The sequence below is a fragment of the Lissotriton vulgaris genome, chromosome 11 (assembly GCF_964263255.1).
Source record: "Lissotriton vulgaris chromosome 11, aLisVul1.2, whole genome shotgun sequence".
Classification (NCBI taxonomy): domain Eukaryota; kingdom Metazoa; phylum Chordata; class Amphibia; order Caudata; family Salamandridae; genus Lissotriton; species Lissotriton vulgaris.
The window spans coordinates 1,065,388,708-1,065,460,796 of record NC_141699.1 but is presented as its reverse complement, the minus strand read 5'-3'; the positions used below and the strand labels follow the sequence as shown (position 1 = coordinate 1,065,460,796).

Here is a 72,089-nt window from a genome sequence, read left to right as displayed (position 1 = left end):
GTTTCTCATCAAACGCTGTAGTGAGAATGACTAAAATGGGTGAGGTCATCCAACTGTTACAATGGGAAATGTTATGAACTAATCAAATGCTTTTTTTTAAGGTCACATGGCAATCGCGCACCGAGCGTTCAGTGAGGCCACACCCTACTCAATTTTGAGAAAATATATTTATCATAATATAAGTATATTACAGTTAGAAATATATAAATGTTTAAAATATTTTAGATTATCGCTTGCTGTCATATACTGTTTAAAGTTATTTACATATACTTTTGAGACAAAAAAAAGAGGAAATGGCGTAACCGGCGTGACACCATACATCTGTGACGTAACACAGGGCCTGGCAGCGTGCACTAGTCGCAACACGCAGAGGGCGTGACCCCATACGTATATCACATAATGCGTGGCTTGGTACTGCGTACCCGTCGGATACCAAAGTAGCAGCTGAGGCAACTTCATGCGTTTATGATGTTTCGCGGGAAGAGGTGTCATGAACACGTCGGATACGAAATGCGCATTATTTACGAGTTTAGCAATATGGTGGATCGGATTCGTGTGGTGATGGAGCTTGGTACGCTACAGGTATAGGAGTGCAGTTTTCTCAACAAAAAAAAAAAGAGATACATATTTTGGAGGGACGATATAAAACATTACACAATTTTTAAAGTTAAAAAAAGATGTATAATAGAGTTCCAAAATATTTAAAAATATAATAGAAAAAATATAGGTTTATAAACATTAAAATACGAAATTAGCATTTAAAAAACCTTTGAAATTCACTGATAAAAAACATGGATTCTACAGACGGAATTAGCATTTAAAAAACCTTAGAAATTCACTAAAAAAACATAGGTTTCAGGGATGTTATAGTTAGTTGAACATTTGACTCGTATTAAACCAGAGAAATTCACGTTATACTTACTTGAGCTAACTATAACTTGCGCGCCCGCAATGCACTGGTGATGACGTCACATATTACATCTCTTATGACATGGTCAGTGACATCAATGATGACATCACTGATGACATAGAATGTATTGTGTAGGGGAGAAAAAAGCACTTGCACTTTATTATGTCTAGATCATTGATCGGTGAGCCATAATAATTTTTGATATCAACAATTATCCTTATGAACAACAAGAGAACTATGTTTGTTTACAATGCACCTGCACTTTAGTCAAATTGATGTGTCGGAAAGGCCTCCTTAATATTTTAATTGTTTTAAACTTCTTTAATATATATATGATATGATGTTAATATATAGTTTGAAGTTTTTAATATTGAAATATTTATTGGTATTCCTATGTGCACATGTTAAATTATAATGTACATATGCATGGAGAGCTGTTTTTGTCCCACTATGCTTTAAATAGGGGGATACCCTTTGATATAATGCAAATCAAAAGGGAAAAATGGGGCACTTGCCAAGTATTAAAATTGCAAGTGGGAATCGTGAGGAGATACATCAAACCGTTTGACTCCTTGTTATTTGGATATGGACAAAAAAAGACATATATATAAGTATATAAATTCATTTTAAATTTGCTGAGGCTTGAAATAAATTTAGGATTATTGTTAAAAGATCAACGCAGTACTTTTGTAATATTTGTTCTGATCACGCATTGGTATTGAGTCTGTCTTCCATTGTGATGGTAGTAGCGGACCATGTGATCGGGAGCTTGTATTTTTAAGATGTCAGCAAGGTAGTCACGTTTGTCGTGTGAACAAGCCTGCGGAAACAGGCGGGACGCATTACCGAATGAATAAATGAAAGTCTTTTTAAATTCAAGTCTGAGTCTCTGGGTCAGCGTCTGAGTTCTGGAGGGAGACCGGAGTTTGTGTTTTATATATATATATATATATATATATATATATATATATATATATATATATATATATATATATATATATATATATATATATATATATTCATATATATATATATACACTCCACCCGCCACTTGACGACGTCTTCACAGAAAATGGAGCACGGACCACAGAGTGAGTGCATGTAAGTTTCTTTATACCATTTGCATTGCATATATATTTATATATATATATGTGTGTGTGTGTGTGTGTGTGTGTGTGTGTGTGTCTGTATATTCTGAAATCTTCTCTTCGTAGTCCAGAATTGAATCAGCACTCCAAGGCTGAATCAGACCTGATCTTTATTCCACAGTTAAAACGTTCTAGCGAGTTGCCTTTGTGAAAACCTTGAATGCCCTACTATCCCCATAACATAATTCATGTTTCCCTGAAGTTGAAACTAGCCCAGTATAAGGTGTAGAGCTGAAATGCATTGTTCCCCCACCTCAAGCCTTAAAAGGCCCTGGGGACCCCATCCTCCTAGGGCTGGCTCATATACTGTGTCCCGGTGTGCCCACCCCCAGGGCACAGTGGATGCCCTGTCCTCAGCGGTGTGAGAAGATAAAGCAAGTGTGCTTCGACCCAGCAGGAACTTCGAAAATACTACCGCCGGGTGGGAACAGACTTTTATTTCTCTGTCCATGCTCATGCAGGCAGGGAAACCCATATTGCTGCCACGCGGCAGGAGCAAGTAGGAACAGCTGCTGTTGCTGGGAAGAAGCAATGCCGGCTCTGGCAGCACCCAAAATGGGTGCATGTGGGAAGACAGCAGAGCTGGATGGCCCTGGGGCTCCCCCAGTGCTCCCTAAATTGTCTGTTAGGTGGGTGCCAGGGGTGGGCACCGGGCCACCCATACACCAACACCTAAGGCCCCGGTGGATGGGGTCATGGGCCACTCTAGGCTGGGGATGGTAGCTGCATGCCCCCTCCCCTTTATACAAAAATAAAACCCCGGGGAATAGGGTCCCTGGGGCCCACATTGGCTTGGGGAGTGGATCCGCGTGTCCATAAATAAAAAAGAAAGTCTCTGGGAAATAGGGTCCCCGGGTCCCATAGTGGTTCAAGGAGGGAGGGCGTGTGCCCCCTTCCCTTATGAAAAAAGGCCCAGGGGGATAGGGTTCTAAGAGGGTTGGGGAGGGGGTCGCATGTCCTGTTTACCTTAAAAAAAAATAAAGACCCTTGGGGATGGGATCTCCAGGGCCAGCCAAAGATCAGGGAGGGGCTTCACATGCCCCTCCTCTAAATATTAAAATATGGCTAGGCGAGGGGGGGGGGGACTGCGCGTTCCCTCCCCTCCCCTTTTTTTTGACATAGCAGCCCTTGGGGTTTAAGGCTGACTGAGTCTGACCAGTCCCTGCAGCCAACCCCATGCTGTGCACATCTGAAGACCATGTGCGGTGGATCAGTTGGCAGCCTGCGAGGGGTTGACCGAAGCCAAGTCCTGCAGCCAATCCCACACTACATATGGCCAAATGCTGGGGGTGGCGGGGGTTGGCTGTCTGCGGTTTATTGGACATAGGCCAGACCCTGTGGCCAACTCCACACCACGCACAGCAGAAGGGCATGTGGGCCGTGGGTTGCTTGCCAGCAAAGGGTCAGCCACAATGCTTGGCCAGAGGCCAGACCCAGCGGCTAGCCCCCAGCCGTGCACGGCCGAAGGGCATGCATGAATGGGGTTTGTTTTACATTTTATACTAAAATATTACTTTACATTAAAAAAACACCCTAGAAATTCACTTAAAATTCACTTTATTCCCCATTAGGAAGCATGTGTTTCTAATTTCTAGGGTATTTTCGACCTTTCAAGTTCAGGACAAAATGAACCAGATGGTTCATCCAACTGGCCAAGGAGCGGCTTCCACCTTACACCGGCTCTCACATGCTGCTCAAATTCTGGTCCCCAGTTTAAAAATACAGAATACACAGGGTAAGCGCAGTGGGGTGGGGCTGGGGTTGGGGGTGAAAGTGACAAATGATGGGATCGGGAATGTAAAATAAATAAATTAAAGAAATAAAGCCACTTACCATGTGCTCGCTGCATCACCGGCTCTGTGATGCGGCGAGCGGGAGATAAGTGGTTTTATTTATTTATTTTACATTCCCTATCCCCTCGTTTGTCACTTTCACCCTCCCACCGTGCTTACCTTCACAGGCCGCCACTGAATTACTATCTTGCTCTCTACTGCTACATATACCTGGTAAGCATTGTACTGTGTTCTTAGGGATTTCTGAAGTAAGTCCAGGAAGCCTGGGTGTGTGTCAGATTTTCAGGATATCCACTGAATAATGCAATTATTTGATTTAGATTCACTATGCACAAATATTGTGTACAAATATACTGCAGGTGGATATTCTGAAAATATGGCCTGGATCCAACAGTGCGGTTATTTGGAGACCGCTCTCTTACTGAATTGTGGTCACTTGAAAAATGGGTGGCATGTCATCTAATACTGGTTCTTCCTTGACATCTTGACTTGCTGCTCTCTGTCTGCACCCTGCACTTAGAGCTTAAAAATAAGATAGAACAATTTCCAATAGAATATTTGAGTGGATGGCCTACTCAGGGAAAGGTATCATTATTTTTTGCAAGAATTCTTTTAATTAAACATACCCCAGTTGCATAGATGTACAGTATCACATCAGGTTTTGTGGTAGCAAGCACAGTACATTGCGTTTCAACGCTTACATTCAACTTAACCAGCATCATACAGAAGAAGAATTGTACACGTTGATTGTGACTTTCATATATTACAATAAGATCACAGGAGAGAAAACAAGCACTGGCGTTGCCAATAGGTCTCGCAGTAGGAAAGTTGGAGCTATTGGTTTTGTAAATGACAAAGCCCTTTATGTTTTTAAAATGAAAAAAAAATAAAAGGCATTGTTATTTGCAATGGTAATGGCTCCAACTTTCCTACTGCGAGACCTATTGGCAACGTGAGTGGTGTTGCGTGTGTGAGTGGCGTTGCGTGTGTGAGTGGCGTTGCATGTGTGAGTGGCGTTGCATGTGTGACTGGCGTTGTATGTGTGAGTGGCATTGCATGTGTGAGTGGCGTTGCATGTGTTATTGGCGTTGCATGTGTGAGTTGCGTTTCATGTGTGAGTGGCGTTGCATGTGTGAGTTGCGTTGCGTGTGCGAGTGGCGTTGCGTGGATGAGTGGGGTTGCGTGGATGAGTGGCATTGCGTGTGTGAGTGGCGTTGCGTGAGTGAGTTGCGTTGCTTTGAGTGAGTGGCGTTGCATGTGTGAGTGGCGTTGCATGTGTCAGTGGCGTAGCATGTGTGAGTGGCGTTGCATGTGTTAGTCGTGTAGCGTGGGTGCGTGGCGTTGCATGTGTGAGTGGCGTTGCGTTGATGAGTGGCGTTGCATGGATGATTGGCGTTGCGTGTGTGAGTGGCATTGCATGTGTGAGTGGCGTTGCGTTGATGAGTGGCGTTGCATGGATGATTGGCGTTGCGTGTGTGAGTGGCATTGCATGTGTGAGTGGCATTGCATGTGTGAGTGGCGTTGCATGTGTGAGTGGTGTTGCATGTGTTATTGGCGTTGCATGTGTGAGTTGCATTTCATGTGTGAGTGGCGTTGCATGTTGCGTGTGTGAGTGGCGTTGCGTGTGTGAGTGGCGTTGCGTGTGTGAGTGGCGTTGCGTGTGTGAGTGGCGTTGCCTGTGTGAGTGGTGTTGCGTGTGTGAGTGGCGTTGCCTGTGTGAGTGGCGTTGCCTGTGTGAGTGGCGTTGCCTGTGTGAGTGGCGTTGCCTGTGTGAGTGGTGTTGCGTGTGTGAGTTGTGTTGCATGTGTGAGTGGCATTGCGTGTGTGAGTGGCGTTGCGTGTGTGAGTGGTGTTGCGTGTGTGAGTGGCGTTGCGTGTGTGAGTGGCGTTGCGTGTGTGATTGGCGTTGCGTGTGTGAGTGGCATTGACTGTGTGAGTGGCGTTGTGTGTGTGAGTGGCGTTGTGTGTGTGAGTGGCGTTGCATGTGTGAGTGGCATTGCATGTGTGACTGGCGTTGCATGTGTGACTGGCATTGTATGTGTGAGTGGCGTTGCATGTGTGAGTGGCATTGCATGCGTGAGTTGCGTTGCATGTGTGTGTGGCGTTGCATGTGTGAGTGGCGTTGCATGTGTGAGTGGCGTTGCATGTGTGAGTGGCGTTGCATGTGTGAGTGGCGTTGCATGTGTGAGTTGCGTTGCATGTGTGTGTGGCGTTGCATGTGTGAGTGGCGTTGCATGTGTGAGTGGCATTGCATGTGTGAGTGGCATTGCATGTGTGTGTGGCGTTGCATGTGTGAGTTGCGTTGCGTGTGTGTGTGGCTTTGCGTGTGTGTGTGGCTTTGCGTGTGTGAGTGGCGTTGCGTGTGTGAGTGGCGTTGCATGTCTGAAAGTGGTGCTGTGTGGGTGAAAGTGGCACTGCGTGGGTGTGAGTGGCTTTGCGTGAGTGAGTGAGTGGCGTTGCGTGGGTGAGTGTGGTGTTGCGTGGATGATAGTGGGCTTGCGTGGGTGTGAGTGGCGTTGCGTGTCTGTAAGTGTTGCTGTGTGGGTGAAAGTGGCACAGAGCCTTTGATGTGGCCTGGCGCAGGAGAAATGCTGCTGCTGCTAATTAAATGTAACTAGGGTTGAAGGCATGCGGTGGAGCTGATGGCCTATTTGTGGGGCGCACGTACTTTCTGTGGATTCTGTGAGGGGACGCCTCCAAGGCTCATAAAGAAAAACATGTGACGGATCCCTGCTTCTTAAAAGAATAGGCTTTGCCACACCTTCAGCTGAAGGCCATTTTTAGCGATGGACGTGATAGAAATAAGAAGATAATACCATGCTCTGAGAAACAAGGGAACTCCGAGACAGTTGAAATTGGAAAAAGTAGTTTGAAAGTAAAAAGAAAAAAAGAACAAGGCTGTGTTTGCGAGGATAGAGAGGGGAGGTGCTGGTATGGGAGGGGGGAGGTGCTGGTGTGGGAGGAGTGCTGGTAGGGCAAGTCTGTGTTTGCGGGGAGAGAGAGGGGAGGTGCTGGTGTGGGAGGGGGGAGGTGCTGAAAGAAGCCAAAACAGTAATAACATTTCACTTTGAAGGCTCGTAAAGAAAAACACGTGACGGGTCAGTAGTTTTAAAGTAAAAAGAACAAGACGGAGGGAAGGCAAGGCAGATTGCTTGAATGGTACAGAGCGATGTGTGGATGAAAGGGGAGCCCAGCTGTTGTATCGAACCTTGGGAGTTCACTATAGTTCAAATGCGACACGGCGGGCATGGGAGGGGGCCGAGCGGCAATGAGGGTGTAGACAAAGAAAACAAGACGGAGGGAAGGCAAGGCAGAGAAGGGGAGGGGGGAGGTGAAATTCGACACGGCGGGCATGGGAGGGGGCCGAGCGGCAATGAGGGTGTGAAGCAGCAGGGGCCTGGGGGAAGCTGGCTGGGGAGGGGGAGGAGAAATGAACAGATATCTGTGAGGTGTGGGAGGAGTGCCTGATGCGCGTGCATGTTTAATCACGTGGTTCACGTGAACTGCATGAAAACCGCGGGGCTGAAAGCCCTTTGGTTTGACGATGTTTTCGCCACTTGAATTCTCGCTCCGCTCGATGCGCTTGCGCACATCGATAGGTCGCGAGACCTAAAAAGGGGGGGTTCTCCCAGCTCCCTCTCATCTCTGTCCTGGCCCCTTGAACCTTCAGAGACCCCGATATTCAACCCAGCGACCCCAAACCTTTCCCCATTTCCGAGGGCAGCCTCTACTCTCCAGAAATGTATAATTATTGACGAATAGCTTTTTTTTAATCTCAGTTCGCTCCTTTGGAATGCTTTTTTTTAAAGAGTTTTATATAGCGCAAACTAGACCCGAGACATGGATATCAGAGCGCTTTACATGAGCACATGTTTCGTTACATTTTGACACATTAATTTTTGTTAGGCATTGGCATGTGCAAATTACATGATTTGCCCAGAATCACAGGATGTTGAGCGTCGTTGCTGAGACTCGAACCCGGTATCCCAGCTTCGAGGTAGACTGCTCTAACCGTAAGGCTACATCTTCTCTCCAAGGAGGCCTACAGACTGTTGCCATGATGTAAAGCATACTAATACTCCACTGTACGACTTCTCTGTATAAGACCACAATTAAAATAGCTAGCATGGATAGCCTATGGTGGCACACATTTTATGTATTAGGTACTTGCTCAAACCAAGCAGTGTTTTTGGTGGAAAGGTCCACGCTTGTTTTCTTCTGCCCGGCTGCTGAGAACCAGTGGAGATTCACCTAAATTGAGAGTGCTGGCAGGGATACAAAGAAGTCTGAACTGAAGACCACGGTGAACACATGCTTGTCACTGGTGAATGCTGGTGCCATCACAGGGTGATTAGATGACTCCAAACTTGCATTGTGAATTCACTATAACAGAGTTCTCCAAAGTCAGTCCTGGAGGACCGGATCCATGCCAGATTTTAAGCATATCCCCTGTTAGGTAAATGTAGATATTTAAAAAATCTGGAAAGTATCCGGCCCTTCAGGACAGGCTTTGGAGAACCCTGCACTATAGCAATCGTGGGGGGCAAGGTGGTGGGGAGTGCACTGTTCTCTGCAAGTTTCTTACTACTTAGAATCTTAAGGAAAATAAAGTGTTTTCTTTCGGAAGACCGCCTTAGTACAGCGGTCACAGCACTCGTTATGTCACAATTAGACTATTGTAATAGTCTCTATTTTAATATTTTTAAAAAAAAACCACATATATAGGCTCCAAATCATGCAAAATGCAGCAGCCAGATTGCTGACGGGGACAACTAGGTTTGTCTCTGTTAAGAAGGAACTAAAGGATCTGCACTGGCTGCCAGTCAAACAACGGGCTCAATTTAAAGCCCTCTGTACGGTCTAAAAGGCCCTAAAAGGAGTGGGCCCTGACTATTTGAAACAACAGTTTCATTGGTAAATTCCCAGAAGGACCCTCTGTTCTATGAGAGCAAAACAAGTGATAGTTCCTCCAATCAAAAAAGATAGCTGGGGCGGAGGGAACTTTATCACGTGTGCCGCAAACGCCTGGAACGAACTACCACTTCACTTCAGAAACGCAACGGAGCTCATTTCTTTTAGGAAGGGACTGAAAACTTGGTTATTTAATCTATAGTCACTCAAACCACAGCAGTGCTCAGAGCCAGGACATGCTTGAGTAACCATTGCGCTTTAGAAGTTAAATTAACATAACATAACATCTGGTATTGGGGTATGCAAGGAATCAAAAATATGAAGGGTGTTAAGCAAGGTTAAGACATTAAATCCGTGGTTATCAAAGTGCTAGATGTAGGGGGCCTTGACTCCTCCGAGCATCAGTCAAGCTAGTTGCAATCGGATGCAGATGTGGCCTAACGGCTAAAAAGGTCCACCTCGAAGCTGGGGAACTGCGTTCGAGTCTCTGCAGGGTTGCTCAATATCCTGTGATTCTGGGCAAATCACTTCATCTCCCTGTGCCTAACAAAGCGAATGTGTCTGTCTGTATTGCAACTGGTGCTCATGTAAAGCGCTCCAACACCTTCAGGTCGAGTTTGTGCTATATAAAACTCCAACAAAAAAAAACACCCACAGGATTTAAAGTACTTAAAATGTTATGTGGAACACCTGGGCAATAATAATGTTATCACATAGACATCTGCTCACACCACTGTCTAGCTTATGAGCACACTGAAAGGGCATGGGCTGTTCAGTTTCAGAGCACCTACAATTTGACCTATGGTTAAAGGCAGATTCCTTTAACAAAGAATGCAACTAGAAATCTCTGTTCTCAACACCAGAGGCAGTGCTTAATTTGAGCGAGTGGTTGCAGGTGAGGCCCACAGACACTAGTATTTGGGGCCCAGAACTTATTTTTTATAATCAGACTTTGAACCAGAATAAGAAAGAGGAAGGCCAAAAGGGGCAAATGAAGGGTGAGCAGAAAGATAGGAAAACAGTCACAAGGGGAGACGAGGGGTTGAACAGTAACCTGGAAGAGTGAGATAAGGCGTCCGAGAGTTTAGGGAGGTGGAAACAAGGGGCATAAGGTGGAATCAAAACTAGTCAGCATTGGCATTTTGCAACCCCACCCTTTGACAATGGCGGCTGTAGGCTTCTGGGGAAAACCTTGGGCCCTGGTACCTATTCTTATACAATGAAGCACTGGCCAGAGGGGCTGTAACAATTCTGTGTGATGAAATGGAAGTGGATGAACACACCTATTGCATTCCAGATGTTGATGAACTAAGACCAGCTCAATCTGGAAGACTACTGCATCAGCTACTTATGTGCCATAGCCGTGGTCAGTGCCAGTTAGAAGGACCACAGTTTTCACTAGTAGTGGACATCCATGGCCACCAGGAGGGTGGAGGGCAGGTGCAACCTCTACAAACAAATATACAGGTCACATTAGATAGGGTGCTCCCAGATCCAAACCTGTCTGCTGGGACTCACACCCAATTGCGATGAATTTGTAGAGCACTACAGCAGTGCCGGCATTCAAGAGCAGTTCAAAGAAAGTCATGAGGAATGAATGATAGAGTTTGAGAAGCCAAATCATACTCTGTGAGGCACCTGCCCTGGAAGTGCTTGACTTTAGTCAATGCTTTGTTGGTTACTTCTGTGCATTTGCTTCAGGAACGGGGGTGATATTGGCCCAACTGCATGATAAGGAAAAAGACTATCCAATCGCCGGTGGCATTCCATTGTATACACCCAACTAGCAAAACGTGGCTACCATTGAGATTACCGTGACAACGGGCATTGAAAATGCTTTGACCTTATATTTTTGACCCCCTTCACGGTGCTAGTGGATGACACACCATGTCATCAGCTTATAGACATTTAAGGAGAAGGTATACAGCTAGTACTCTGGACTAGCTCTTTCCAGGGTTTAGCTGTCACCTGAGCACAAAGCAGGAACTCTGATGGACAAATACATGGATATGCTCACAATTTCAAATAGTTGAAGTAGGAGTCATCCTTATAGGGAATAAGCGTTTCCCTCTGGAGTTCCTGGAGGCTTTGACAGAATACACAAACATTTTGCAGCAAGAACTGCAGCTATGTTTGTGGAGTAAAGGTGTTGTGGAGAGACCAAGAAGGGGATTTCTGAAGTTTTGCTCCTAAGAAATAGCAAGTGTAAAGATGTGTGGATTTATAAAGCTGAGGGTCTGTGGGTCTGTGCAGTATCATATATTTTTAAATTAAACCGGACGGTCGTTCTGGCTGGCTTCCGATGGGCTCAAAGAGCCCATCGGCCAGTTGGAACTGGCTTGTAATCCCAAAGGGCTGTGCTTTCCACCCTTGGGATTACGAGGAACGGTTGCTGGCATGGTTCCCATACTGGCCTGTCTGGCATGGAAACCATGTCGGAAAGCATGTTTGGGGGCCCCCAGCAGGGCCCCCTTGTGTGTGCTGCCTCCGGTTGAGGGCCGAGGGGGCACCTATGGTGCCTCTCTATTGAGGGGCACCATAGGTGCTAGGCTTGTACTAGATCTACCCCCTCGTACCCCCTCAGCCGCCTGCCTTAAGACTCTGCACTGGCTACCCATACAAACACGCATAAAGTTCAAACTATGCTGCCTAGTCCATAAAGCTGTAAATGGTTACGGACCTGTCTATCTCGAACATAAGCTCAAGGCCCACGTCCCAAGTAGAACGCCACGCTCTTCCAGCAAAGCCCTTCTCTCTGTACCCAGAGTTCGAACAGTCAGAAATGGAGACAGAGCCTTCAGTAAAACTGCCCCAGAAGCCTGGAACTCCCTCCCCATTCAGTTGAGGTTAGAGTCTGATCATGTGAAATTTCGAAGACAGCAAAAATCCTGGCTCTTCTAGCCAGTTGAGCCCTCCTACTTCCTGGATCAGTTGATCATGAGGTTCCTTTTGCCTGCTAGCGCTCTGAGACCTTCGGGTGATTTATGCACGATACAAGTGAAATAAAATGGAAAATTGATCCCTGCACCCCAAGGCAGGCACCTTCTGGTGCCTGCCACGAAGTGCAGGGATGAACAACACCTCCCGTATCCCCATGGGAGCATGTATTATGGCCGGTTTATGGCCGTAATGCATGCTCCCATAGGGAAATGTCGGAATGCCACCGAACAGTGTTTGGTCGCATGCCAATGAGGCGGGCGGGACCGCCCACCGGAGGTTGGTTGCCGACATTGTAATTGCCCCTTAGTAAAAAATGTAAGAGGGACCGCAAGAGTGGTTGGAAAAAAAGGCATTATTACTACTAATAAAGAAAGGGTTAAGGAAGGAGTAAGTAGAGATTTAGGGGTGGTTTAGGAGGTGTTTAGAGAGGGACAAGCACCAATCCACAAAATAGTAAGTCCATTGCTATTCACATACTACAAATCTAAAGTTAATACAGCCAAAAAGAGACCGAAAACAGTAGTAAAATTCTCTGGAGTATGTCCAGCACCACATATGGCCAATCATTGGTACTGCAACATCCTCCCATGGAAAATAATGTAGGTAAGCACGTAATATAAAACCCTGGGTGAAATAGTGTTAAATTAAATTATATTAATTAAAATTGCTGAAAATATAAATAAATATTATTTAACAATATCTAACCATACCCACATATTTATAATTTACTTAAAGAATATTTAAACAAACTTTAATGAATGTATGGATTAATGTATCATTACTTTTTTTAAATATAATCAAATTACTTTTAATTGCATCTGCACATCACTTTTAATAATTATTAATTCATTATAAAACATGTATTTTTTTTACTTTGGGTGGGAATTTATATTTTAATTTAAACTTAAGAAAATATTTTTCAGTTCTCTGATATACTTACACTGATTAAAGATTGACGTCAACGTTAACTTAATAGTGCTGTAGCATTTACATTTTCTTCTATGTTGTGTGCATCCTCTGGCTGGCTCAGGATTGCTGGACCCTACCCTTTAGTGCTGTCCTGGGGTGTCTCTTAATGCCACGAAAGCCCCTGGTCCTAAGCGCCACGCCCCTTCCCTCAAGGGATGGCGCGCTGTACATAATCTTGCCCGCGACAGCTATGTGTATCTGATGCGGCCTGGTTTGAGGCTTGAGGCTCATTCACAGTACGAAGGCTTCGCGGCTCAGTAGGTGGATGAAAAGGCCAAATTTCCCATCATGAGTAACTTAATTGACTGTCTCTTGACAAGTGCATTGTTGTTGACAGGTGTATGCATATACCACTAAATGTAATCTTATGAAATGTTTTCCTTTCTGTCGTCTACGTTCTTGCACTAGCGTCCCCGGTGGACCTTGATAGCTTCATCCCGTGGATGCCTGGGTGAGTGAATAACTGCAGCCACTCACTGAGCCTCCCTCTGGTCCTTGCTTTAGCAGGTCGACACTTGGAGACAAGTCATTCTCGGCTCCAGCCCTCTGGAAGCCCCTGTCTGATTTCATGGGAGAGGGGTGTCCATCTCGCTGTGCAGAGAAAGTAAAGACCTGGGGCAGATTTACAAGAAGCAAATGCATCTGCAGAGATGCGTAAGTTGACATGCACCAGTGCCTAATGTCCTTGCGCCACAGTGGATGCGCTGTATTTACAATACAGTGCTCCACAGTGCAAGGATTAAAAAATGCGTCATAAATATTGACGCATCTGTTGCCACTAAAGTGGCGCATTGCTGGAATTGCTCGAGAAAGTGACGCAACTCCAGTAATGTGCCAAAACAGATAGGTGAGTCCCATTCAAATAGCCCTGCGTCATTCCTTACGCCTGGCTGAGCAGGCGTAAGAATTTTGACGCAGTGAAGGCGTAGCGTGACGCAGTGAAATGTTGTATATTTCACTGTGTTCTACATGGCTTTTTATGTGGGAACACCCACCCTGCGTACATTTTACCTGGCACAGGTATGTGACGCAGGGCTTTACAATGTGAAGCATCTCCCTAGATGCGTCAGTTGTAAATTGGCCAAATTATATGCGCCGCCGTTGCATCAAAAAAAGTGATGCAATGGTGGCGCACGGAGGTGCAAGGGGCTTGTAAATCTGCCCCCTGGTATATTTCTATGTGGGGCCAAGCCCACAATGTGTATTGCCGTTTTCAGAGGGTAGCTGAGTGTCCGACATGAATGATGGCTCGAACCACATGCATATCCATCCATGTACCCATGTACACTAATCAACTTGCACACGTATATATGTACCCACATTCATAAGCATACCCATTTAAATATAAGTCCATGTACTCACATATACAACCATAAAATGTTTATTGGATAAGCATGATAGGCAAGAATGCTCTTGCTGACGTCACACTACTGATACAACAAAACCTCTTGTGTGTCTTGTTATTACCATACGACCCACATTGTCTCTTCGGTGCTTCTGCTGAGGTAGTTTACATTTAGGTAGTTTTGAACTCTGTTCAGTCACATCTGTGTATTGGATGTACAGGGACAGGTGTCTCACGGTGCCTGTTGTCCCATCACTCTGGGCCCCTCTCTCAGCCGCTGCGGCTCTAAATTTACATTATGTTTCTCTATTCTTTGTAAAGAACTCATTCCTTTCTTTCTTTTTCCTTTCGTGTCTCTGTCTCCCGGAGTCTTTTTTTCTCAGTCTCAGTGTTGTTAGTTCTCTCTTACTCTCTCTCTCTCTCTTTCCCCATCCCTCTCTTTGTGTCTCTCCGCCTCTCTCTGCATTTCCCTGTCATCCTGTCTTGGCTATTCTTTCTCTCCATCTCCCCTCTCTTTTTCTTTCTTTCTTTCTTTCTTTCTTTCTTTCTTTCTTTCTTTCTTTCTTTCTTTCTTTCTTTCTTTCTCCCTTTCTTTCTCTCTCCCTTACTTTCTTTCATTCCTTTTTTCTCTCCTCCTTTATTTCGTCTTCCTTCCTTCTTTCTTATTCATCCCCATCTCCTGTGCCAGTTTCTTCTCTTTTCCTTCCCGAGTGCCAAATACTAATATTTTCACTACCCTCACTAGTAGTTATCCCTTCCTATCCTTCGCTCTGCCTTTGTCCTTACTTTCCATCTTTACCTACTTCCTCCCCACCGTCCTTGCGTCTAATCTCTCCCTGGCCTCCTTGCGCCTCTCCTTCGGTACCTCCGCTGTCGGTCTCCCTTCTCTCAGTCTATTCTCTCTTCGCCGGCCTGTTTCCCATCTCCCTGCTTCTCTGCCTCACCACACTTCCTGTCTTTAGTGTGCTATACCTTCTTTCTGATTCACATTCTCTCTCTTGGCTGTGCTCTGGTTTCCTGTAATCTCTCTCTCTCTTTCTTCAAAACATGGCTCGTCCCTCCTCTAGCCTGCCCCTCTCTCTCTCCCCCCCTTCGGGACTCATCTCTCGTCCCTCCTCTCCCCTGCTTCCCTCTCTTCATCCCAGCCCACCGCCCGTCCCTCTGCTCCCGGCCCCCCTGCGCCCGGTGGGCTCAGCTTGCCTGCTGCAGGGGGCTACGGAGCGGAGCTCCCTCCCCGGAGCGGGCACTCCCCGCTGGCCGCCTTTCATCCCCCCCTTAGCACTCACTTTGGTGCGGAGTTTGCCGAGCGCGGCGCCCCGCGGCGCCTCTAATCATCTTTCTCTGAGTGACTCCAATACGCGTCGCCTGATTAGGTGTGGGATGAAAGGCCGGGGAGGGGGCTGTTGTGTTTGCTTCCTACCCCTGCCTTTCCCTCCTCCCGCCTGCAGCGGGGTATAAAGGCCCTCTGCCCCTGCCCTGCGGCATAAGAAGACTGAGTGCCCACTGAGAACTTCCTCCCGCAGGCTGACAATCGCAGAGTGCCCTGAGGCCGAGTGCCAGAGGTTGTCCCTATCAGAGTGCCAGAGGCTGTCCGTCTCAGAGTGCCTGGAGCATCCCTCTCGACTGCCTGAGGCGTCCCTTCCTGAATTCTGGAGTGTTCCTCTCCGAGTGCCGGAGTGCCCCTCGCCGAGTGCCGCAGGACGTGTTCCTCGTCCGCCGCAGGAGTTGACTCGTCGCCACTGTAGTATCCTCTCTGACACTCGTCGCCAGCTGTAATATCCTCTCTGCTGCTGGGTGCTGAGTCCTTGCCCTCTGCCCCGGTGCCCGCTCCGGCCGCCCGTTGTGTCCCGTGGGTCTGCTGCCTCCTCTGCCCCCGCCGGTGATGCCCCACTTGGGCTTCAGGCTCTGCCTTGTCCTCGCCTGCCTCTGGCTGGTGGAGGGGGGGCACCCGCGCCCCAAAGCCTTCCTGCCCATCCAGCCCGAGCTCGACGCGCAGCCCTCCAAAGGGGCGTCAGGTAAGGAGGCTATGGCCGTGTGGTGGCATGTGGGAGACGTACGGGGTCTGTTGTGGTACATCAGGGTGCCAGCCTAAATGGGGCCGTGCTGGTCTATTTGGGGTCTGTTTGGTGTGTCGGCATTAGTACCTTACGGTGGCTAAGGAGGTCTGTGGTGATGTATTGAACAGAGACTCATGCATTTGAAAGAGTACATTGGGATGCATCCGGGGGTCTGTGGTGGGCTCATGAGGTCTGTGGTGATGCACTTTACAGAGGCTAAGGAAGTATGTGGTGATGTATTGAACAGAGACTCATGCATTTGAAAGAGTACATTGGGATGCATCCGGGGGTCTGTGGTGGGCTCATGAGGTCTGTGGTGATGCACTGAACATATTAAGGAGGTCTGTGGTGGTACACTGAACAGACTCAGGAGGTCTGCGGTGGTGCAATGTGGTAATACTAGAGAGTCAGTGGGGTACCTCAGGTATGCGATGGCCTCTGGCCGGTGGTGGGTCGGTGGAATATGTGGTGTGCCTCAGAGGACGGGGTGAGGCTCAGAGGGTTTGTGGCAATACACTGGGCGAAACTCGCGGGCCCTTCGTGATACATGGGGACTGAGGAGTCTGGGGCCAGGGGTCTGTGGAGCGTGCACACGAACCCTCCCTAAATGTGTGTTCCTCGGGCGGACATTTAAGCTTTAAACACCCAAGAGCACCGATCCTTACGGAAACCGTTCTGCACACGGAGGGGTTGTCGATGCGCAGTGTGTGTATTTACTGGTGTCATGCGACATACCCCTTTTCCCCCGGCTCCGTTTCCATCTCTGTCCTTCCCGCGAAACCCTTCGCAGGCAAACAACAGAACTGTTGTATCTTGCAGAACGGTGAACCACCTTAAATTAACTAATTTTGACTTTAAAATGCAGACAGAGTCCTGTGAACCTCTGACCGGGAAACCTCGGAAGTGTGTTAGATTTGTCTGTGTGACTCTAGGCACGTGGGTTACTTTGTATAGAGTTTTAGAGGCGAGGTGGGAGTCTCAGGACCCCCACAGTAGGGCGAGCTTCCATCCCTGCCCACCGATGCCAACAGAACCAGCTTAGGAGAGCGTTTGGTGCGTCATGACCATTCAATGACTGGCCTCGACGGAGAGATCGCCCACGGCCAATTTCAGGCCACGTGTAACAGAGCTTTGACAAGAGGGGATGCGCCGCTTTCTCGCCTCCCTTGATTATCAGAGGTCATTGTACAATTATACGGTTCTCCGAAAATGTCAATTTACCAGGGGGTGATTTAAAAAGGGGTTCTTGCATGGATGCGCGCGCTAAAACGTCACGAGAGAACCTCCGCGTCGCATTCGCCGATGTTCCTTATAAAGCCAATTTTGATAGATGTAGTAAACCCAGGAAGCGGAAATACCAGTTTGTAGGCCCTACCTAACATGTCAGACATGAATCTGTTCCAACCTTCGGTTCTTACAAGGGTGCGCTTTCGAAGACACTTTCTTTCCAGCAGCAATCCGTGGGACGGGACGTTTACTGCGATGGAGGGGTGGGGTGGGGTTGTCCCCAAGATTGCAGAGTGGCCCAAAATTAAGGTGCTTTCCCTGTGCTCCTGTTAAGTTAATATAATTCACGTGTCAGTTGACTGATGCCACGCGCACCTGCGGCCTACTCGGCCTTTATCTGTCAGCTGAGGTGTGGAGTCGGGGGGGGGAGCAGCCTGATGCTGGCTGGACAGCGCCCACTCCATCATGTCCATGTGACCCGGAAGTTCGTCCGAATCTGACCTCCCAGCTCGCACACAGGCCGAAGGGACTCGTCACTCGTCAGTCGGTCTAATGACATCTCCACGACCCCTTCTTTCAGCATACACATATACATGAACAAACATACATATATACAATGCATATATATGTATACATCTCGATGCTTGCATGCAAACACACACACACATGCATAACACTCTAAATACAGTCATAATCATGCGTATATGTACCTGCACGCATACACACACTTGCATACAGATGTATGCATTCCGTTAAACTCACACACAGGCATGCTTAGGGCCGTTTCCATTGCTAACACATTGGGCCACACCTGATCCCGAACCCAGGAGGGGGTCAAAGTTCCGCTCGGTGCATTCGGCCCCGGGCAGCCAGTGAAACTCCTTAATGCGTTCTGAGACTTTCACTTGACACCTGTGCTCGTGATTACGAGGCTACGTACTTTAATTCGTTACAAGCTTTTATTTTGACACCTGCGAGGTACATGCCCCTGTGATGTCACATCAACATACCAGGCCTTTGGTGCCACACTTGTGAGGTAGGTGACTCTTTGGTGTCACATCAAGACAGTCCGAGCCGTTATGATGTCACATAGATTCCAATTCTTTGATGTCACTCTCGCGAGGTGCTTGCCACTGTGATGCCACATAAGTGCATTATCAGCACTTATAGCACATCAGTACATCCCAGGCCTTGCTGTCACACCTTCGAGAGTAACTATGCACGCTTGTGCTGTTACACATACGCATAAGAAGTCTGTGTCACAGAGGTACCTATGCACCCTTCGCAGGTACACTTATGCCTCAGAAATCTGTGTCACACAGTGCCTCTGCACAGCGTGCTTACCCTTATGCATGACATGCCGGGGGTGTATCACACAGTACCTATGCACCCTTCGCAGGTACACTTATGCGTTAGAAATCTGTGTCACACAGTGCCTCTGCACAGTGTGCTTACACCTATGCATTATATGCCGGGGGTGTATCACACAGTACTTATGCACCCTTGTGCTTGTAGACTTATGTATTAGATGCCCTTGTGGTGTCATACTGTACCTATGCACCCTTGAGCTTCTACACTTAAGTATTAGATGCCTGTGTTGTGTCAAACAGTAGCTGTGCCCCTGTGTGCTTGTACACTTCTGTATTAGATGCCCTTGTTGTGTCATACTGTACCTATGCACCCTTGTGTTTGTACACTTTTGCAATAGGACATCACACCGTACCTATGCATCCTTTTGCTTGTACGCTCATGTATTAGATGCCTGTGGTTTTTCACACAGTACCTAAGCATCCACGTGCCAGTACACATATACATTAGATGCATAGGGTGCCTATGCACCCTTGTGCCAGTGCATGTATGCATTAGATGCATAGGGTGCCTATGCACCCTTGTGCTGTTACTCCATGCATTAAGGGCCTGTGTTGTGTCACACAGTACCTATGCACCCTTGTGCCAGTGCATGTATGAATTAGATGCATGGGGTACCTATGCACCCTTGTGCTGTTACACGTATGCATTAGGCGCCTGTGTTGTGTCACACAGTAGCTATGCACCCATGTGCCAGTGCATGTATGCATTGGATGCATGGGGTACCTACTTGTGTCAGCGCATGTATGCATTAGATGCACGGGGTACCTACGCACCCTTGTGCTGTTACACGTATGCATTAGGAGCCTGTGTTGTGTCACACAGTAGGTATGCGCCCATGTGCCAGTGCACGTATGCATTCAATGCATAGGGTACCTATGCACCCTTGTGCGGTTATACGTATGCATTAGAAGCCTGTGTGTGTCACAGTACCTATGCACCAGTGCACGTATGCATTAGATGCATAGGGTGCCTATGCACCTTTGTGCCAGTGCATGTATGCATTAGATGCATAGGGTGCCTATGCACCCTTGTGCTGTTACTCCATGCATTAAGGGCCTGTGTTGTGTCACACAGTACCTATGCACCCTTGTGCCAGTGCATGTATGAATTAGATGCATGGGGTACCTATGCACCCTTGTGCTGTTACACGTATGCATCAGGCGCCTGTGTTGTGTCAAACAACCCCTCTGCACCCCTGAGCTCGTGCACTTCCGCTCTTGGCTTCAAAGCCCTAGCAACGCCCCTGGCTGTGAGAGTTAAATGCCGAGGGCCCACAGACTGCCAAGGCCCCCGCGTCCCAGCCAATCAGGCTGAGCATACACTGCAGTGCCCAGCACCCGGAAGCAGTGTTTGCACTTCTCACTGTGCCCGCGCGCACGGAGGTGAGGCCAGCTGTGCAGGCAATTAGTCGGATGTTTTTCGTGTAAAGAGATTCCACGCCCAGGGCAGCATGGGGCGAATACCACAGGGGCAGACACCCCGTATCCCGGAGATACCATTCAGTACAATCCATTGAAGCTCACATTTACCGGGGATCAGCAAAATGCCGAGGGGCTGGCTCCATCAAGAGGTTTGACATCACAAACTAAAGGACATGCCGCTTAAATACCGTAAAAAGAGGTATTAGACACCCTGGCTGCCTGCAATACATTAAAGTAAAGAAAGAAAGCCGAGGTAAAGAAAAGGAGTACATCTATGCCACGGAAGGTGCCCATGAGTTTAGAAGTGCGGAGGACAAACAAGTGAGAAATCGAGGAGGAAAGCATAATACTGAACTAGGCTGAAAGGCTTGCTCATTTACACCATACTACAGTGGCGACCCTGAGAGTGGAAAACCTTATGCTGCCCACTGGTATTTGAAGGTTAATCTCAGAGGGCGGAATGACACTACAAGGGCATAGCTAAATACCATCTGACAAAAACATTGTGTTTAAATACTGTTTACAAATATATTACCCCACTGGAGTGAATAACAGAAAATCTACACTCAGTGGCATGATATCTATCTATCTATCTATCTATCTATCTATCTATCTATCTATCTATCTATCTATCTATCTATCTATCTATCCACCCCCCCCCAAAAAAATATATATATGTATGGATATATATATATATATATATATATATATATATATATATATATATATATATATATATATATATATATATATATATATATATATATATGTGTGTGTGTGTGTGTGTGTGTGTATATATATGGATACTTATATATATTTTTTTTTGCCAACAATATTCTGACATGACATGAAAGCCAGAGGGCGCCCCGGATAAGCCCACTGTTTTTAAAAAGGTTTCGCTGAACAATGGTGTGGCGACCAATCTCTTGTGTACTATGACGGGTCAAAGGTCAGTGGGTGTAGCAGGACCTTTGGGTGGAAGATATCAGCTGGATCTGGTGAGAAATGATTTCTGGGGGGCGGGAGGGGTCTCCATCCTCCAGGAACATGTACCTTTGTGCTGGCTCTGGATGCAGAAGGTGCTTGATGTGGTGGAGTTCAAGCGGTGGAAGCTCACTAAGTGAACATAGGTGCAAGTTCTGATCAGGGCTGAGTGGAAGCTGCTTGAATGAAGCATCAGCTTGTCAGGATTCTGAGAGAGAGCATGTGCAGCCAAAGACTGGGCCTCAGTCAGGGTTCCTCCTGCCTGCCTTGGCCTGATCAAGCTTTGGCCAAGAAACCACCCTTGGAGGCAGACATCTACATTCCACGTGTGCGAAAGGCCTGCTATTGTGTCGAAATTTGCAGAAATGTTGGCTCTGTGATTCCAACATGGTGGGAGGGAAGGGATCTGTTTGGGGGGTGACCCACACTTACCGCAGGATTTGCATGCCGCATCATCAGAGAGACTGCAAACATGCACGCTTGGGAGCGGGTGGCATCAGATAATGACAAACACACTTGCCAGTTTCTCTCACACCCCTGCCAAACAAAGTGCAAACAGACAGATTCCACCCATACAACTTTCCCTGTGTGGACAATCCCAAGCAAATGTAAAAGGTCATACCCCACCCTTCTGCCAAAGTGCCACACAGTAGGAGGAGAGCCCTGTAGTGCCACCAATCTTGAACGCCACTTGGTTTGTCTGGATTGGGCCTGATGTCAGCGGGGGCTCCAGTGTATGCTTTAGAGTTTCTCTGATGCAGTGAAAGTCCAGCCTGGGTCTCTTGCAATAGGATGTACTGGGGATTGGTGGTTCAAGGATTGGTTTGCTTTGAACATATAGCGGTCCCTGCGCTGTTTGGTGTTGCGGGTGTGGTGGCCCTTTCATTAGTCTGCATTTAGAAAAGAGCTTCCCCTGCACTGGTATGTTGGGGCTGTAGTAGCAGCTGGTTTGTTTACATTGTGTGAATGGCACCCTCTGAATTATGTGGCATTGAAGATGGGGTAGCCTATATATTGGTTTGGGTTGAAGATAGGGTGCCAGTGGATTTGTTTGATTTTGAAGAACGAATCCCCAAGGGTTGGTTTGAATTGAAGATAGGGCAGCCAATGGAATGGCTTGATTTAAAAATAGGGTAGCCAATGGACTGGCTTGAATTGACCATACGGTAGCCAATGGACTGGCTTGAATTGAGGATAGGGTATCAAATGGACTGGCTTGAATTGAAGATAGGGTATCCAATGGACTGGCTTGAATTGAAGATAGGGTAGCCAATGGACTGGCTTGAATTAAAGATAGGGTAGCCAATGGACTGGTTTGAATTGAAGACAGGGTAGCAAATGGACTGGCTTGAATTGAAGATAAGGTAGCCAATGGACTGGCTTGAATTGAAGATAGGGTAGCCAATGGACTTGTTTGAATTGAAGACAGGGTAGCAAATGGACTGGCTTGAAATGAAGATAGGGTAGCCAATGGACTGGCTTGAATTGAAGATAGGGTAGCCAATGGACTGGTTTGAATTGAAGATAATGTAGCCAATGGACTGGCTTGAATAAAAGATAGGGTAGCCAATGGACTGGTTTGAATTGAAGATAATGTAGCCAATGGACTGGCTTGAATAAAAGATAGGATAGCCAATGGACTGGTTTGAATTGAAGACAGGGTAGCAAATGGACTGGCTTGAATTGAAGATAGGGTAGCCAATGGACTGGCTTGAATTGAAGATAGGGTAGCCAATGGACTGGCCTAAATTGAAGATAGGGTAGCCAATGGACTGGCTTGAATTGAAGATAGGGTAGCCAATGGACTGGCCTGAATTGAAGATAGGGTAGCCAATGGACTGGCTTGAATTGAAGATAGGGTAGCCAATGGACTGGCTTGAACTGAAGAAAATGTAGCCAATGGACTGGCCTGAATTGAAGATAGGGTAGCCAATGGACTGGCTTGAATTGAAGATAGGGTAGCCAATGGACTGGCTTGAATTGAAGATAGGGTAGCCAATGGACTGGCTTGAATTGAAGATAGGGTAGCCAATGGACTGGTTTGAATTGAAGACAGGGTGCAAGTGGATTGAAGGTAGGGTGTCTCTGTGTTTGTTTGGTGCCCATGCGTTCATGAAGCTTTGGGAAGTGGTAACCCTTGTCTTTTGCTGGTTTTATTAAACTGTGTGTGTCTGTTCACAGGCTGCTCGTTCGGAGGCCGGTACTATGCTATCGAAGACTCCTGGCACCCCGATCTTGGAGAGCCCTTTGGGGTGATGCACTGCGTGGTGTGCTACTGCGAGCCGGTAAGTACAGCGAACCCGCACTCGCCTTTCTTTCTTGCTTGTTTTGCAATGGTAGAGCTAGTAGCGGCCTCTCCCTCACAGACACCCCTCAGGTGTCTGAAGATACAATGGCCTCTCCCTCACAGACACCCCTCAGGTGTCTGAAGATACACTGGCCTCTCCCCTCACAGACACCCCTCAAGTGTCCGGAGATACACTGGACTCTCCCCTCACAGACACCCCTCAAGTGTCCGGAGATACACTGGACTCTCTCCTCACAGACACCCCTCAGGTGTCTGAAGATACACCGGCCTCTCCCCTCACAGACACCCCTCAGTTGTCTGGAGATACACCGGTCTCTCCCTCAGAGACACCCCTCAGGTGTCTGGAGATACAATGGCCTCTCCCTCACAGACACCCCTCAGGTGTCTGGAGATACACCTGCCTCTCCCTCACAGACACCCCTCAGGTGTCTGTTGATACACCTGCCTCTCCCTCACAGACACCCCTCAGGTGTCTGTTGATACACTAACCTCTCCCCTCGCAGACACCCCACAGGTTTCTGGAGATACACCGGCCTCTCCCCTCACAGACACCCCTCAGGAGTCTGGAGATACACTGGCCTCTCCCTCACAGACACCTGTCAAGTGTCCGGAGATACACCGCCCTCTTCCCGTACAGTAACATCTCAGGGGTCTTTGGAAACACCGCCCACTCCCCTCACAGACACCCTACAGGTGTCTGGCCGTACACCGGCCTCTTCCTTCACAGACAGTTCCTGTGCCTCTTGCAGATGCACCATCCTCACTCCTCACACGAGCTCCAGAGCTCCGGAGCCTCGCGGGCCCGGCCCGGCCAGCGTTTAATGCCTCATGAAAAGGGTGAACAGAGCGAGCCGCTAACAAAGGCCTCTCGCTAGGCGCTTCCCTCTTCAAATTAGTCGGGTCCGACGTGACGGGCCCCATTCTCTCCCAATTAGGAACAATTAGTCAGCGTGGGGCGAGAATCCACATTCCTGCCGCGCGGGCTCTCGGTGCCCCCCACCCTGGGAGGTAATCACTGCCAGGGCCTATTCTCCGTCAGAAGCACGCGGGGGCGCGCAGAGAGGCCTCTTTCCATAGCGCCTGGACAATGGCAATAAAAACAAGCCCCCCCCCCCCCTACACCCACACATTGTCCCTTGACAGGCCCCCCCAAGTATCTTTCCTCATTCCCTTCCTCCCCGTGTATGGTGGTAATGGGTCAGTTTGTATTTAAATGCGAAGCGCTTCAGAGCCAGACCCAAGACCGAAGGCGCTATAAACAAGTTCATAACATCATGGCATGAATATCTTTTTTTTCTTTCACCGCAGCAACGGAATCGAAGAGGAAAGGCCGTGGGCAAAGTCAGCTGCAAGAATATCAAGCATGACTGTCCCACCCCAACCTGTGCCCACCCCGTTCTACTTCCGGGTCACTGCTGCAGAACCTGCCCCAAAGGTAAGAGTACAGGAGATGTCACTCCTAGTGGGGTCCCTTCACCTCAGACACTAAAGACGGCCATAATAACCTGTCATCCTCCTGGCAACGTGGCTCCGTCACATAGCGCTTGAACAAAGTCTAGTGCGCCAGGCGCTGGGCCAGAAAGAGGCGTAAACACGTATATGTTTTAGTTGTCTTTGGAAACGAGGCTGTGAGTTGTAAAATCATTTAGTATTGTACAGTTTGACACAGAGACAACACAGCATAGGTGTGATTAGATTGACCCGCGTTATCAAGACGCCCTTTCTTTGCTTTCACTAATCATTATTATCAGATGCTTAAGTCTAATTGGTTCAATTGATTAGGCCCAACGCAACGTCCCTTCTAACTGCGCACTCTGATTTGTTTATTGAAACCAAGGGGCCGGAAGTGGTTAACCCCAGCTGTGACTCGGGCTACCGTGTGGCCACCTGCTTTGAAGCCAGTGTTTTCTGAGCCCTGTTGAGTTTGACCCGTTGTTCTTTCGTTACTGTTGGCCTTAGATTTGTATGCGAGCTGCTTGTACACTCCTCCCAATCGCATTTTGTTTTTTGGGATGGGTGCATTCCTATTGCCGAGAACTCTCTTGCCATTCTATGTCCCACTCTCACTCTACTATTTTCCCTCACTACACCCCTATCTCCCTCCCCATACATATACATGTACAGATATATTACCTTTCTTTTTTTAGCTTTTGTCGCTTTTTTTCACTCTTTCCCTCTTCAATAAAAAAAAAAAAAATTATATATATATATATATATATATATATATATATATATATATATATATATATATTTATATATACCAGTAATTTCGCCCAATCGACTCGAGGCAGCCGCCACAGCCCAATCCAACAAGACGAAAGAGCAGACCCAGGATTTCGTGCTTTAATCAAGGTGCTTTATTTCCTCCAGCAAGCCAACCGCCATTACGCGTTTCGCTTTCCACAAAGCTTGATCACATGACAAGTTGCTTAGAGCTGGCGCCGTTATTTAAAGTGCTAGTGCGCGGCAATTGTAAGGTACAGCCAACAACATAGAAACAATACTTTCCAATCGTGTTGTGCATCAAAGTATTTAGAAACATACATGCAGTTTTACCCATTTGAACAATTCATAAAATATATAAATATTTAAATATTTTATATATATGCACCACCTCCGAATCCCCATAAAGAATCAGACACCGACAAAGGGGTAGCGTTGGCAATTCCATCTCTCGCTTCATTCCATATACGCTGTTACGCGTTTCGGCACACCTGCCTCGATCACACAACAGTCGCCATTAACACGATTGATTTTTAAAAGCAGAGAAGCGTGGTCAGATGACTCACTTTTTTCAAAAGGCAGCAAAGACAGACTTTTACTCGCTCACAGAGAGGGTCTGTAAGGCGATAGGTACTCGTTCTCTTATACATATACATATACATATATATATATATATATATATATATATATACATATATATATATATATATATATATATATATATATATATATATATGTGTGTGTGTGTCATATACACATATATATATATATATATATATATGCCTTCGCTTTTATCACTCCTTTTCACTCTTTCCCTCCTTTTTTTCTCCATTTAAAATTTTCTCTCTTCCTCTTTTTCTTCACCTTTTTTCCTAATCTCAGTTTTCCTCAGCATGACATTTCTTCACTTTCTAGTTTGATCCATTCTGTGTGTCTTTTATTTCTAGACAATTTGTAGTATTTTTCTTCCCCGCCTTTACATCCGTTATCCTTCAAAGATGGCTTTGCCACTTTGCCACACACACTCACCCTCTTTTCTTTCCCTGGTACAGCCCCTGCTAGCACCAATGAGAAGAAGTCTGAGTTCACCTTCGATGGCTTCGAGTACTTCCAGGAGAAGGACGACGACCTGCACAAGTCCTACAACGACCGCTCCTACCTCAGTTCAGAAGATGTGTCGCAGGACGACAGCCGCACTGGTAATTCCTTCATCGATTTAGGGATGCGGGCTGGGCTGGAACTGATCAGGGTTGGTAGGGATGTTGGGAGGTGGTATGGTGCCTACAGATGATCTAGGTTGTGTTACTGAACAGCAGCAGTGTCTCTTTGCTGACCCGTCTGTCTCTCTTTGCAGAGTTTGTGGCTCTCCTCACCAGCCCAGTGCAATCCTGGCTGCCGGCAACCAGTGGCGTGGCCAAGGCTCGCTTCACCCTGCTCCGCGCCAACCTCCTCTTCTCGATTAGCTACGAAAGGTAAGACCGCCTTCTGCATTAGTTCGAACTGCGAATCAATTGTATCCAGCAAAGGACTGATCATATGAAATATGACATGAATAATCCACCAGAATTAATAAAGATATAACCTCAACTCCATTCTAACATGTGACAATTCTACAGTAATCTAAAAGGCTTAGGTTTAATGCCTATTTCATGTCCCTAAACAAAACAATAAATGGATGATATGGAGCACTTAATGTCTTAATTTGACCGGATTCGCTCATCTTTAAGGCAGTGGGTCAATTTTTTGAACATTTGCGTTAATTTATAAAGTGGTTCAATTCAACATTGCAGACCAAGCCACCCACAACTTTTTCGAACTATGTTGACCCCAAGATCCTCTAGGGGTTTTAATACCTTTTTTTGGACTAAGATTTCATTGTTAGATGCACACACTGGCCTCCTACAGTCCACTGTTCACTCATTTAACCTCTGCCCTAAGATCATTTATTGATTCAGAATCAGTTCCCCAGCTGATAGCCCAGATTGAGGCTGGACCAATTGACAATCTCAAATCTGTGATCACTGAGCATTTCTTCCCTGCTACTTCTAAATTTCCCAACCACTAAAAAACGTACTTAAACTACATCAGCAGAAGTAGGGGTGTTTACTTCCTGAAACTGACCAGTGAAATTGATCCATTTAGGTAGTAGTCAACTTTGTCTTTGAAGAACCTAGCGGACAAAACATTCTACGGCCTCGTTGCCGCTGACACCCTTTGCTCCTGTCATCCCTGCTAAGCTGACATCCCTGCATCTTTCAGTTTTTGTGGTTGATGGAACTGTGTTTCTTTGACAGGCTGGGAAGACCTGCCCGCGTCCGTTTCACCGACCTGGACGGCACAGTGCTTTTCGAACATCCGGTTAACAGAATGGCCTCTCCACAGGCCAACATGGTGAGTGGGGGTCCCTGGATGAAAGAGAGTGGACATGCCAAAAACTCGAATTGGTATAGAAAGGAGGGTGGGTCCACCGTGAAATTCTGGGTACCACCCGGCGATGGGTAAATATGGGTGGGTTAGAAGGGCTGAGCTAAGGTGAAAAGGTATAGTAGTTATATTTCAGTGAAATATTAAGTCCCTTATAAATAGTCCAGGACTAGATTTGGAACGAGCAAAGCTTCCATCTTCTCTTTCTATTCCTCCATGATTTCTCAGTCTCTCAGAGCTTCTGTATCTGCCATATTCTCTCTCCTAATATGTCTTTTTATCTCCCCTTTTATTCAACTCTCTCTCTGCCATACTTTACATTTTTCTTTAACTGCTTCAGTTTTTCTTGTTTTATCAATTACTTTCATCCTTATTCCAATTCACTTTTTACTGTTCTTTTTGTTTATTTGTCTCTCTCAAATTCTTTTTCTTATTCTCTATTTTTTTTCCTGTTACTTTCCATCTTTCTGGTTTTCCTCCTTTCTCACTCAGCATTTCCTTTTCCTTAATGTTTTTTGCAACCACCTTGCTGCTTTTGCTCCCCCTGCCTCCCGCCTCTACACCCTTGAACAGCCTTCTCCTCCCTTTTCCACTCCAGTAAGCCCACCTCCTCTCCTTGCTTCCTGCAGATCTGTGGGATGTGGCGGAATGTCCACAAATCTTCCATGCACCTGCTGAAGACGGCTCAGATCCAGGTGACCCTGGTGATGGCGGCCCGCTCGGAGGGTGAGATTGGGGGCCGGATCATCAAGCACCGCGCACTCTTCGCAGGTAAGGGAGGATCCGATGAACTCCTCAAGAGACCCAACATGGAAGCCAGGCCTGCTTCCCTGAGCAGAGGAACTTTAGGAAGAGATGTGGGGGAAAGGATATAACAAAGGGTCCAGATTTCGAAGACTCTTGCTTCAGATCTCTTGGACTCTGGAGAGACCCTGCTTCAACCAGGCTGTGATAGGAACCTGTGAATGTATTAATAACTGATAAAATGTTTATAGAATCAAAACACCTGGCTAGTCTTTGTAGGTACTGAGTACAATTTGCATCATATTCCTAATGCAGCCACACTCTTAGGCTGGCTGTCAATCAATCAATCAGTATTTGTAGAGCGCGCTAATCACCCTGAGGGTGCTGTAAATATGACCTACGTTGTTTCTTGTGAACAGTGTAGGCAGCCAGGAATGAGAGTAGACAGGAGCTCTCAGTCCTGGATGAAATATTTTCCATATGTGTCTGGGACACAGTATTACCCCCTGTTTCTGTCCCTTTGTTAGTGTAGCACTACTCCGTCGAAGGGTACATTTTTATTGTCGCCAGACCTACACTAAGGGCAAATCATCTCACCTTGAGAGTATCTCCTGCCCCCCCCCTCTCTTATCACCTTACTTGTCACTTTCTGGAAGTGGTGGCTGAAGTTTCTCTTTGTTCAACACAGAAACCTTCAGTGCCATCCTGACCCCTGAGGACCCCGAGCTCCCGGGCACTGGGGGCATTGCCATGCTGACGTTGAGCGACGTGGACGACAATTTGCACTTCATCCTCATGTCCAAGGGGCTGCTGGACCGTGGCGGGAAAGGTAAGTCATGATGTGGTGGTGGTGTCTGATGGAAGGCAGACCAGCTCCTTGGAGGGCATCTCCGCATTCTTTCCTATCCTGACTGAGGGTCATGTATCAACGGGTTGGCACAGAGCCATGTATCAACAGGTTGGCACAGTCATGTATCAACGGGTTGGCACAGGGCCATGTATCAGTGGGTTAGCAAAGGGTCATGTAGGAATGGGTTGGCAATGGGTCATGTGTCAATGGGTTGGCACAGGACAATGTATTAGTGGGTTAGCAAAGGGTCATGTAGGAATGGGTGGGCACAGGGTCATGCATCAATGGGTTGGCACAGGGTCATGTATCAGTGGGTTGGCAAAGGGTCATGCATCAATGGGTTGGCACAGGGTCATGCATCAGTGGGTTTGCCCATGGTCATGCATCAATGGGTTGGCACAGGGTCATGTATCAATTGGTTGGCACAAGGTCATGCATCAATGGGTTGGCACCGGGCCATGTATCAGTGGGTTAGCAAAGGGTCATGCATGTAGGAATGTGGGGGCACAGAGTCATGCATCAATGGGTTGGCACAGGGTCATGGATATATGTGTTGGCACGGGATTATGTATCAACGGTTTGGCACAGGGCCATGTATCAACAGGTTGGCACAGAGTCATTAACAACGGGTTGGCATAGGGCCATGTATCAGTGGGTTAGCAAAGGGTCATGTAGGAATGGGTTGGCAATGGGTCATGTATCAATGGGTTGGCACAGGGTCATGCATCAATAGGTTGGCACAAGGTCATGGATATATGTGTTGTCACGGGTTATGTATCAACGGGTTGGCACAGGGTCATGTATCAACAGGTTGGCACACGGCCATGTATCTAGGGGTTGGCATAGGGTCCTTCTCCTTGAGCTGACGGTTCAATTATAGTCCAGACTTCAAGGCTACATAAGTTGCTGTTTTGTGAAAGTTTGTTCTGATGCCCCTGCCAGGGGAGAACGTGGCCTCAGTCCAGTTCCGAGTCAAGAGGTAGCCAGCCATCTCCTTTGTTGAAACACTAGTAGGGCAGTAGTGCTATGGCCATCCAAGGGGCCCCTGGGAAATTGAACTTTCTCTCTATCTCACTCCTGTCTATTTCTTTCTCTCAACCTTTAATATAGAATGATATATTGTTTGGCATCATAGAGCTTGAATTAGCATAAAATGGGTAATATCATTCAAAGTTGTTCTGAACAGAGGCCCCTAAAATATTTCTTGGCTGGGCCCCCAAAGACTCTGTGTAGCATATTTGAGTCTACATGTGAACCTGACCTACGCATGTGAGGGACGCTTGCACTGTATTTCTGATCCATTTTCACTGATCATTAGTTGGCGCTTGTCCTTGCTCTGGGATGGGTAAGCCACTGGGGCACCGGTTGATCCTTTTCTGTCACCATTACAGGTCGCATGATGATTCCGGTCCAACTGCAGATCCTTCACCAGGACCAAGTGCTGCGCGAGGTGAATGCCAACATCACTGCCCAGGTGAGCATCACTGTTCAGTAAGACATTATCCCTCTGGAGAGGGTTTAGTCACTAGAGAAATAGCAAGCCTTTCACTTAGGGGGCCAGTCGAGAAAAATGCTCTACACTGTTTCAGTGAAAATGTTGCAGTGGTGTCACAATTCAATTACTGAGTGCCCCAAAAACTTTGCCGCATTACGCGGAGTTCTGCAAGTGGAGAAGTGCATTACGTAGTGCCGCTTGTGCTGATTTATAGCACCGGGTGTTTGTCCCACACTGTAAAATCAGCTCAAATGGCACCATACACAGTGTAAGAGAGCGCTGCTTCTTTCTGACGCTCAAGTAGATGTTCTACTCAGGTGGCAGCTTCCTCAACGTGAACGGAAGGTTTCTTAACGCGAGTGGCAGCGATCGCCCGCGTCGAGAAATCTCACTGGGAAGTGGTCTGTAGTAAGATTTCCTCTATTGCCAAATTGCCATTGGCAAGCAAGGAAAATACTGCGCCCCACTGAGTTTTTTGGGAACTCTGCGCGCTACGTGGAACGCGAAATGAGAAACACTCAGCGAGTGGAGCGGAATTTTACGCCCCAGGCCTACTTTTAATGCAGAGAGCCGCGCTGGTGACATTGCTAGTGCACTGCGTTCTGGGAAACGGGGCTTTAAGATGCTTTTCGGGGGCCAGGGCTTTTCCAAAGTTCTTAACTTGCTAGATTTTAAACACAAACACTATGTTAATGTGTTTATAATGTGTATAAGTATCATGTCCAAATCCTGCAATGGTGGGATCCCTCTGCTTACCTGGACCCATGTTGTACACCAGTGACTTAGAATAAGAGTGTCACACATTTATTTGTACACTTACTGCCCAAGCAGTAAGCGCTTTAAGCCACCCCAAATATCCATACCATTTCCACCTGTGCTTCTGCCCACGAGGAACAACCATGGCATTTAAAACAGAGACCCGTTTAAGTGCACAGATTTGTGGAAATGGGGGAGATTTTAAAACAAAGTCTGGGTTCCTTTAAGCCGGGTGTGTCTAAAATAGTCTCGGGAGGGCCTGGCCCTTGTTAAATATTCCGGGTAACCACTGGTTATGTAAATACATTTAATTTAGACTATCTGTAAAATATATGGATGTTATGTGGTACTCAGAATTGCTAAAGATTAATGTTGCCTTCCTGCCCCTAAAGTGGGACATCCTCTGCTTTTAGGATAAAAAGAAGTTCAACCGATGCTTTAAGCGGAGTTATTCACAGTGAGAACAGCGAGTTTAGATATGATCAAGGACTGCTTGTGCTAACTGTGTAATTCCAGTCAGAAACTGAAAACAAAAAATATTCCCAGTTCATCTGAACAACGACGAGTTGGGTCCCACAATTTGTTGTTCCCTCCCCAAAGTTCACTAGCAGATTGCTCCCGACAACATAGATCACACGGGGATTTTTGGCCTGAGTGAGCCCAGTAACTTCTTTTAAGCCTGCAGGACGGCTCAGCGAGTTAAACACTCGCGGCTGACATCCGCAGTGATCAATAGGGCGGGGTCACAGTCTGACGATGGAAACGCCCGGGTGACACTTGGCGGGACCCTCGCCTACTATCGGGGTGACCGTTGCCTAACTCTGGAGGGGGCCTACTCTAAGATCAAAGAGGCCCCTCGTGGCACCATCCAGAGACCCCGTTTTAAGGCCGGAGTGGTCCCCTTCACGCACTCCGGAGACCCTCTGCCTCCCATGTGCGGCCGTGCAGCGGTTCCCACATGTGTGCAGCTGTTCCTCATCTGGCGGGCTCTGCCTGACTGCATCCCCTGTACTGTAATTGTCTTGGCGGGGGAGCAGGAAGGGCCTTGCATTGTGTCGGGGGTTGGCTTTGAAGTCTTGAGCCGGTGGAGGGGAGCATGACACGTCCTCCCGGGCTGCACCTTCCCTCGGCTCAGTACAACCCCCGCATCCGCACCGGCTGCTGGGGGCTGTCGGGAAGTGCAGGGTCCGGTGTCACCGGTACCAGGACGCACAACGCACCGCTGCCCAATGCACCGAGGGCACATGTCACCACTGGAACAGATGTGTGCACGCGACACTATTCACCAATGCAACCTCACACAAACCACTCACTTTGGGAATAAGTGCATGCACGGGACCGTCTAGTGATGCAGTAAGTGCACACACAGTACCACTAACCAGTGTAACCCGTACCCACACAATACGTTTTACCCTGGGAATATTTAGAGGCACAGAGCACCATTCACAATTTAAATCGTGCACAGACAAAACAACTCCCCATTGGTACATGTGCGCACAACACAGATAACCAGTGGCATCCATATAAGCAAATTGTGACTTATATTTGGAACATGATAGCACACACAACAGCACAACTTACCATCCAAATCTATGTGCAAACAAACAACCTTCATTCATTGAGCGAAGAACCCTTTACCATTGTAAACAGTCTGTTTGCACACATCACCACGAAAGAGTGGAACCAGTACACGCTGTATGTCAAAGCAGTCGAGCAGGTGCACACATACAACGCCGTTCATACATGGAATTATGGTGCACACTACGAAACTCACCATTTGGACCAGTGCATACACAGAACGACTACTGCTTTGTAATAAAACTCACGCAAAACCAACCACTGTTTGGTTCAATACGCACAGAGAACCTCCCAAGACTTTAAACAGTGCACACACAAATGCATTCTCCATGGTATCGGTGCACACACAACTCAAACCTGGAATCATTACACACAAAGAATCAGCGTCAGACTGTGCCTGTGGGTGACCCAGGGGAGGCTGCCATGGCCCTTGTCAGTGCTTAATTTGAGCCATTGGTTCCCGGTGCTCAGCACAGGCACTTAATTGTCAGCACTAGCACTTATGACAGCTGCCACGTGGTGGCGCTGTTAGTGCAATTCAAAGAAAAGCAGTACAACAGTTGTTTATTAATATACATTTAAAAAAAACTAATACCAGCCGCCCAAGCCCATCTTATAGCTTTGGGGGCCTCGAATAGTCTGAATTTGTCACACTTGGAGCAGTGTGATGGTTAGCAGTTGTGTAGGTAGTCATTGGCAGCGCTGGCTGGCTATGCTTGGCACAAACTTTAGTGGCCTCCTGACGAGGGATCTGGCACTTATTGTTTTTACAAATTAAGCACTGCCCTTGATCGTTTGACGTCTAGGGTTACTCTGCCTCAGTTCGGGTTGGCAGTGAAGCTGGGCCTCGGGCTCAGGTTGGCAGCTGTCCGCCTTCTCTATGCATCCTGCCGGCCTTGTATGTGCTTCTCCACCTCAACCTTTCTCTCTCCCCCTTCACCTCAGGACCAGGACTTTGCCGAGGTGCTGACGGACCTGTCGGCGCGGGAGATGTACCTGCTGGCGCACCGGCAGCTTCGGATCACCCTGGAAACCGAGGGGAAGCAGAGTCACCGGATATCCGGTTACATCACGGGGAAGAAGACCTGTGACAGTAAGTGGCAGCGTGCTGACGGCTGGGAGCGTGGTTACGTCACAAAACACTGCCACGTGGCGAACTGGCAGAGAGAGTGCGTGCGAGGGCCCATCAGACAGGGGGCGCTGTGGGTCATATTTCAAGAGCTGAGTTGGAAGATTGCAGAAAGGAGATGTGGAACTTTGCAAGGAGATACTGGGGCTGCCTAGAGATGTATATGTAGTTTTGTGATAGATTTTTATAAATCAGGGGTAACAAGAGCTATATGAATGCAAACCTTTCTTCCCCTTTTATCCCTCCGCTATCCTTCTCACTCCAAATAACTGACTAATATCCACCACTGAAATTTCTTCATATTTCACTGTATTAATTCACCACTAATCCTTTGTAGGCTTCCGGAATACTGTCCGTCACACCCCATCAGGGGTAACAAGCGCTATATAAAAAAGCCTTTTTTTCCCCTCTTCTATCAGTCTGCTATCAATCCAAATCCAAATAACTGACTAACCTATCCACCCCTTAAAATGTACTTGCATGTTTCACTATACTAATTCAACACTAATCCTCTATGGGTTCCGGAGTAGCGTGCTACTCGCCCAAAAAGCGTTTCTACGCCTCGTCAGGTGTAGTAAGCTCTATATAAATGCAATTACAATACAATAGATTTTTATAAATCTGTACATTCAAGAAATATAATACCAATAGACTGGGAGAAAGAAGATGCATAGGACAAGAGCGGAGTTTATAGAATGTCTTCGTATAAGAAGAGAGGAGCTCCATGCAGGCATGATACAAGCGCAAATTGAGACAGTACAACTTTCCGGAGGGAGAGAAAAGTTGCATGTAGGGAACAGGATTTCATAATTGGATAGAATGTATGCAGGGAGAATGAACTGCACTTAAAGGGGGTTGGGGCTGCATAAAGGGGGAAGGAGGGGGCTTGCCACAGGGAAGCTCAGGATTGGGAGTAGTGTTGCATACCGAAGGTACTGTGTGGTGTGAATGGAGTCCTCCATGTTGAAGGTAGAGGGCTACGTCATGGTGGCGGGTTTTACATCATCGCTCTGCAGCTGGCATCCTCATCGTCACGTTTCTGTCTTCCTCTTTCAGCCATCCAGAGTGTTTTATCTGGAGGAGATGCCCTGAGTGCCACCAGAACTGGAGCTGTTGGGTCTGCCAAGTTCACTCTGTACGACAACGGGACGCTGGAGTACCAGGTATGCGTGCGGCACGCCTTGGTGTAGCGCGGGATCGCTGCATGGTCAACACTATGTCACAGCTGCTGCCTGTGCCAATGGGTACCCTCTCTTTGTGCTGTGCCAATACCTTCATTCCATACAAGCATTGTCTAGTGCCAACCCCTTCATTATGGTCCCCTGCATATATGTCAGTGAGCTGGCAGTGCCTTTGTTGTGTGCCTATGGAGATCTGGGAAATGGGCAGTGCCACATACTTCATTGTGCCTCAGTGGGTATCTAAACACCGGACAGTGCGCTCACTGTACACACGCAATGAGTAGTGCCAATACTTTCTTTGTGTGCCATTGGGTATCTGCACATTTGGCAATGGCAGTTTCTTCACCATATGCCACTGGATTTCTGAGCAGTGGGTAGCGCCAATCCCTTTAACCTCTGCCTCTGGTTACCTAAGTCTTGTGAGGTGCCTGTGCCCTCACCGTCTGCCTATGGGTATCTGAGCATTCTGCAGGGCCCATCCCAGGGTGTTTGGATATTGTGTATTAGACGCCATACATATGTGTGTATAAGTAGTTACAAGCAGTAGTTTGTATGTTCTTTGGGCCCCTGAGACCTGAGCCTTACAACTGATGCTCTTCGAGGTGCCACACATTAGCTAGGGATAGCAGGCTCTCCTCTCTGATGGTGAGTTTATGCCAGTCCAGTGACGTCACATGGGGTCTCCAATTCTCCATTTCCCTAGTGTCTAATGATGATTTTTGTTTTTTTCCAGTCCAGTGACGTCACATGGGGGTCTCCAGTTCTCCCTTTCCTATGTGTCTAATGATGCTTTCAGGTCTATGCCAGTCTAGTGACGTCATATGGGGGTCTTTAATTCTCCCTTTCTCATGTGTCTAATGATGTTTTCTGGTCTATGCCAGTCCAGTGACGTCACATGGGTGTCTCCAGTTCTCCCTTTCCCATGTGTCTAAATATGCTTTCTGGTCTATGCCAGTCCAGTGACGTCACATAAGTTCTATAGTTCTCCCTTTCCCATGTGTCTAATGGTGTTTTCTCTTTGACAGGTACAAGTGGCCGGGACGAAGTCGGAAGTAACCGGCATCACTCTGGAGACTAAACCCAGGAGGAAAACCAGACGCAACGTCCTGCATGACATGAGCGGAGACTACAAGAATGGGCTGGTGAGCACTAATGGGGGCAGAAACAATGGGATGGGACAAGGATGCACACTGGGGTGGTCCTAAGAGAACCTTGAGAGAATGTTGGGAGAGGGCCAGAGACTAAAAGTGTGTCTGTGTGAAAAATTATCGCTGGGGTGATGTGTAAATTGTTGGAATGCAACGAAAACATTTAAGGTCATTTCCTGAAATAGACACAGCAGCCTATGCCATAAAAGGCAACAGTCTCAAGTATCTAAAAGCCATTAGGTTGTACATTGCGTGCTCTACAAATGCAATGAATCACATGCTAGTAGAAGTGAGAGAACCCGCTACGAGAAGGATTTGTTTCACTGTCTGCAAAGAAGCAGCCCGGGAAGACAGACAACAGCCTCCCTCTGTGTCCACTTACCAAATCTGGCCTGTCTGAGCCAGGTCTGTTCCAGGATTCTTAATACTGAGCATGTATGTTACTCTGAGGCTCACAACTTTATCTGTTTCCCTTGAGGATCAGGGCCAGCTCAACTGATGCTGTAATGATGCTCATGTGGCCAGCCCACACTACTTCTAGATCTGTTTAGTAATTCATCAACCTCGACGGAGCTGACATCTGCAAAGCCGCCACTTGGTCTACAGTAGACACATTTATTAGGCAGTGCTACGGATTGCACAGTGTCTTCTGTTCAGATCTGGAAAGAGAAGTCATACCAGTGAATTTGAGTTGGAGGTCACCATTCAGGCTCAGATCACATCCTTTGTGCAGATAAACACATGACTGTTGCACCTCATTGTGGTTTATATATGTACTGATTATCAAGAGCGCATTGGTGATTTCAGCTAATTGGTTCTTCGTATCTAAGGAGGGATATAGATAGTTTATCATCTTTAACATGCATAAGAAACTGCAAGCATTCAGCAGAGAAGACAGGATATCTGCTGATGTACTTTTACACAAGGTCAATGTTCCATCATTTGACACACCCACTCTCCCCACAAGCTGGTAACAACACACATTTCTAGAACACCTTTCTTGAGGACATTGTTTACCAAGTTAGCTGATGGATGTTGCTAACCTTTTTATGTCTGGATGAGGACAACTCTGGAGAGAACGCTGCAAAGATGAGTGAATGTCTCCCAGTTGACCAAGTGCATGGTTGTCCATTTGTCTTTTTAGGCCTCCGGCGTGTGGGAGGAGATGAATGCGCGGGATCTACACATGTTACTCCAGAGCGAACTTTTCATCAATGTGGCGACCAAAAACTACGAGGAAGGAGAACTGCGGGGCCAGATCACATCTCTTCCCTACAGCGGGCTGTGGGCCCGATATCAAGGTAAATTGATGTCCAGAAAAGTCCCTCAGTGGTCACAACTTTCTTTTATATCGGTACCCCTATTAGGACTGATAGGGAGAACCTTCAGCCCACCTGTAGCATCACATGCCTGTGGTAGACTGAGGAGGGCTTTTGTTGGTGTTCAGGGGGATAACCATGGTCCTCAGTAAAAGGTGAGGAAGGCTTGGATGTTGTGGAGTCTGACAGTGACTTTGGCTCTGCTGAGGATGAGGAGGGCTCCTGATGATGTTCAGGGGATAACCATGGCCCTCAGTGAGAAGTGAAGAAGGCTTAGATGTTGTGGAGTCTGGCAATGACCCTGCCTCTGCTTAGGATAAGGAGGGCTCCTGATGAAGGCTTGGGTGTTGTGGAGACTGACAGTGACCCTGGCTCTGCTGAGGATGAGGAGGGCTCCTGATGAAGGCTTGGATGTTGTGGAGACTGACAGTGACCCTGGCTCTGCTGAGGATGAGGAGGGCTCCTGATGAAGGCTTGGATGTTGTGGAGACTGACAGTGACCCTGGCTCTGCTGAGGATGAGGAGGGCTCCTGATGAAGGCTTGGGTGTTGTGGAGACTGACAGTGACCCTGGCTCTGCTGAGGATGAGGAGGGCTCCTGATGAAGGCTTGGGTGTTGTGGAGACTGACAGTGACCCTGGCTCTGCTGAGGATGAGGAGGGCTCCTGATGAAGGCTTGGATGTTGTGGAGACTGACAGTGACCCTGGCTCTGCTGAGGATGAGGAAGGCCCTGGGTGCAGGGAGAGACCTGGGCTGCTCTTTTGGAGAGAGTTGGACCCCTGAGAGCAGATGAAGCATCCTTGAGCTGTCAGCGCCGAGACGGTCCTGGAAAGCAGTCAGTGTCCCGCAGAGACGCAGCTGCGCCGGTCGGTCTTAGGGGGACAGTTAATAGCTCAATTCGGATCATGTCAGAGGTAAAGTGGGGTAACCAGCATGGAGGAGGGGAGAGGACAGGCAGACACGGAGGAGGTCCAGGCTGAGTGGAGAAAAGATGAAGAGAGGGAGGGAAAAACGCTGAGAGAAGGTAGCAGCATGGAAAGAAACAGACATGAGAATAGATTATAAGATAGAATTTAAAAAGGGAAAAACGAAAAAAAGGGGAGGAAGAGACAACAGATGAAAGTACGTACAGAGCATGGAAGGGAGATTCTGGAAAGGTAGATTCTGGAAAGGTAAAACAAATGAAGGAGAGGTTGAGGTAGAGAGAGAGTTATATCCAGAGGAGAGAAGCATGGAAACTAGAGGAGTAAAATGGAAAACTAAATGATAAGGAAGGCAAAACAAACAGAGAGATACTTTCAGAGAAAGAGAGGGCTGGGAGAATGAAAGCAGGGAAGGAAAGGAGAAAAAAACACAAGGGAGAGTAAGATAGGGAGAGGAAGAAGGCAGATACAAAGAGGACTCAAGAAGTCGAATCGAGAAAAATAAATCTGGAAGATGCACAAGAGAGGGGAGGTGAGGAAGGCCTGAGTGAAAGAGAACATTCTCTGAAAAAAACTGAATGTCAGAGAGAGTGGGAGGATGACCGAGTGCATATGACGGAGAAATGGGAGAAATAACAGAAGAGAGGCGAGACAGGGGGGAGAGGGGTAGGAAAGATCGGGGAGAAAGGGAAAGTCATAAGAGCCAAAGTGGAAGAGAAATCGCGCACGCGCAGAGAGATTGAAAGAGAGAGCAGGAACGAGAGAGAAAGAAAGAGACGAGGGAAAATGAAGAGAAAGAGAAGTAAAGATGCTACAAGACAGAGAAGGTGCGGGTGGATTCGAGCGTTAGACGGCCGGAGCAGCGCGGGGCGCAGCAGAGACGGGCAGGCTGAGCGCGCGCGCATCACATCTGGCCTTCATTTCCCGCCCTGACACGCGGATCCTATTTGCTGGCACAGATGGTCGCATTCTTGGCTGAAGTTTCCCGAGATGTTCAAATTATTCTTTGAAATTCCTTGTTTGAAATCCTTGGCCGCGGCTCCGGCTCTGTCAGAGTGCGGCTGACCAGCAGAGCTGTCACTGGCTGCGGCATCAAGCCGTCGCCATGGCAACGTGGGCCAGGGTACCACAGCGCCTGATGCTGCCGGGGTGAGGGAAGACGGGCTCCGGGGTTAGGGAAGACGGGCTCCCGGGGTTAGGGAGGAAGGCATTCCAAAACAGCAAGGCCTGTAACGAGTCCTATCCGTTAGCAGGGCACCCGTCCCCGAAAACTGCCCCACGGGGGTATCTATCCTTCGACAGGGAACGGTATTGACAAGCCCTCTGTCAGGATAGACACACCAGGTTAGTAGTGGTGAGGGCCCCTTCTAAATACATATGGACAGTGACGGGGCCCCTTCTGAATATACAGGTGCAGTCATGCAGTGGTCAGTGATGGGGCCCCTTCTGAATACATATGGGCAGTCATGCAGTGGGCAGTGGTGGGGCCCCTTCTGATTACTTATGGGCAGTCATGGAGTGGGCAGTGATGGGGCCCCTTCTGAATACATATGGGCAGTCATGCAGTGGGCAGTGGTGGGACCCCTTCTGAATACATATGGGCAGCCATGGAGAGGGCTGTAGTGGGACCCCCTTCTGAATTCATTTAGGAAGTAACAGGGCTTTCTTTAACTAGAAGTTGGCTTCTGGTTGGCAGTCAATGGCGTCCTGTATGACTGTAGATTCGCAATACTGGGGTTCCCTTCCTTTTCAAGCTAGCAGCATTGGTCATTTCTTAAAGATGACGCTGTCAGAGACACTGTTTTGTCACCATTCCAGGTGTGTGGTCCAGTCATGTCCTGTCTCTCATAGAGGGGCCTCTCACCCACACCTCCTGCCCTCACTGTGCCCGTGATGTGTGTCTCACCTTCTCTGTTTTATATCTCTCCGCAGAACTGCCCATCCCCCTGGCAGGCCAGTTCGTCATCCCCCCGATCCGCACTGCTTCGGCCGGCCACGCCTGGATCTCCCTGGACGAGCACTGCCACCTGCATTACGAGATTGTGGTCACAGGCCTGGGCAAGCCCGACGATGCCACACTGAATGCCCACCTGCACGGCTTCGCAGAGATCGGAGAGACGGACGAGAACAGACAGGAGTACAAGCGTCTGCTGAAGGGCTTCTACGGCTCAGAGGTGAGGGGGTAGCACTGAAGGGAGCAGTGCTTAATTTGAGCTGGTTTTATCTGTTGCTGGGCACCAGCACTTAATTGTCAATACCAGCACTTATGACAGCTGCCACATGGTGGCGCTGTTTGTGAACTTCAAAGATGAATAGAGCAACATTTGTTTATTAATTCAATATACATAAAAAAAACTAATACCAGCCGCCCAAGCCATTCTTTTAACTTTGGGGGCTTCGAACAGTCTGAATTGTCACAGTTGTAGGAGTGTGAGGGTTAGTAGTTGTGCAGGTAATGTCATTGGCAGTGGCAATGTGTGGTGCAAGCTGTGGTGGCCTCCAGACGAGGGCCCCGGCACTTATTGTTTTAGCAAATTAAGCACTGGAATGGAGGAGCCCTGGGGTACAGAAAGGGGGTTGCCAGGGCTGCCAGTGGGCAATGCTGTGCAATCGGAGGGCCCGCAAAGAGTTTACCTTAGCCAGTTAGGACTGAAAGGGTGATGAAGACGAGCCCTGATACAGGGTGGCTCATGGGAGGTAGTGACAGGGCAGAGGAAGGGCGATGGGTGTGACGGCAGCTGGCCACCCTCACCTGGGACAGTGAAAGACCCGCAGGCAGGCGTCTTGGGCCGGCTGGCAGCGGTGGGGCTGGGCCCCAGCCCCCCCAACCTGCCAGTGCTGGTAACTCCACAGGGGGGAGAGACAAGATTTCTTTCTGGAAAACAAATCTTCACCGTGACACAGCAAACCCTGGAAAACATGTGTCTTTTGGCATTCCCAGCACAGCTGTCTGTGTGCAGAGAAATAAACACAGTGAAGGAGCGGAGGGTGAAGCGAGGGGCAGGGGAGGGACACTGAGAATGAGGCACGAGGAGGTGGAGTGAGAGAGGGAATAAAGGGTAGTGGAGAGTTGGGTGGATGAGAGAGGAAAGCAGGGAAAGGGGTGGTGGAAGTTTCAAGGGGACGGGTGGGTTAGGGGGTGGGAGGGGGTTGAGAAAATGGGACCCGATTAGGCTGAAATGCCAAATTTCTCAAGCATGGCTGGTTGGGCTGTGACTGAGAGCTCTGGAGTTAAGACTCACGGGGCGATGCAGGTTTCTCACAGTGCCTATCAGTGGGGCGAAAATATCATAAAAACAATGTGAAAATGTACTTACCTAGGTTTCCTCCTGTTTTCTTCCTTCCTGAAGCGACGGCACCTCAAGGAGCCTCAGCCAACCGCATTCTCCAAATCCCGAAGCTGGACTCATGCTGCAGATGAGCAGCATGAGAGCTGCATCAGGATTGGCTGGGACGGGCACCCTCGACGCTCCAGCAGACACAGGGAGCCTGTGCCTGCTCTCCACCAAGCTGTCTGAGACAGCTAGGTGGAGAGGTTTACACTGCGCATGTCAGGCTGGCCGTCGCAAGGCATCCGGCCAAAGTGGCATGCGCAGCGTAAACTGGGGAGTGAGCATCACTCCCCTGCTGCCAGTCAGCTGCAATGCCCCGCCCCCAAACACTGCTCGGGCTGGGAGCAGTGACAAAAAAATGGTAATGAATTTTTTTGCCTTTTTGTTTTTCACCTTTGCGGCACTGGCCGCAGGGGTGCGACGCTCCTCCGCCCTATTTGGGGGGCCGCCACTGCAGTAGAACAAATAAGGGTGGAGATGAGATGGTAGTGAGACCAGGGAGATGGGAGAGAGGGACGAAGGGCAAGTAGACGGACGGACACCTGGAGGGAGGGAGGTGGGTGGAGGCAGAGATGGATGGAGGGGTTTTGGACGGAGGTGGAAAATGATGAAAAAATGAGAGAGAAGCAAAGAGAGTGGCGAAGAAACAAGGGGGGTGGAGGTGGAGAGGTAAGACCAGACCTAAAAAGAGGAGAGCAAAAAGTTAAAAGAACCAGTAGGAGGGTAAGGAAGACAAGAGATTCGGGAACAGTAGGATGAAAGGAGAGAGAGTGGGGGCAGATGAAATGAGGAGGGGTGGAGGATGAAACTAAAATAGGACAGGAGAGAGCGAAGGAAGTAACGTGCAAGACGGGTGTAGGGAAAGCAGGGAGGGGGTGTAGTGGAAAGAGTCGGAGAGGGCTTAGTACAGGGAGAAACAGCATGGAATGTACAGATATAAATTACAGTCAATTCTGACTTCTTAAATGCCTGTTTACATAATTCAAAACAAACTCTGGCAGGGCCTTGGAGGCCTGACGTGCCAATTAAAGTGAAAAGATGAAGGGGAAAGATATGGAGGAAGAAGAGAAACATGAGGAAAACAGGAGGAGAGGGGAAGAGAAAAGAGAGAAAGATGCATGTAGGGATTGAGGGAGAGAGAAAACGAAAGGGAAATGAAACAGAGAGATAGATGCAGCAGAAAAAAGAAAGAAGAGGGGCAAAGAGTAACATAACAGGATGGGAGAGTGATGAAGTAAAGGGGGAAAAGAGGGTAGGCGAAGGGGAGAATAAGAGTGAAAGAATGGGAGCAAAGGGTAGGTAGCCATAGAGAGAAAAAAGACACATCTAAATTTAAAAAAAGGTAGAATAGCAAGAGAAGGGAACTCAGGTCAGGGGAGACCTGGAGGCAAATGAGAAAGAAACAAACAGTAAGGACAATGGATGGTCGTAGACACGAGAGGCCATGTGGGAAATTATCTGGATAGAGCACGGGTGAATGAAGGACCCTGAGAGCAGGGCAGGTCCTCGAGAGCGGCGTAGGGCTCTCTGAGCAGTGGGAGGTATTGGAGATAAACCATGCACTCATTCCTCGCCTTCATTTTCGCAGACTCAAGGCATCGTGAAGGACCTGGACAAAGACCTCCTGACTCACCTGGCCAAGGGCTCCGCCTTCATCCAAGTCAGCACCAAAGTGAACCCCCTGGGCGAGATCCGAGGCAGGGTGAGTACCACACATCTACCCTCTGGGGTTGTAAGCTGGGCTTCCCTGATCCCCAGGGACCTCAGAGGCTGACGGACACCAAGACGCACATGGGCTTTGGTAACTGAGGCCCCAGGCTGTTCACGTAATGTGTTTTTTTGCTGTGTTCCAGGAAAGCAGACTCTAGGGGGCCCATAAGGGCAATACAAATGCATGGCAAGTTTTGGTAGCCCACCCTGTTGCATACCTCGTGCTAATACTTACCTTGTCTCCCAAGAAAAGATTGAAGTTTGTAGACTTTAAATAGCGAGACTTATCACCCGATAAGGTATCCAGGCATTGTCCATGGGCACAGGGAGATCAAGTGATTTTTTCAGAATCACAGGATGTTGCACCAATGCTGAGACTCAAACCCAGATCCCCAACTCCTGAGCCGGCAGCTCTTGCCGCTGCGCCACATTCTCTCCCCTAAATGGACCTCAAAAATAAGCCATTATAAACTCTGGATGTATAAACACCTTCGTTGTGGCTGCTCAGCGAATTGACCAATGCAGGGATTGCTTCATGGCCACCTCCTCTGCTTTGGGTGGTCACCTGGGCCACTCGCTCGGCCTGACATGACTCTGTGGACTCCCCCCACATCTGCTAATGCTTCCTCCCCTCCTAAGCAGCGATTGTTGCTCATGCACTGGTCCACTCAAGCGTGATAAAGGGAATATTCTGTTGGCCAGATACCAGCACACGAAGCACAAAATCTTCAAGGGTCCCAGGTTGCAGATGTAGGCTTGATATACGGTCTGTCACATATTCACTAACTGCATTTCAAAGGAATTTATATCTGCTAGCACCTGGAATTAAAATCACATATAAAGTCTTGGGTTTGACCTCTAAATGCCTGAAAGGCAAAACCCCTTTTTGCTTGGCCAACTGAGCTGGTCTACATTAGCCAACGCATATATTGTATTCCGCGGACCAGAAATGGCGAGCTGTTCCTAAAGCAAAACAAGATTTTCTGTCCACCCTCAGTGCTTAGAGAAGGTCTTTCCCATCCACATTTAACCAGCACCATCATTTTTGAATTATCACAAGCTTAGGAAAACGTATGAATTTATCTGACCTATCCCGCAACCAATCATCGAATGCGAAGTTGTACTTTTTGGGAAACGTTGAGTGGAGATTTATTTCCAGTTTTCATGCACAAGTTTTAAAATAAGGACTGCATCCAACCATTGAGGTATGTAGATGTGTTCTTCAAAGCGCTCTTGTCGGCGAGCATGATAACTCCTTACATATTCCACTGTGGGGGTTGTCATTTCTTGGCCTGCAGCATTCTCAGCCATTTTCTCTCTTCTCCTGGATCTTTCCGGACCTCAACCCCTGAGATGGACAAAGTGCTCCAGATCGGATATTACTAATGACTTGGACAAGATTCAAAGCCACAACATCCCTGCTGGCTCTCGATGTACACAAGCACCTACCTGCCTTTCGCTGCTGGCGCATTCTACTATTTATTACTCGTTAATGATTTTTAGGCAGAATTTCAAGTGAGGAAATGATTTTTGCAAGAACCTCAAGTAGAAGGCATCTGTCGCGTCCTCTTCCAACCATGCATCATGCCTCTTCCTTGCTGCAGATCTTGGTATTTTCTGCAGACAGGCAACTCCTGCCTTGCAGCACTTCCTCAATCTCACTTGCGAGGACACTCAGTGAGTCCCAGCCCAAAAAAGAAGTGTCTTGAGCCCCGCTTGTCACTGACCGTCCATCCGAGCAGACTACATTCACTGCAATTCTTTGGCGAATGAGTTATTAACATATTTAGGACCTCAAAAGCCTGTCCCAAGGCTGCTCATATCTTTCACGAGCCCTTTTGTAGAGCATAATGGGAGACCTCACTCAAAGCAAATGAGATCTGTACCTGCCTCCCTGATTTAACTCTCTGCCCTCAGAAAATATGGACATTTGTTTGACCTCACCTGGACCCTTGGGATCAATGTTTGACTCAGATTCCTCCTAGGGGAAGATGGAGCTGTGATGTCATAAAGGGTGTTGTGGTGTCATTAAGGGTGCTGTGATGCCATTAAGGGTGCCATGATGTCTTTAAGGGTGTTGTGATGCCACAAAGGGCTTTGTGATGTCATTAAGGGTGCTGTGAAGTAATTAAGGGTGTTGTGATGCCACAAAGGGTGTTGTGATGTCATTAAGGGTGTTGTGATGCCATTAAGGGCGTTGAGATGCCATTAAGGGTGTTGTGATGTCATTAAGGGTGTTGTGATGTCATTATGGGTGACTTGAATTTTCCTAGAGTGCGTTGTGATTCTAAGTGTAAACTGATGCCCCATAACGCTGAGCTGTGTCACCTTCAGGTTCCTCCATTTTGAATTTCCCTCTCTGATCACCCATGTTGCCGCCATGTTCTCACCTTCTCGCCTTGGCTTTCAGGTGCACATTCCCAACACCTGCGAGTCCGGCCGCCTGGCTGTGCCTCCCGGGGACCCCGAATATGAGCCCGAAGTTCTGGATGATGGGAAGCAAAGGGACCCCGAGGATCTGAAGAAGGACCCCAACTCCTGTTTCTTCGAAGGCCAGACTAGGGCCCACGGATCTCGATGGGCCCCCGAATATGACAGGAAGTGCTCAATGTGCAGCTGCCAGGTAAGCGCGTGACCTGCTAGGAGACCATCTCAGTCCAGGGCCCCAAATGTATTCAAGGGGCCCTTGTTCTATTGACTGCTGTAACATACACACACATGTATGCAGATAATAGTGTGTGGCTGTGCAGCGTTTGTGCCGCATACTTGGTGCAGAAATGCATTTAGCCACATGCTCTACACCACATAATTAAACAATGTAACATATACTGGTGGTGAAACGCAGGGCGCGAGAGACCAGAAAGAAGTGTCTGTTAATGCGAGGGAATGGAATTTTAACTAATAATTTTCTCTCTTCCATCCTTTTCACCATCCCTTCTTTCTTTCCACTGATCCACACCTTTCATTTTCATTTCTTCTCTGTTCCTCCTACTTCATCCTTTGCCCCCTTTTTTTCTGCTCTTTAACTTGCTGCTCTTTCACTGTTGCATTTTTCCTTCTTCTTCACCCAACCACATTTTTCCTCTCTAATCCCATGTTTCTTCTTTCATTCTATCTTTCGATGCATTCCTATTTCATGAACACCCACCCCCCCACTTCCTCTCGCTCTCTCTTTGTCCCTCTCTCTCGTGTTTTCTCTCCATGTGTCTCTGCCTCTCTCCTCTCTCTCCCTCTCTCTTTCCTCTCTCTCTCTCTCCCTCTCTCTCTCTCTCTCTCTCTCTCTCATTCTCTCCCTCCCTCCCATGCCATCCCTCCCTTGTTCCTCTTACAGAAACGGACTGTGATTTGCGACCCCATCATCTGCCAGCCCCTGAACTGCACCCATGTGGTCCAACCTGAAGGTCGCTGCTGTCCAGTCTGTGAAGGTAAGGCCACTCTTGCAGGTCAGAGGTCGCGAAAGGGGTGAATTCTCAATAGACTGAACCCAGGGGACTTCCAGAATAGTGCAGTGGGCTGGGTGTGCCACACGTGAGGTCTGATGTTACTGTTAGAAATGGGAAGGTCGGAGTGAGATTTTCTAGCGAAAATGAAGGGGGAAGACACGAAGAACCTGAAAAGCGGGAGTCCTCCGAGAGGAAAATATAGGGAAGCCAGATAAAGTTAAATAAGGACTTTCTGTAGAAAGTGCACAGAAATGCACAGGAATCCACTCTGCCATTCCTGAAGGTTCATGTGATCTTTGTTCTTCTGTATGAAGTGATACTTTTACATTTGGTCTATTAGATGCTTGTTCCCCTGGGTGATAGGCACAGGTTCTCTAGGCTGTGCGATGACCTTCTTTCAACGACAAATTCTCCTGACTTACGCAGGGATTGTTCTGTTGGATAATTGAATGTTTGGGATCACGAATTAAGGGATTCCAATGATTAATTGAGAATTCAATTTTGTCCTCCTGCCGTAACTTCAGAGCGCCCGTCCATTTCCCCTATCTCCTGGAGTTATTGGGGCCTTGGCTTGTGTTGTCATCTGACCCTGCATCATAATGTCCATCTTCCGGTCATTGTCTGGGATCCTGATTTAGGTGGTACTTGTTCACCTGGTTTACTATGTGCTTTTTTTACCTGCTCCTTGGAATCCTGGTCTTCGAGTTGCTTTAGGTCAAGGCTACATCATGCCTGTTCACCTTCTTTCTGGGTGGAGAAGTGTGGCTGAATGGTTAGAGCGGCAGACCCTGTTACAGAGGTCTGGCCTGGGACCAGGGTTCAATTCCCGCCTCGGCGGGTCTTGGGCTCAATTTCCTCGGACCTGATAATTCTCGCCTCGGTGCCTAGTCTAATCATGGGTCCCACTCTGTGACTCTGGGCAATAGCTTGCCTAATCTCCACAGTGGCCCCAACAGCGCTGGGATGCCTGGCTTCACCTTGGGTGTGCCCAGGAGCGAACATTTCACAGGGAAAAGCCAGGAAGGGTTCCACAGCGGTATGCGTACAGCACCAGCAAACCCCAGTTGGGGTATAAGTGTGCTTTACAAGTACAAATTCATTAATTTCTTGCTTTCCTGGAGAATGGGGGATATAGGACCACCTCTTACAGGATGCTAATTGCCATAGGCAAAGTGGTGCTTGTTCATCTCCCATCACCCTGGGCAATTTCCCCTCATGCTTCACCATCCCATCTTTTGTCTGGTGATTGATATTCCTTTCCTGACAGTCTCCTTCTCTCTCCTCCTCAGAGAAAAAAGAACTGAAGAAGGTGGAGAAACCAACATTGACGAATGAGGGTAAGCACTGTTCAAATTATGTCAATCAACCAATCAGAAATTTGTAGGTTTGCAAATCCAAATTTTCTTTTCAAACCTACACGTAGGAGGTCTGACATGTCTTGACAATATTCAGGAAACTTTTACCGTATTTTTGTTTTGGTCACGTCATTAATTTGCAATCGGGTACCTTGAGTCTGCCTCACACTACATTCTTCTTCCAATACCATGAGTGTGGTCAGCTTCAGAACCCTTCTCCAAAATTAGGAACCTGGTCAAACCAGTTTATTTTACTAAACTTAAGTTCATGATTATCTACAAACCCCTTTCTCATTATCATGAGCCTGGTCCACCCTAGCTTTGCTACTTGAATATCATGTGCCTTGTCATCTCCTGGGTGATGGGTTCAAAAGCATTTCCAGGTGATATCCCAATTTAAGGAATTGTTTTCTCCCTGGGTAAGCAGTGACCATTGTCGTATAGCACACAAAGAAGTGAACAATCTAAAGGCACCACTCCTTAGAGTTTCCTGTGTTAGATTGTCCTTACGATTGCCTCTATGGCTTTATAGCAGCACACTTTAAAAAAACTCTTTTAACAGCATTAGAAATAATACTATATAGACTTCTATAATCTTGATAAAGTTGTGATAATGATATTGACAATACTAATGTAATATTGTGAATTCTCATTCAGTAAATGAGTAATATTTCGCCTTTGCTTTCATTTCAGGATGCTACTTTGATGGAGACAAGAGCTGGCGGCCAGCTGGCACCCGCTGGCACCCAGTGGTACCACCTTTTGGACTAATTAAATGTGCCATATGTACTTGCAAGGTAAGAAACGTGTAACAACCCAAAATTGCCCTATGTTCATATTGATGTCCTGCAAGTAAGTCAAATTATCATTGGGTCTGTCGCCTCTATTGGCCCGACAGAAAAACGTTAACTTCAAAGAGACCCCCTCACGATCCCTAAGACCCTCTAAAAAGTGTACCTAAGAGGTATATAGTTACCCTTGCTTACCCTTCTTCTTACATCTATATCTGCCAAGCCGTCCGTAGTTCAATTGCCCCAATGCAAATGACGTCCGCCTGTGGCATCCACCTGACGCATGCAGTGTACATTCCACCTGTAGAATGCTTTCTGCACCTCACTCCCTGTGACTTACTACCCATGGCACACTCTCTGTACACACCCTTCTTGCTGTTGTTGACTCTTTCATGTAATTATGTCTTTGTTTTTCCCTAGGGATCTACCGGTGAAGTCCACTGTGAAAAAGTGCAATGTCCGCGTCTCACCTGTGCCAACCCTGTGCGTGCTGCCCCCTCCGACTGCTGCAAGAAATGTCCAGGTGGGTATGGCCAGACTGGGAACTCAAAGTAGCCCAGGCAAAATTGTCAGACCAGCCCAGAGGGTGGAAGTATGAATCACTGCTGCTTTTGTTACTGGGGGTCGATATTGCAAACAAAACCGATCCCCAAAGCTCCGAAACCTTCCAGCCTCTCGGGGTAACGCCCGATACCCGCTACCGTCAGTCCGGCCCTGCACAGGACTAATGCACCCAGTGTTCTCCACTCTGCAGAACCTCCTGCTGTTCTAGTCTCTAGTCCATTGACAGCTTTACTCAGGGTCCTCAATCCTGACCCGCAGTGCCCCCTGTTGGTGTGGTACTAGAATATCATCTGACATAAATATTGTCTGCTAAATATCGTCTACAAAATTATTGCCCAATCGAAGATAATATTAGAAAATGTGCATCCAAATTTATGGCATTTGCATTCCTTACAAGCACAATAAGAAAAGCCTTAATGTCACGTCTGTTCCATTTCATGCCAGTTGCATGCGACAATACTTTTGCAAATTATATTCATGACATCATATTTATGCCAGACTCTTTCTATCTACAATATTCTGACAGACAACCCTCCCTGTTATTGTAATATTGCAGCCCGACAAGTCTCTACCAGGGCTCCTGGTACTAACTCATAGCAACCCCTGCGATTGTAAGACTTTCTTCGACGGACAGCTCTCCCACATCACATTATTTGTTTGTGATACCACTGCTTTCACTCTAGAGACTACCCGCTGAGCTCTATCACTGCCCTGTAATCATGCCTACACATTGTTCTTCGAAGACTGTTGTCCATGCACTAAATCTACAGCTATTCCAATACTAAGGCATACATGCAGCCCTATGAATGATCTTTAATTGGGACGTAAATCATTAAGGGACACATGTACAAAGCTTTTTTGAGGTCGCAAATGGGCCGATTCACAGAATCGGGCCGCTTGCGACCTTAAAAAAGCATTTTGTAATGTACAAAGGTCCAATTTGCGATTCGGTAACCTATTACCGAATCGCAAAGTGGGTTTGCGATTCAGTATTAGGAAGCCATGTGTTTAGGGCGTCCCTTCATACTACCGAATCGCACTGGTATATCTGAATATTTTGTGACCAAAATTCGGTCGCAAAAAAAAAATACTTTTTACCATCTTCAGATAGGTGGTATCTCATTCTCAAATGGGAAGGGGTTGCTAAGTGACCCCTTCACCTTCGAAAATGTTTGGAAAAACATGTTTTAAGAGCTGGCAGTGGTCCCATGGACCACAGCCTACTCGTAAAAAATGAAAAGAAAACTTTTCATTTTTCTTTTTAAAGCACATCCCATTATCCTTTAAGGAAAACGTGCTGCTTTTCCCCCAAAAAACAAATTGCTCTATTGAAAAGCAATCACAGACAGGTCAACATCCCTGTGATTTGTGTGATTCCCAATGGATCACAAACCAGGACCTACCTCATGAATATTAATGAGGTAGGTCTATTTGCGACTCACTGGGAAGCCTTAAATGTGTTAAACACACATGTGTGCGTTGCTGTTTGCAATGACCAAATAGCGAATTGCAAAAATTCGCTATTCGGCATTCGCAAACATTTTCCTTAGTACATCTGGCCCCAAGGGCTGTGAAGGTGCTGTTAATTGACACAAAGCTCTGCCAAATGGGCCTGAATCCTGACTAGCAGCATCCACTGATATTCCTGTACTACAGGTCGTTCATCCTGCATCAATACTTACCTTACTGTTTTCTAATTCTTCTAGTGGTCGAGAAGAGCCCATTTGAAGTGACTGACATGATGCAGTCAGATGGGCCCCGGGCCTGCAAGTTTGGAAGGCACTGGTACCCCAACAACGAAAGTTGGCACCCCACCGTGCCTCCCTTTGGGGAGATGAAGTGTATCACCTGCTGGTGTGTGGTAAGTATCTAGTTGTCGATTAGAGGGCTCCTGTGCCATAGAATTAAGTGACCTTGTGATGGGAATGGTTCAATCCCGGGCGTTCACGGATTCATTAACAATATGGTAGCACTCACCCCAAAGTTTCATTGTTGTAATGGGGTCTTTTGACAATGAAATTCTAGTTCACTCCAAACAGTCCCTTTAAATTTGTTGGACTAAAATATAACTTTGAGAAGCACAGGAAGAAATGGTGAATTGCAGGCCAGGTTTGGTGCCTCAGTGGACTATCCTGTGTTTAACTTCATGGTTACCCGTGGAAATCCCAGCTGGGCACTCTACATTTCATCCTAATGAGGTTAATAAAATGAGTACAATTGAGTTGGGTAAAAATAAATGTTTTTATTCAGTTTCAAGATGCCCTAAGGGGTTCAAATGTGCTTTATGTTTTGTTATTCGACTAAAGATCAAGGTAAACTAATATCCGGAGCCTCCAAACAAAAATCAATAAGTTCAAATAAAGAGTCATTAGGAAGGTTCAGTTTGAAATACTTCATAAATGTTAGTGTATTAATGTACTATTTTAGCTCATCTCACCTTGTCCCCGTTTTCTCTCCTCCATCGCCTGCTATCGCCTTTCCTTCCCATATTCTTCTCTTTGTGCTTTCCTTCTCTACCTCTCTTCCCCACTCTCTTCCTCCCTGTAGAATGGAGTACCTCAGTGCAAACGCCAGGAGTGCACTGCGACGTCCTGCAGTAGTAACAAGCGTGAGAACAGGTGCTGCTCTAAGTGCAGAGGTCAGTATGTTCATGTCAGTCTATCTATCGCTCTCTCTCTCTATCGCTCTCTCTCTCTATATATAATATATATGTACATATTTACATATATATGCATTCAGCCTCATGATATTTGCATTCCTTACAATAGCAAATGACTTAATGCCATGTCCATTTCATGTCATACCCATTTCTTGTTGTCCATTCCATGTCACACCCATTTCAAGTCATGCCCATTTCTTGTTGTCCATTCCATGTAATGCCCATTTTTTGTTGTCCATTCCATGTCATGCTCATTTCTTGTTGTCTATTCAATGTCATGCTCATTTCTTGTTGTCTATTCTATGTCATGTCCATTCCATGACATTAAACTTCACAGACTTATAGTACAATCCTGATCTCAGTAACATAGACAGCAGATACTTTGGGGTTTGAGTTGTGAATCCCCTGGTCCTTGTTCATTTGTGGCATTAGACGTGTAACTCCTATTTTTTTTTACACTTAGCTTCAGATGTTGTGTTTGGCATCTTATCTGCTCCGAATAGTGATAGTGTATTTCATGAGTCATTTGAGACGTGTGACAATTACATTATGCTTTAATGCTGCTTCATATGTCTCTTACAACTGCAAGTTTTCAATTGTGGCTTATTATGAGTAATATGTGTTTTACCAACGCGCCTTGTTGTCTACTTCCTACAGAAAGCTCATTGGATGATGAGGGTGATAAAGCCAGAGATGATGTCCGTAGACCCACCTGGAGCTCTTAGAGCTGAAAGTTGACGGAGAATGAGGATTGCTGCAAACAAGGGAGTCGAAGAAAGAATGAAAATCGGAAGCAAACACAACATTTGTTGCTTCTAAACCTGAGCCTGGAAACATATTGACGAGACACTGGACTCCTGAAACTTCCCACTTGAGGGAAACTGTGATGCAACACTGGACTCATGCGAGCACCCACCCCACGTGAGGAAGAGGTGGATAATGAGACGCCAGCTTCCTTTGAACCCACTTAAATGGATGAGGGAAGGAAGTGTGACAAGATTCTAGACTCATTCTAACTCTTTCTGATTGGAGGAGGACATAGGTGACAAGACACTGGATTCATATAAAGCTCCTCTGATTGGAGGATGAGCTATTTCAATATGATGAACTCCCTCTGAATTGAGAGAGTGAGGTGTTACAGAGTACTTTATCTTGTCTGAAGGAAAAGAGGTGCCCAGACAAAATGCTGGACTTCCTCAGAATGGAAGGTGGGTGATGTGGTTGTGTTTGTGGGTCTCAGCTCTGCACCCAGACTTGCCAAAGAAGTACTAGTAGTAAATGAGATATTCTTCTTTTGGACTGAATCGAGATGCATTAGGGGTTCATTGTCACATCATATCCCTGCTTCAAACTAAGGGCAAGTACTTGCTACCAGATGTAGCCTTATGTGAGCCTCAACTTCTGTGTGTAGGCTACTATCCCTCTGAACTTGCATCAAAAAGCCTCCATCGTGCTTAGGAAGAGACAACTAGTGCTTTGAATGATCCTTTCATACACGGATACCCTCACCCACCTCAGTATGGGCTATTTATGCCTATGATTGGACCAGTGTATGCTCAAGCAGGGATGCACAGCCAAGTTAAACGGCAGCCATAAGCAGCAGTCACCGGCCTCCTACGTTCAGGCTCTAGGAGTGATATCATTCTTACAAAGGGTGTTGAATTCTTCTAAAGAGTGATGCCTCTCTGTCTCCAGAGGTATCTGAAATTGCCCCTCACTCCACTGAGGCAGCTTGTTTTCTTCGTCTTAGCACACAGTTGCAACTGAAAGGTTTAGTTTAGAGGGTCCATCTCAGCAAAGAACTGCAAAAGGGCATGTTACATCATGGATATGGACTCGCCTGCATTCTCAGACTCACTTGCCCGCGGTTTGTCACCCACTTGCACACATATATGCTGATACATCGCTGTCTGTACAGAAAGAGGCCCATGCACACACTCCCTGTACCACTTAGACTTTTTATCTTGTGGCACTGGGGAAAGCTTTCACACAGTGGCCAAGGATGAAGGAAAAGCATGATACGCCTAGTGTACATGCGATGAGACGTAAGCAGATGCACACAGAATTCTATAGAGACTGTCCATAAAGCAAGGAACCCTGATGCATCTTCAACAACCAACGCATAAAGGGGCACGTTTGTAATGCCATGCACATCAAACAAAGGGATGTAGGCTGGATCCTACCTTATTTCATACTGAGAGAGGCAAAAAATGTGGTGAGGCTGTGTGGACCAATCCCAACAAATGTCTTAAGGCCGCCTTGTAAATATTGTAAATTGTTGTTTTTATTTTTTTATTTTTGTCTTGTTTATTTATCACGTCTGCGTGCTTGGGAAAAACTTTCACCTGCAAAGATTCTGTCTCTGAGGTGAGGAAGGCGCCTTCGCGTCTGCAGAGTTGGACTCACAAAGTTCTGAGACTTTTTCTCTAATGTAAATGTCCCATCAGTGATGGATGTTAACACACATGTAAAGGGCTCATCAGTTCATGTTGACTGTGCACATTGATTCGTCCCATGAGTGACAGGGTAATATCTGACATACAAGTAAAAAGCTGTTAGTGAGAAGCGATTGCCTATTGTTGAAGATTCCACCAGCGATGGGCAGTCCACCACATGAAAATATTCCAAGACGAAGAGTGGTGAGAGAGATAGATTTCACCAGGAACTGACAATCCCCTCCTTATGCAGATCACAAGTGTAAGGCTTGGACAGAAACAGATGAATTCTTTACCAGTGACAGACAAACCCGTCCATGCACATTTTGCACAAGTAAGGAGTCCCCAAAAGTGAAAACTCTAGCATTGATGGTCAATCCCCTCCATGCGGGAATTCTAAAAGTGTTCGGGATGGTTGGGGGCATTTATGACCCCACCAGTGAAGGACAGACCAACGTCTGTAGAGAGTACATCAGCAAGTGGTGATTACACATGAAGAAACTCCATAGGTGAGGGACCATCCCCTCCTGTCAGACACCCCACCAGTGATGGTCTGATACACATCCATAAAGTGCACTCTCACACATATGACACCTCCAGTTACTTGAGGCAGGATCTCACGCGACCAAGTCAATTTTCCATTATGCAGGAACCTGATCTTTAGGAGCAGGGATTCCTTCAGTGAGTGACTTCCCCAATGACTTCTTTTGGAGATAAGCTGCCTCCAACCCATCAGTAGAATGTCCCTGCTACATTGAATGGATGATCGCGTGGGTGCATAGACTTATCAATGAGACAAGGGGGTGCTTCTGTCTGTAAAGATGTTGCTACTGTTTATTATGTATTTATTAAATGTGAAATAAAACAGAATGAAATGCTAGTGAGTGTCAATGTCATCACTTCGAAAGCGGCGGGCCGCAGAGGTCCCCTCTGCAAGGTTTTATCAGCCACCAGAGTTTTTAACTCAAACCCAGTCTTGTATATGATCGAGCCCATCGGCATGAGTGGGTGACCCAGAAATTCTTCACCATCCTGACTGAGTACCCTAGAGATTCAGAGTCCAGCATGAGTTACGCTTCCTTCCCCTTCTATCCAGATGGCTTGTGGTCCAGGCACTAATTCTCTCTTGGCTTGACTATGGGAATTTGCTCTATTTGGGAACGCCTAAATCCGTAACTAAGAAACTTCAAGTTGTGCAGAAAGCGGCTGTCTGCATCCTGCTCAATGTCTCTAGACATAAATTAGCCCGGTAGGCTTTGGTCACTCTCCATTGGCTGCCGGTAGATCAGAGGGTGAAATTCAAAGCTTTATGCAAAGCACACAGGGCACTTCAAACAAGATCCCCCCTCTACTTTTACCTCTGTTTTCACCCTACAACCCGGGCAGAACCCTTTGATCAACTAAGGTTCGATTGGCTGCGGTTCCCCATATTCGTAGAGGGAGCAGTGGAGGTCGCTCCTTTAGCTACAACGAGGCCAATCTGTGGAACTCCCTCCCCTATACCGTACGGCTCATTGATAATGAATAGATTTTCCGGAAACACCTACAAACTTGGCTGTTTGACAACTAACCCCTACAGTGTGTGATGGCCAGGTTGTGTTGCAGATGCTAACGCTGGGATGGTCTAGGGTAGCCATGTGCTCTACAAATGTGCATAGAATAGAATAGAATTTCACAATTTGCCCAATATATGTCTCATCTTCATGCCCATATTCACAGAATTTGTTAAATTCCTTATGTTTCCATGCTATCTGAGGCCAGTCCACGTCTACGGTTTTAATTTTTTTAGCCCAAATGTCTTTGCCCTATAGTCGCCAGACGTGAGCCACTTGTGTACGGACGTACAAGAGACGACACTAAATTACTTTTAGCATCGACGCTATCCAAAAAAAGTCCAGAACTAAGAGTGTAGCACTTAAACCTCAAATATGGGTCTGCAATGTTCAGCATTTTCATCACAAGGGTCATCGTAGAATATGTCATGATCGCCTGTGTAACCCAAGCCCACCTCATTAAGGAGCCATTCTGGGATCTTTGTTGGTGGCAACAGTTTTGGATGCAGCATTGAGTAGGGATAACTTCATTGTTTCCTGTCATAGATGGACCATTATTCTAGAAATATTATTCAATGGCCAAACTTTGAGATGGAAAGCATGTGCAAGTAGGTCATGATGTCACCGCTTCAGGGTGTAGACGGTCGCTTTTGTTGGAAGTACTTGGCCGGCATCGCATTCAATATAACATATTCTTTGGCCGGTTGTAGCTCCGCGAGGAGCACTTATGGGATTTATCCAGCGATTAAAAAACAGAGAAGGAGCAGGAAGGAGGTGTATCCGTTCAATGAGAACATTGAAAATGTCAAAGTTGGGATTGTTGTAAGAGAAGGAAATTGCTTTCTACTTACAAAGAGTGGAAACATCTATGTCATGCTTGGGAGTCTGCTGGGTGTGGCGGCAGGTGGGCGGCCCAGGGACTGGGCAAAGGCAGGGACCAAGGACAGCCCAGCAGTGTAGTGTTTTGGAGAGAATCCAAATTGAAAATGTAGAAGGAGACACAGAACCTCAGGCTGTCAAGAGAGTGATGAATTTTAGAAAAACATAGGGAGTTTAAAAGTTCACTGGTTGTCTGTGCCCTGCTTCCAGGTTGCTTCTTGCGCGTGCTCTTCGCGATCACTGACCACCTTGATGCTTTCGCACAGACACTGATGTGCTTCTTCTAAACATACCATGATAGCTATATGCTACTTTGCCTTAGGTTAACTCCAGTGGTTAATTTGTAAAATATTAAGTGCAGGGCGCTCGTCAGGAGGACACAGCAGCTTGCACCAACCATTACCCCTGCCAACGCTGCTAATGACAGTACCAACACAACTACTAACGCACACACTGCTACAAGTGTGGCAATTCAGGCTATTCAAGGCGGTCAAAGCTGTAAGAATGGCTTGGGCATCCCATGTTAGTGATTGTTAATGCATATTAAATGAATAAACAGCTTTTGTTGAGTGCATACCCAAATTTGGCAGACAGCGCCACCATGTGGCAGACTGCCACAAGCGCCGGCGCTAAGAATTAAGTGCTGGTGGCAAGCATTGGAAAATACCGGCTCAAATTAAGCACTGGCTAACTCTTATCAATGACACAGATATATCATTGAGGCCAATCCCCTGGTGCAGTGTGCTCTACAAATGTATCCACTCATTCACCTACTCACTTAATTTGTTCCTCACTCACAGGTTTTATTTGGATCTCTTAGCTGTCTTTATGGGTCTCCTGCGGCCGTACGCTGCTGTGGTAGTGGCTTAACCCTGCTTTATCCTATGCGGCTGTGGCTTACCAGCAGTCATCTGAGGTTGTCCACCCCAGCTAGCAGGGTCCTAGGTGAGATGGGATGTGTCTCCAACTGACCAATCGGCTGGGTTGCTGGTCTAAGACAGACACAAACACGGTCTTATCTATATATACGAGGACCTACCAGAGGCTGTAATGGAGTGCATATTTACTATTCTAACTCCACCTTAAAACTGGGGAAGTTATACAGCAGACTAAAGCAAAAATAACAGAGCTTTTAAAAAAAATGTTGATGCACTCACTCATAATACTTAAATACACCTAGTGCCATTGACCTTTGCAGAGATGGAATTTATCTCGCTTTAGCAACTCTGTGAGGACCAGGTGTGGATCAAACACTCAAACAATGAAGTATGTTAGAGTTAGAGCCAATTCGTAAAAAGGTGTGATATTTAAGCCACCAGCCCTAAGTGTTCCAATGATATTAAAGAAAGTAGCGTCCAGGCTAGGGCCTTGGTCCAGCCTCTATGCTCTAACTCATGTCAATTACCCATTCCGCTTCACCCAGTGCTTTAAATGGGCAGGTGCTGTCCGGTACTGAGTGCCTGCACTTATTCAATTTCAAAGGTTGAGTCCCTGCTGTTCTCAGCATTCCTGCAATACATTTTATTGGAGAGTATCAGCACTCCTCAGGAGAAATCAGGTGCTTTAAATAGTGAGTACCTGTACTTCTATATTTCCATCTAAAGCACTGGATTCACTCCAGGCAACTCCGACAGGCGGTCGTGGGCCATTGTTATTCCTCAAGACCTCAGCATCGAGAACAGCACAGGAGCTGACCATGGTGCTGAAAGTTTTTAATACTGGCATCTGTCCAGGGGAGGAGGTATCTCACTGCCTTGAGACAGTGGCGTATAATACTCCAATCCGGGTCAGTTCTGTATGGTCTCTCTAGAGCTTCTCTTCTGTATTTTGTGAACTACCCAAATAAAACTATTATTGTAGCTGGAAAAAGTTGATATATCCCTGTTGCCAGTGGCGGTGGTAATACAAATGTGGTCTACCCCATTCCCTGGTCATGTTTGGAAATGGTGATGAATGTCAGAGCCACTGCTGAACATTTTCAAAAGTCCACTTGTGGGAAGCATTACCTCCATCTGTGAAAGGACAGAGTGATTGACTTGCCACATGGGGGAGGAGCAGTAGGAATCTGGCTGCTGAGAAAGGGAGACTGTAACGAGGAAGAAAATGGTAGTGACAGTCACATACCATAGTCAACCTCATTCTTAGTACTCACGTCAACTATGGTCTTATGCCAGCATATGAAGCCAACACACTTAACAATATCCCCCTGCTTAGCTAGAGAGTACAGGTGTTTGCCAGACAGGTTTACTCCTCACTTAGCCTATGTGACAACAGTGATGCTCTGTTTCGCTCTTTCAGTGCACCTCAACCTTGACCTGCAACAATTTGCTGATGTTCTGTTTTTTTTCTTCCACACACACGATTCTAAGAATGTACCTCAGCCTTGGCCTGGGGCACCCCAGCACCCGAAGAGACCCCGCTCAGCTAGTGCAGCTTCCCACATTGGCAGTCTTGGTAGTTGGAACTGTACAAAGCTCTTCCAATGAACTTAACTCCTGACTCGCATTAAGGGGCAGATTTACAAGCCCCTTGCAACAACTTACTCCGCCGTTGCGTCACTTCTGTGACTCAGCGCCATCGTAAACAATGCGCCACGTTGCGCCATATTTAAAACTTTACGCATCTATGGAGATGCGTCACGTTGTAAAGCCCTGCACTACATTATACCTTCTTCAGGTATAATGTATGCAGGGTGGGTGTTCCAACGTGAGAAACCTCGTAAAAGTGAGCCAGTGAAATCTACAAGATTTCACGGAGTCACTTTTACGACACCACTGCGTCAAAACATTACGCCTACTTGAAGCAGATTTAAGAAGTGACGCAGCATGTTAGGAATAGGCATTCCTAACTATTCTGAAGTTGCTTCATGCTTGCGACACGATTCCAGCAATGCACTGCCTGTACCCCAAAAGATGTGCCACGCATCTGTCTATCCTTGTGCCACGGTGCGCCGCATTGTAAATGCGACACATCCATGGTGGTGCAAGGTTTTTTTTAAGGGACGCAAATGTTCGGACACATCCCTGCTAATATGCAGATATGCGCCAGTTCTTGTAAATCTGCCCCTATCTGTTTATTCTGCTCAGTGTTTAATTTGAGCAGGTGATTGCCGGTGGGGGCCACATTACTCGCATTTCCTGAGAGTAGGAGAGGGAAAACATACAAAGCGGAAAGACAGAGGTAGAGAAAGATGTAACAAACATCACGAAGGAAGAAATCGGTGTGCCTATTTTTAATTGCATCGAACATAGGCTGCTGACCAGAGATTTGAGTACTGGCACTTTCTTTCACAAATTAAGCATTGATTCCACCTACCCTACTACTAGCACCCACATACTGCCCTCTCCGTGCAATGCAGTTCTTATGTGCAGTTCAACAACCAATTCTAGTACTGATTCGTGTGCGCGCACAGAAACCCTCTCATTACTTCCATGTGTGCAGGGCTAACTTTAGGGCGGGGTGGCCTGTGTGGCTGCTCTGGCTCTGACCTGAAGGAGGGGGTACTGAATTGAGGGGATAATGGGGGGCGCTGTGTTTACCAATAACTTATAATTTAACCCCTTCGCTGCAGCGGCTTTTCCGCCGCAGCGCTAAGGGGGTGGGGCGGCCGCGCGGCGGTCCCGCGCTTGTGACGGAACCGCTCCGTCACGGCTCGCGGGTGAGCTGTGCTTGTGACGGAACGGTTCGTCACGAACCCGCCCGCCCAGTAATTCGTCAACGCAGGTGCGGAATTCGCGCCGCGCAGGCGCGGCGAGCAGGCCGTGATGGAACCGTTCCGTCACAAGCACAGCTCACCCGAGGCATGTGACGGAACGGTTCCGCCACAAGCAGGCAAGGGGTTAAAAGCACCTGCATCAGAGTTGCTTGTGCGTCCAGCTTTCAGGCAGCAATAAAAATGCCATCATAACTCTTGGGACTAGTGTTTCTCCTAGAGAGATAGAGAGAGAGAGATCGGAGTTTTGTCTAGTGGCAGTTTTGACTCTCCTTAAAGTAGCGCAAAGGGTTAATGTGCCTGCTGTAAATAACAGATCTTTATTATATGTGGATAGCTGAGTGGATTAGTAAAGCCAGCCTTTAACAGTGCTATAAAACAAATGAAATGCACTTGAGGAGGGACTATGGAGAGATGGGGGCACGTTTGCTAGCTGGTTGTGAGGGAATCTGAGGAGGAGGTCATATGGGAGGGGCGTGCCAAAAAAGATTGTCATACCCGGCACCATGTCAGCCATGCATGCACATCAGTGCCGGCATCTCAATTCACTCAGATTGCATTACTGCAATCCACAGACCACCCTGCCAGTTAGGAGCCACCACATCTAAATCATAACATGCATCCGCTTGTAGCCATGCAGGAGAATGAAAAAGTTGAGGGGGTCTCTAAAAGGGGCATCATGAAGGAAGCTTAACTAGAAATACATTCAAAGAAGGGTGGCCTGCGTTAATAATGACATGACTTAAAATCCTGTGCTTCCCACAGCATGCCACCTGAACAGTATTATGGTGCTGCTCTGTGAGTTTTCAATTTTTTCTATTGTACATATTACACAATAAGAAACATAGGAGGAAAATAAACCAAAACTATTGCCTTTGCCAATGCTTGATACCAGTATCAAGTAAAAGAATAACAACAAGGACTCTGTTGTTAATAATTAGAATTGAAAAAATGTCAACTATAAATTACTAGGTAAGTATGAGCGGAAAATCCGTTCCGCTCGCGGATTTTGCGAATTTTCGGTAAATTCGCGATCCGCGAACTCCCGCGAATTTACCGAGAATTCGCAAATCCGCGAGCGGCGGATTATTCCGGGGGCAAAAGTTGAAGCCTGGCCTGTTGTAACTATTTTACGATGGCACCGGCAAGCTGCCAGCGCCATCCTAAAATAGTTACTAAGTTAGCTTCAACAGGAAGCTCTAATAGATAAAATAAAGCAGGTGCTGGATTTTATCTATTAGAGCTTCCTGTTGAAGCTAATTTAGTAAGTATTTTAGGATGGCGCTGGCAGCTTGCCGGCGCCATCGTAAAATATTTACAACATGCCCTTCCTGTGAGCCCAAAAACAATCGTGAGCGTCGTCGAGGCAGGTGTGCCTTCTTCACAAATCTACTGTGGAAAATCAGCTGTGATGCTGGATAGAGGCCTTTGCATCCTTGACTTTCACGAGCGCAATACCCGTGCTGTTTCTGTGACCAGGAGCTTATTTCTCTTCATCTGCTGAACTGATCTTTCTCTGACCTTTTATACACACAAGAAGCATGTGTGAACTCGCATGGTAGCCCTGCCCGTTTGGCCCCGCCCACACACTCGCGGTTTGCACCGTCTTCCCGCAATTCACCCACTATGATGGACAGCTCACTCAAGGGACCCCTGCGCCCTTCGGGGCGATTGCATAGTAACACACACATGGTCGCTCGAACTAGTTGATGCTCAAATTCAGTGACTCATTCATTAGCCCAAAAACAATCGTGAGCGTCGTCGAGGCTGAACAGGTGTGCCTTCTTCCCAACTCTACCGTGGAAAATCAGCTGTGATGCTGGATAGAGGCTTTTGCATCCTTGACTTTTTTTCACGAGCGCAATACCCGTGCTGTTTCTGTGACCAGGAGCTTATTTCTCTTCATCTGCTGAACTGATCTTTCTCTGACCTTTTATACACACAAGAAGCATGTGTGAACTCGCATGGTAGCCCTGCCCGTTTGGCCCCGCCCACACACTCGCGGTTTGCACCGTCTTCCCGCCATTCACCCACTATGATGGACAGCTCACTCAAGGGACCCCTGCGCCCTTCGGGGCGATTGCATAGTAACACACACATGGTCGCTCGAACTAGTTGATGCTCAAATTCAGTGACTCATTCATTAGCCCAAAAACAATCGTGAGCGTCGTCGAGGCTGAACAGGTGTGCCTTCTTCCCAACTCTACCGTGGAAAATCAGCTGTGATGCTGGATAGAGGCTTTTGCATCCTTGACTTTTTTTCACGAGCGCAATACCCGTGCTGTTTCTGTGACAAGGAGCTTATTTCTCTTCATCTGCTGAACTGATCTTTCTCTGACCTTTTATACACACAAGAAGCATGTGTGAACTCGCATGGTAGCCCTGCCCGTTTGGCCCCGCCCACACACTCGCGGTTTGCACCGTCTTCCCGCCATTCACCCACTATGATGGACAGCTCACTCAAGGGACCCCTGCGCCCTTCGGGGCGATTGCATAGTAACACACACATGGTCGCTCGAACTAGTTGATGCTCAAATTCAGTGACTCATTCATTAGCCCAAAAACAATCGTGAGCGTCGTCGAGGCTGGACAGGTGTGCCTTCTTCCCAACCCTACCGTGGAAAATCAGCTGTGATGCTGGATAGAGGCCTTTGCATCCTTGACTTTCACGAGCACAATACCCGTGCTGTTCTTGTGACCAGGGGTTTCTTTCTCTTCATCTGCTGAACTGATCTTTCTCAGACCTTTCAAACACACAAGAGGCATGTGCACTCGCATGGAAGCCCCGCCCCAAATCCGCGGATCCGCAAATCCGCAAAATCCGCGGATTTTGCGGATCTACGATCCGCAAATCCGCAAAATCCGCGGATCGTGGATCCGCAAAATCCGCCCATACCTATCTAGGGGCCATATGTAGGTAATCCAAATTTACTGATTCTAAAATACCGAATTTTACAATTCAGTATTTCAGAATCGGTAAATGGTATGTAGGTATTGATTCAGTACATTTTACCGAATCTGTAAAATCCGGTAAAAACCGATTTGGTATTTACCGATCCGGTAATTCCCATACATTCCTATGGGCCTGAAGGCCCATAGGAAAGAATGAGAAGCCATTCACTATTACCGATTCGGTAAATACCTAATCGGTAATAGGGGGTGCATATTCAAGGGTGGCAGGGTGTCACATTGACACCCTGTTGCACCCCTGAATAGTGCATGTGTGCACATGTGGCACACATACATGCCCTAAGGGCATGTATGTCTGCCATATGGCACTTTTGGAAAAGCACAAATTTGCTTTTTCAAAGGTTTTCGATATTTACCACCAAATTTTAGTTGGTGGTAAATACCGAATCCTTAACTCAGAAATGCCATTAACTGAGTGCTCCCAACATTACGGATTCGGTAATTTACCGATTCCTTAAATAACCGATTCGGTAAATTACTGAATCCTTAAATTTGGCCCCTACATCTCAAATGCCCAATACCAGTCGGTAACGGCCGAAATTCGGTAATTTTGGCCGTTACCGACAGGTATTGGGCTACCTACATATGGCCCTAAGATCTGTGGAAGGGTTTGTGGCTTTCAAAGTGTCTCTCTGTCACTCCTGTTCTCCCCGTCATATATATAATTTTCTTCTACCAGATTTCAAATTGTTAGGCACCTAAGGGCACATGCATCAAAGTTGCATTTTGCGATGACCAAATAGCGATTTTTAAGAAATCACTATTTGGCAAGTGCAAAATGAAGTGCAACAAAACAGGCAACAAATAGAGATTCTCTAATTGCGATTTCTTAAGAATCGGAAACTGAATTACGGAATCACTATTTGCTATTGTGACTCAAATTTGTTTTATAGGCCTTAAGGCCCATAGGTGGGAATGGTCTTGCATTGCCTAAATTGCGATTACCAATTGGTAATCGTAAATTAGGTAATGCAAGGGCAAGGGTGCCTGGGGGACTAAGGCCCCCCTGAGGAGCTCCTAAGAAAAAACGGTGCTTGTGTAAGGCACACACATGCCCTAGGGGCATGTGTGGGCCACATGGCACTTTGAAAAATGCAGTTTTGTGCATTTTCCAAAGTATGCACATATTACAATCAACTTGAATTTGATGCTAATTAGCGTTTCCTAAATGCACAGTTCGCATTTAGGAAAGGCTTCTTGCATTAGCATTAGGGAATCGCAAATAGCAATTCCCTATTTGCATTTGCAATTTAGGTAATCGCAAGAAACTGCAACGACCTAAATTGCGAATAAGAAAAACATTGATGCATTGCAAAAAACCATCTTGCGATCGCAAACGACCGGTTTTTGCAAATTGCACTGTTTGCGATCGCAAAGTGCATTGATGCATGTGCCCCTTAGGCCTTTCCTCCTCACAAGTTTCTGAAATCCCCCATCATCTCCACATCTCTTCCCGCTTCAGCACTGTCCTTTCACTCTCTCCTTCATATCTTCCACCTAACCACACTACCACACACACAACCCATCCACTGACTGGATGGATTCAGTCCATTTTACAGAATAAACAAAAGGATCATAGCTGAGTGGAGGGCAAGCACTTTTTTTGTGGACGCACACAATTCCTGCTCAATCAAAACATCTCCCCCTGGCTCCCAACGAGGACTCTGTTGTGAATAATTAGAATTGAAAAAGTGTCAACTTTAAATTACTAGGGGCCATATGTAAGTAATCCAAATTTACCGATTCTAAAATACCGAATTTTACCGATTCGGTATTTCAGAATCCGAGGAGCCAAAGCCCCCTCTACTGGAGATTCTCACATAATTGTCAGGTGACAGCTACACTGTCAAGCCAGACCATAGAAAGCAAACACTCATAGGGAAGACAAGGTGAAATACAATATTTAAAATGCAAATAGGACTGCACCAGTGACATGAAATATCTTAAGGATCCTTACTGACACAGTTGAGAAAATGAAAACTGTTTCTGCCAGTAAACGTAAGGAGGTGACTATATAGCCGTGGAGGGACCCGTTTCAAAGTCATTGTTTAATTACTGTGGGATCTGAGGCCAGGCAGAACCTGCCCCACTTAATGCCATGGACTCACATGCAGCCCTGCCAAAGGATGTATGTTGTGATCTGTTTATATGGACTGTGAACCACCACTACACCTCATTCCCCAGAACTAGCCCCCGTGACCAGTGATTATTTAACCCCTTCGATGCTGATGACGAGCTCAGCTCATCATCAGCTACGGCGCTCTTATGCTGATGACGAGCTGAGATCGTCATGTAACGCGGGTTTTCGAAAAAACTAGCACACAGCGGGAAAACCGCTAGTGCGAAAGGGGTTACTAGAATGCTTCTCGCTTTTTGTGAATGTGTTTAAATGACCAAAATCCATGCTCTAGATATATTTAACCATGTGTATTAGCTACGCATCATTCACCTGCAAATACCTATTGGTAAAAGACCAACAAAACAGTTTTAGAACGTCTTGCTCTTTTACACCATGCTTCTGACCAACCCCACACCCACTGACTCCGCCTCCGCAACCTCACACCTCCACCCACGCCAATCCTATACTCTTTTCATTACATACTTAAAACTCTGTATGGGCCACAGCCTTCAAGGTCATTGGTGTACCTCACACTGAAAGCTGGGGGTTGTGGTTAACCTCTGTACAAGCCACAATGCTCTGGAACTCATAACCAGCCAAGATTCAAAGCATTCAGGAGCCTTTATAGTTCACAAGAGAGTTGAAAACACGTCTGTTTCCAATCTAACTACACTAGTCCATAAAACTCATGAACTAGAACTGGGAACTATAAACCCTCCTTCAAATTACAAACTACAGTCTACAATTCACAGATATGGAACTGCCCAACTAGCACACAACTTACTAAGTCCAAGGACGTTATGAAGGACTCACCTGTGTCTAGCCTGGGTAATATTTAGTAATAGCAATTCATGTTTAATCTTCCTGGCCGTGACTAATGTTAATAACATGACACTCCATAGTTGTGACATTGATTGTAGTTAAAAAATGCTGCATAATAATTCTCTTATTCTACTTGACCTCCTAAACTCACGTAAGACCAAAGCCCTAAGTGTCATATCTATCACCCAGTACTGTGCCAGCCCACAGAAATAAACCACCCATCACCAACTGAACAGGCATGTAGTAACTGAAGAGGTCTGCCACATATCACTGGTAGAATCCATCTCTGCAGGACCCAACTAGTTGAGTATTATGACCACTTCTTGACATCTCACAATGACAACCATATATGAAATAATAGTAACAAAGTCCATCCCAGCAGATCTCCTGACAGCCTCTCCCTCCAGCCAAGGCCTGCTCAGGCCGAGAAACAGAAACCTAACCCTGTGCAGTAAGCAGCTTTGTGGACTGTGACTAAAGGGACCTGCGGATCCAATCGAAGCTTCCGCCTTATTGAAAATGCCCGTCTCTCACTAAATCCTTGACACTGGTAAGTGCTACATTCCATCACACGATAACTGCACTTTGGCGTTTTTTAGGAACAACATGGAAACACTTCCTACAAAGGATCAGAACAAAGACAACAACCTTCCAATTGCACACCCTACACCACGTGCCATGCCACCTGTGTAGGTAGCACTTCAGTCTTCCGATGCACAACTAGTTCAACTAGTTCACAACTAGTTCACAAGTCCTATTCATGCTCATTTGGACCAGGTCCTAAGGAGACTGACACAACATGAAAGCCATAATGCAATGGCCAGATGGGCCTTGATTATCCCGCGTAGAAACTCCTACTCTGGGCCAAGCAATGGCCTATCGCTTTACTGTCCTGGCAACAGGCCTTGTGCAAACATTTGGGGGGAGGGGATTTGTAAGAGACAGGTACTTAGGGTATGCTCTCAATACTGAATATTGCAAAGTGGGTGTTATTCCCTTTGATAGCACTGGGTCCACAAGATGGTGAATGATACTTGGCACCATATCTACTAAGATTTCCTTGTTGTTGTTTTCCTAATGGAATCTGCCTTGCACACAAACAAGGTGAGTGTGCATTGTCCACCATAGGAACTATATTGGACGCATACTCTTCCAGTACATATGTTGATGTCTAGTCAAACATATAAGGATCACGCGCAATGGATGTGTGCTATGAACTCCAGCACACATGGAATGCAAGGTTTTTTTGAGAATTGAAAACAGTTGTTGTTAACGCCTACTTCAAGGAAACAGGGTTATTTTTTGACTGAAAACACATGGGGCATATTACCAAGCAATAGCGATAATTATCGCTATTGCTTGGTCAGAGACAAAAATTTACCGCTGAGCTGCGGCGATTTTTATCGCAAATAAACCTTGGTTTTACCAAGGTTTATCGCAAATGCGATAAAAATCGGCCGCAATGCATGAATATCGCTGAAAAGTCAGCGATATTCATGCATTACCGAGCTAATGCTCTTAGCCATGTTATCCACCTCCCATTGGATAACATGGCTAAGAACTGCTCAGGGCAGGTGTTAGCTTTTGGAGATATTCGCGCTTAGCGCGAATATCTCCAAAAGTTGGTAATAGGAGATAGCGATGTTAGCGACTGTTTCCAGTCGCTAACATCTTGGCACGCCCACTTTGCATGTCATTAGTGATAAATATCACTGACATGCAAAGTGGGGCCCAAGATGGTCGCTATCTCCTACTAGCTGTCGCTAACTAGTGTTAGCGACAGCTAGGTAATAGGGAGATAATTTTATCTCCGCTTTCTTGGCTTTTAAAGCCAAAAAAGCTGAGATAACCCCCCTTGATAATAGGCCCCACAGTCTTGCTATCCTAATGATCAGATAGCATCAGCATTCATAGGTGTGTGCACTGTAATATCCCTGTAATTCCTCAGTAACCGCCCCTTCATTCAAAGTGATGCAAAGCAGCACTGAAAAAAAGGGACTTTCAAGTGGAAAAAATACCTTTTATGTTAGAAAGTAAATACCAATGCATTGCTTTGCACCACTTTCGGTCACTTTACAATGGCGCAAAGTGTTAGCAAGTCTAGGCCGCCGCTTCTTTTCTTGAGCCCTGCATCTCATATTGTGTCCAAAACCTACATTTTGTGTCCAAAACCTACCGAAGAGTTTTCCCCTCACACGGTTAAACCACAGGGAGGTGTAACTATCGATCACGTACCTATCGATCATGCAAACACGATCTATTAGACGGGTGCAGTCTGAACAGTGAACAGTGGCGGCTCGCAGAGAGAGTGCTGCGGGCGGTGAGGCGGGGGAGGGGCAGGGTGGGGGGTTATTGGAGTCGGACGTATGACGGCCAGGAGTAAAATAAGTAAATAAATAAATAAAAAGAAACTGCTCCGAAGAGAGTGACTTTAAGGAAGCCATAAAAGGCTGTGTGGAGCGTTTCCCGGCAAGGGGCTATGAGACTAAACTTCTAGAGAACACTCTTAAGAAGGTTAAGAGTCTCAGTCGAAAAGATCTACTGATTAAAAAGGGGAAATCCAAGAAAGATATAGGTGTAAAATTCAGAATGATTACCACCTACTCTAATGAATCTAATGCTATAAGGAACATTCTGAGAAAAAATTGGCATATTTTAAAAACTGATGCCGTAATAGCAACAGATATTCCTGCCAATCCACTGATGACCTTTAGGAAAGCCCGTTCCCTAAAAGATAGTTTGGTATCTAGTCACCTTGATAAACCTCTGTCTAAAACTCAAGGTACCCTAAAAGAGATGAAAGGGTTTTTTCCATGCGGAAAATGCAAGGCGTGTATATCAAGTAAAAGAATTCTATCATACAAAGTAGATGGTCTGAAGCGGAATAAACAAATCAATACGTTTATGACTTGCCAAACCAGCTTTGCAATTTACTGCCTTGTGTGCCCCTGCAGATTAAAATACGTGGGCAGCACCATTAACATGGTGAAACTGAGGGTATTGGAGCACATGCGTGCTATCAAAAACAAGGATTTTAGTTATCCTGTAGCACAACACTTTTCAGTAAAACACAATAGCAACAGGGATCTGCTGCAATATTACTGTTTGGATTATTTACCTCCACACATTAGGGGTGGGGATCGATTGCTCAAATTGAGAAGACTGGAATCCCGTTACATCATTGATTTAGGGACCAAGATACCGAATGGGTTAAATGGTGGGGAGGAACTGGCTGTTCATCTGAACAAATAAGTTTATTGAGTGATTGTGAATAATGAAATGTGATCTTCTGAACGAATGTCTGTAACTTTTTATACCATGTCGCTTGAGCCGATACACGGCATAATCACTTTTGGTAATTAAGGACAGAGGCAGCCTTTTGAGACATAAGGCTGCATTGCCGATCCACGGCGAAATTGTAATAATATGAATTGTATCATATGAAATCAACTGTTTTTTAATTCTTTAAAAACATGCTAAATATTTGTTTACATTTCGGTATTTGAAACCGACCTGGTGACAAATGTAATGAACTGACATTCAGTATTTACTGTTTTAAGATGGCGCCCGTTTATCCTGAGGGCGCAAGTAGTCAGTTTTTTACCAATTCTTTCACGTGACATGGTGTCTTTTAATATATAAAAAATGGCCGCCAGTGCATTGTTTAGAGATTACGACACTGACGAAGGATGTAAATCCGAAACGCGTTTGTCTAAAAATAAACTGCTGCTGAGCCAAGGAATCCCCGAGAGTGCTGTTCTTTTCCTTACTAAAAGAAAAGGGAGGTTTGAGCCGGATATTTACCGTGGTACGCCACCGCGTTTCTGCACCCGACCGCAAAGTGCCCCGCCAATGGCGAATGGAGGAGCAAGAAATAAATAAAACTATTTACCTTGCGCTCGATGCACCGCCAACTCGTTGATGCAGCGAGCGCATGGTAAATATTTATTTATTTACTTATTTTACTCCTGGCCGTCGTATGTCCGACTCCACTACCCTCCTCACCCTGCCCTTCCCCCACCCCGCCACCCCACAGCACTCCCTCTGCAAGCCGCCACAGAGATAGGTCCAGCTCCCCAACCATTGTGCTTTGGTATTGTGTCAGGGTTATGACGCGCTATATAAATTTCACGATACAACACAAGGCTTAATGAATTTATATTGTGCCTGAAACTTTACATTGAGTATCCCACACAGGTTTGTGTTTTTTAACACCACACGTTTAGTATATGCTCGGGATGATATCTGCTCACAGTCCAGATTTGTATTGGTTTAAGAGATTCAACAAGATATCCAGGTGTCATATTTGGGGAAATAATAACAACAACATAATAATAAGAACAACAACAACAATATTAACCTCTTAAGTGCTTCGAACGTTCGGCGGCCGACGGCACCACTACCTCAGGAGTGCTGCCATCGGCCGTTGAACGTTTGAACCTCATAGCTGCAATGGAACGTCCAGCACTGGAGCTGGACGTTCCATAGCCGTTATGAGGCTAATAATAATAACAATAATATTAATCATATTAATAATACATACCAATATTGTTAAAATTGCTGTTATTATTGTTGGTATTGTTATTATTTT

General features: G+C 46.7%; 1 protein-coding gene across 1 annotated transcript; it reads left to right on the top strand.

Annotated features, from left to right (window-relative positions):
• The first annotated feature begins 15,167 nt into the window (after positions 1-15,167).
• CHRD (chordin) lies at positions 15,168-56,322 on the top strand. Its single transcript, XM_086944440.1, has 23 exons — positions 15,168-16,031; positions 23,258-23,361; positions 24,693-24,819; positions 26,660-26,806; positions 26,962-27,079; positions 27,902-27,998; positions 28,661-28,802; positions 29,464-29,604; positions 31,017-31,099; positions 34,400-34,547; positions 35,640-35,746; positions 36,790-36,906; positions 38,057-38,213; positions 41,087-41,328; positions 44,075-44,188; positions 46,607-46,819; positions 47,528-47,621; positions 48,929-48,976; positions 49,688-49,791; positions 50,206-50,308; positions 52,056-52,210; positions 52,897-52,987; positions 53,666-56,322. The coding sequence occupies exons 1-23, from the start codon at positions 15,899-15,901 to the stop codon at positions 53,731-53,733; spliced, it is 2,853 nt and encodes a 950-aa protein (XP_086800566.1). The 5' UTR covers positions 15,168-15,898; the 3' UTR covers positions 53,734-56,322.
• Positions 56,323-72,089: the final 15,767 nt, after the last annotated feature.

Excerpts from the sequence above, each read along its gene's own strand:
- CHRD (XM_086944440.1), top strand. The coding sequence starts at position 15,899 with ATGCCCCACTTGGGCTTCAGGCTCTGCCTTGTCCTCGCCTGCCTCTGG. Across the intron at positions 26,807-26,961 it reads GCAGGACGACAGCCGCACTG|AGTTTGTGGCTCTCCTCACC; the intron begins GTAATTCCTTCA and ends CTCTCTTTGCAG. Across the intron at positions 46,820-47,527 it reads GCTCAATGTGCAGCTGCCAG|AAACGGACTGTGATTTGCGA; the intron begins GTAAGCGCGTGA and ends TTCCTCTTACAG.